Here is a 72,089-nt window from a genome sequence, read left to right as displayed (position 1 = left end):
TTTTTTAAAAATCTTTATTTATTTATTTATTTTTGGCTGCATCGGGTCTTAGTTGCAGCATGCAGGGTCTTTCGTTGCAGTGTGCAGGCTTCTCTCTAGTTGTGGAGCGCAGGCTCAGTAATTGTGGTGTGTGGGCTCAGTAGTTGCAGCACACAGGTTTAGTTGTCCCACAGCAAGTGAGATCTTAATTCCCCCAAACATCCCCTGCATTGGATGGCGGATTCTTAACCACTGGACCACCAGGGAAGTCCAAAAAGATTCTTAGAGACCTCTACACTCTCATGCTCATTGCAGCATTATTCACCGTAACCAAGATATGGAAACAACCTAAAAGTGTCTGTCAACAGATGAATGGATAAGGAAGATGTGGTGTATATATACAATGGAATATTATTGAGCCATGAGGCAAGATGAAATCCTGCCATTTGCAACAATATGGATGAACCCTTAGGGCATTATGCTAAGTGAAGTAAGTCAGACATAGAAAGATAAATACTGTATGATATCACTTATATGTGGAATCTAAAAAATCTGAACTCAGAAATAGTAGAGAGATGGTTATCAGATGCTGGGAGATAGGGAAAATGGGGAGATGTGGACAAAGGGTACAAAGTTCAGCATGGTGATTATAGTTAACAATACTGTATTATATAGTTGAACGTTTCTAAGAGAGTAATGTCACAACAAAAAAATACATGGTAATTATGTGATGTGATGGAGGTGTTAGCTAGCATTATGGTAGCAGTCATTTTTCAATAAATAAGTGTATTAAATGAACACCTTAAACTTAAACAATGTTATATGTGAATTATATCTGAATAAGGCTGGGATGGCAGAGGGAGAATGGCAGTCCTAAAGAGCAACCAAATTGTAATCGAAGGCAAAGTGGTACTGAAATGATTTCTACAAAATAAAATTAGAAATGAGAAATTAACTGAAGTGTTTGATCACATTGACATATCTTGCTTGCAATGATCTTGGAGAGTTTGGAGAAAATTAGTGGTAAGAATATAGAAAAAAAACCAACAACAACACAACCACAGCCACAATAATAACAACAAATAAGGCAACGATTGACTTCTGGAGAAACAAAGCATTGTACAGAAAAATAATTATAATCATAACATACTATCTGGCTTGCTATTGAACAGTATTTTCATGTCACAAATACAGACATAATGGATACAAATTTTACCAAAAATTGTGATATAGCTATACAAGCAGATGAACTAGCAAGTATAAATATATTACTATAGAGCTACGTCCTTGTTTTCCATATTATGAAGTCAATATATGCTTTAAGTTGAAAAAAAAGGATGGCAATATATTGTATTTAAAATATGGATGTAGGGCTTCCCTGGTGGTGCAGTGGTTACGAATACGCCTTGGACTTCTCTGGTGGTGCAGTGGTTAAGAATCCACCTGCCAATGCAAGGGACATGGGTTCGAGCACTGGTCTGGGAAAACCCAACATGCCGCGGAGCAACTAAGCCCGTGCGCCACAACTACTGAGCCTGCACTCTAGAGCCCGCAAGCCACAACTACTGAAGCCCGCGTGCCACAACTACTGAAGCCTGCTTACCTAGAGCCCGTACTCCGCAACAAGAGAAGCCTGTGCACCGCAACGAAGAGTAGCCCCCGCTCGCTGCAACTAGAGAAAGCCCACACGCAGCAAGGAAGACCCAACACAGCCAAAAATAAATACATAAATTTAAAATAAAATAAAATATGGATGTAAATAAGAGAAAAAAAAATTAAGTATTGAAATTGCTTACCTCTCAAGGAAATCACGTATTGAGGTTTGAGAGAGATAGGGCTGAGCATTAGAGCTTATTGATTAGAAGCTTTGTACTATTTGCTCTTTTAAACTGTATAGATGTATTACTTTTAAAAATAATAATTATATTAAGAATGTACATTTTTAATTGTAAAATGACTACATATAAGGATATAAAAAGATAACATGTAAAATACAGGTCTGTAGGACCAGAGTCTACAACATGTTTATCTAAGATGAAATTCTCAGAGCACTTTCAGTGAAATTCAACGCCAAATTAAAGTTCAGAATTTCTCCTACCAAAACCATATTTACTATCTCTACTTTTGTGATAATCATGCTCTCACTTTTCTTTTTTCTCTCACTTTTCTTTTTTTTTTTTAACTTATTTATTTAATTTTATTTTTGGTTGTGTTGGGTCTTTGCTGCTGCGCGCGGGCTTTCTCTAGTTGCGGCAAGTGGGAGCTACTCTTCTTTGTGGTGCGCAGGCTTCTCATGCGGTGGCTTCTCTTCTTGCGGAGCACAGGCTCTAGGCGTGTGGGCTTCAGTAGTTGTGGTGCACGGGCTCTAGAGCACAGGCTCAGTAGCTGTGGCGCACAGGCTCAGTTGCTCCATGGCATGTGGGATCTTCCCGGACCAGGGCTTGAACCCGTGTCCCCTGCATTGGCAGGCAGATTCTTAACCACTGCATCACCAGGGAAGTTTGCCTTCACTTTTCTTTATCTTTGTACCATCAAAGGTTTTATCCCTAACCTACAGGTTAAGTGTTGCCTGTTTTTGACTGTATCTAAATGAACTCTACTGCATATAGTATGCTATAACTTGCTCCATTTTCTAATACACATATTTGTGAGGTTGACCCAAGAAAGTGTGTTGCTGCCAATAATTCTTTTCCACTGTATTCTATTTGCTTTTGCCTATACCACATTTTTGTTCAAACTGCTCTTGACATTTGAGTTGTTTCCGTTATTTTTGCCGTTACAAACAAAACTATCAAATCATATAGAATTGCATTTGCTTTATGCAAATTAATTTTGTATCCAGCAACTTTCCTGAAATCTCAATTCTAGTAATTTATCTCTCAATTTTTTCTATGTCTATTTATAAAATCCACAAATAATGGCATCTTTGCTTTTTTCCAATCCACATCTCCTTTATTTATTTTTCTTTATTACTAATACTGGACCTCTGGTACATATTGAGCCTGCCAATCAGATTGTGGTTCAAATTCTCAGTTACAGCTTTTTACCCTTCTCAGCACAGAACTTATGTTCAAGAAAGTTGATTTTCCTTGTTATCTTCTGGGGTATGAGGTAGGGAGGGCAGGTTTAATCCTGGCTCACCATTATACATTTGGCCATTTGATGTCCTAGTTTTATAGGGGAGACGTGTCTTCCTATTAGACTCCTTCTCTTGAACAAGTCTTGGGCTTTGTTTCCTGTTGCCATATCCTGTGGGGCCATGGAGAAACATGGTTAGGGAATAAGCCAGTTCCATTTCTCAATTTACCTATCTGAGCTCTTGACTTAACTTAGATAAGACCTGAAATTTTCTTACCTTATTATTAGTTCACTGATGCATTTAAGGAAATTTTATTAAATATATTTTATGAGAACTATTTAGTTGTTTTCATTGGCAAGTCAGTCCAGGCACCCAGCCTGCCATGTTAGCAGAAAAAAAGCAGATGAGTTGAAGAATTATGAAAACAAACTAGGCTGCTGATTCTTCAGACAGGATGCAAGAACTAGTTTAAGTGTACCCTTTGAAGTAAGGCCAGTTTTCTAAACAATTTTTAAATCCTTTCTCAAAAAGTAATGACAATGCCAAGACTTTTTTCCTTTTCCAGTAAAAGCCATATACTACATTTCCGACAGTAGGTAAAAATATCCAAAGGGTGTATTCATTGCACCCTGATGTCATTTCTCTTGGTGAAAACACTATTGCGTTTTTTTCCAGAAAAACTATCTCCGTGCCAACACATATTATGCCAATCAATTACACATCAAGTTTTGAACTCCAAACACCTACACAAAGTTCTTCATGATTGGCTGTCACTTCTCAGAAATAACACAGTAATGTTCCAGCGTTCCTGAGAGATCATAGTATTCTTTTACAGTCCGTTTGATGTATGTTTCCAAAATGCCAGACAGAAACCCATAATGCCTTCAGAATTTGTGCCAAGTACACATAGCTGAGATTACTCAGATAAAGTCATATTAATCTTAAAGACATTTGCTATTTTTTTAGAATGACAAAAGGGCATTCATAATATTTTATGTGTAATTTACTTTGTTTATTCTATGGATGTGACCCTTAATTGTTTGTTTTGCTATTTAATTCAATGTTTGCTGAACAAAATGACAGGCATTTTGAGTCCCACTTTCCTGCATCCAGCATAACTGAGGTTATCAGACTGGACTCGCATATTCAGAAGAGGAAAACAGTCACTAAAATAAGGAGGCAAGAACTCCTTTTTTGTATCCATAACGTCTGGCAGTACCCCTGGCATGTGGGAGAAGCTAAATATTTATGAAAGGAATAATAATGTTGAGGGATATTAAATAGAATTCCCCACTTGTGCCAGGAAGAAAATGACAGAGAAAGAAGACAGGCTCTGGGGTTCAATAGATCTGGGCTTGTATTTCAGCAACGTCAGTCATTAACTTCCTGGCACTAACAAGTGAACATCAGTTTCCTAATCTGTAAGGAAGGGTATAATGCCTAATTCACAGGGCCGTGAATTGTGGGGATTAAGTGAGATGGCACATAAGCAACTAGCATAGTTCCTGGCACAAAGTTGTTATTCAGTAAGTTATTTCCCACTTTTTCAAATACTGTTTAAAAATTATCGCGAGAGAACAACGACCACTGCTGAGAGTGCGAGCGACGTGCACGCGCTGAGTAGGGGGAGGGGCCTGGCGCGTGCTGAAATGGGACTGAGAGTTGTCTGCTGGTTCTCAGCTTGAAGAAGATTCTACAGTCATTATTGATCCTTTTTCTTGGCATTACCATTTTTTGAAGCAAAGTTAACCTAGTTTTCTAGTTTGAGCTTTCTTTTTAGCCATCTTTTTTTTTAAAAAAATGTAATCTATAAACTAGACAAGAGATAGTTCTACAATGTCCAAGTCATTCCAGCAGTCGTCTCTTGGTAGCGACTCGCAGGGCCGTGGGCGTGACCTGTCTGCAGCAGGAATAGGCCTTCTTGCTGCTGCTACCCAGTCTTTAAGTATGTCAGCGTCTCTTGGAAGAATGAACCAGGGTACTGCACACCTTGCTACTTTGACAAATCTTGGAATGAGTTCTTCATTGAATCAACAAGGAGCCCATAGTGCACTGTCTTCTGCTAGTACTTCTTCCCATAATTTGATTTCTGTATTTAACATTGGAAGTAGAGGTCCCCTCCCTTTGTCTTCTCAGCACCGTGGAGGTGCATACCAGCCCAGTAACATTTTGGCCAGCTTTGGTCTGTCTGCTAGAGACTTAGATGAACTGAGTCGTTATCCAGAGGACAAGATTACTCCTGAGAACTTGCCCCCAATCCTTCTACAACTTGAAAGGAGGAGAACTGAAGAAGGCCCTACATTGAGTTATGGTAGAGATGGCAGATCTGCTACATGGGAGCCACCATACAGAGTACCTAGGGACGATTGGAAAGAAAAGAAGCACTTTAGAAGAGATAGTTTTTTTTTGTTTTGGGGGGGGTTTTTTTGGCTGTGTTGGGTCCTCTTTGCAGTGCACAGGCTTCTCATTGCAGTGACTTCTCTTATTGCGGAGCATGGCGGGCAGGCTTCAGTAGTTGTGGCTCACGGGCTTAGTTGCTCCGCAGCATGTGGGATCTTCCCAGACCAGGGATCGAACCCGTGTCCCACGCATTGGCAGGCGGTTTCTTAACCACTGCGCCACCAGGGAAGCCCAAGAAGAGATAGTTTTGATGATCATGGTCCTAGTTTCAACCCAGTGCTTGGTTATGACTGTGGAAGTCATTTGCAAGAATCTGGTTATTATGACAGAATGGATTATGAAGATGACAGATTAAGAGATGGAGAAAGGTGTAGGGATGATTCTTTTTTTGGTGAGACCTCACGTAACTATCATAAATTTGACAGTGAGTATGAGAGAATGGGACATGGTCCTGGCCTCTTACAAGAGAGATCTCTGTTTGAGAAAAAGAGGGGTGCTCCTCCAAGTAGCAATATAGAAGACTTCCAGGGACTCTTACCAAAGGGTTATCCCCATCTGTGCTCTATATGTGATTTGCCAGTTCATTCTAATAAGGAGTGGAGTCAACATATCAATGGAGCAAGTCACAGTTGTTGATGCCAGCTTCTTCTTGAAATCTACCCAGAATGGAACCCTAACAATGATATAGGACATACAATGGGTGATCCATTCATGTTGCAGCAATGTACAAACCCAGCACCAGGAATTCTGGGACCTCCACCTCCCTCATTTCATCTTGGGGGACAAGCAGTTGGACCAAGAGGAAATCTGGGTGCTGGAAATGGAAACCTGCAAGGACCAAGACACATGCAGAGTGGGAACTAGCCGAGTTGTTCACATCATGGATGTCTGGCAAGGGAAAAACTTGAGATATCAACTATTACAGCTGGTGGAACCATTTGGAATTATTCAAATCATCTGATTCTAAATAAAATTAATGAGGCATTTATTGAAATGGCAACCACAGAAGATGCTCAGGCTGCAGTGGATTATTATACAGCTATACCAGCATTAGTATTTGGCAAGCCAGTGAGAGTTAATTTATCCTAGAAGTATAAAAGAATAAAGGCCTTTATTGAGATGGAGACCAGAGAAGATGCAATGGCAATGGTTGACCACTGTTTGAAAAAGGCCCTTTGGTTTCAAGGGAGATATGTAAAAGTTGACCTGTCTGAAAAATACAAAACCGTGGTACTTAGGACTCCCAACAGAGGCATTGACTTACTGAAAAAAGATAAATCCCGGAGAAGATCTTACTCTCCAGATGGCAAAGAATCTCCAAGTGATAAGGAATCCAAAACTGATGGTTCCCAGAAGACTGAAAGTACAACTGAAGGTAAAGAACAAGAAGAGAAGTCAGGTGAAGATGGTGAAAAAGATACAAAGGATGACCAGTCAGAACAAGAACCTAACATACTTCTTGAATCTGATTTGCTTGATCTACTTTGAGTGAGCTTTTGGTTTTCCAACTGTGGCCCATTGACAAAAATATTTTAAATCTTAGAAGCCTGAAACACTGCGTCAGACCTTATTGTCACGCTGTAGTAAATTCTCCAAGGTAGTGCAGTCCTGTGAGGTTTCTTGGCAATCAGCCAACTGTAGCTCACCTTCCTTGACTCAATATTTATTGATTTGCTTATTTGAACAAATTATCTCTAAGATAAAGTCTACAGTAATATATTTACTTGTACAAAGAAAATCATATAAGCCCTGAAGGTTTTAATAGCAGTAAAATATGAAAGATGGTCACTGAGTTTTGCTTCCTCAACCAATTTTTTTTTAATCCAAGAAGTGATAGCAAGAAGGACATGAGAGTGGTATGAATAAAATTATAAACCTAGCACTTTTACAGTTTACAGATTACAAAGATAGTGATAGAATCCAAAATCTCTGTATTTTTAATATATGTAATAGGTGTCACATTGGCTTCCTGTGTAGTTTTGTCTGAATCATGTTTAGGCCTTACTTCAACTCTCGAGACATAGAATACAACAACAATGGTCATTGATACTCATCACCACTTCAATTTCTTGCAGTAAACATAAGGAAAAGACTAGCATAGTATTATAAGTATTTGCATTCAAGTAGCTACAAGCCATGGCATATGGAAAGAAAAAAGTGCTTTTAAGACACATAAAATACAGTGTTATCCACTTACTAACTAAAGAATCAAGAACCCCCAAAAGGCAGTTAAAAAAAACAAACAAAAAACTTGGTTCAAATGTTAGAATAAAAGCATAAGGTAAAAGAAAATTTGTTCCCTCAAATTTAATCATTGTAAATGCAAACTTACACTGTTCTACCTAATGTCACATAATTAATTTATTCTATCAATACTTCATTATTTTTCTTAGCTTGACAGGTTGGGGAAGGATGTTATAATTCATAAAATCTTTGATAATGTCTCTACCTTGTCCAATAGTCTGGAAACATTATTTTCCAAGTTAGTAAACCAATGAAAAAAAGCAGATTTTATATGTTCTTCTGTTGCTTGCTAATTAGCCTATGCCTACCAAAAATCTGGTCCTACTTTTTGATATCAAGACAGAACTTCCTCAGGGCAAATTTGTTAGGGCTAGTGATTTCTTTTTCAGTAGCACTAGATAGACTTAAAGGAAGGAATAGAATCCCAGTGAAGAAGATACCCTGCCATCAGCTACTTCACATTTCAGAACAGAGCAGACAACCTCAGGGACCTGTGGGTAAACGGTAAATGACAACCAAGATTCTGCCCATTATTAATTCAGTATCTTGCTGTTTAGTTTTCGGCAGAAACAAAACACATAATTAGTCTTGGCAGTTGAGAACCACAATTGCCTCTCACTATGTTGAACTCTTTGCTTCCCTTTTATTTATTTATTTATTTATTCATTAAAAATATTTATTTATTTAGGCTGCGCTGGGTCTTCATTGCGGCACGCAGGATCTTTGTTGCGGCATGCGGGATCTCTTTTTTTTAGTTGCAGCATGCCTACTTCTTAGTTGAGGCATGTGAACTCTGAGTTGCGGCATGCATGCGAGATCTAGTTCCCTGACCAGGGATCAAACCCGGGCCACCTGATTGAGAGCACCCACAGGACCACCAGGCAAGTCCTTGCTTCCCTTTCCTTTAAGTATTACAGAAGAATAATTTCATATGGGTGTAAAAAGCAGCCAATAGAAGAGAAGCATAAAAATGCCTATTAAATTGTATCCTGTGTATTGTCACTCCTGTGGTAATGACCATAATTTATGACACAACTTTATATTCTGCATATATCCTCAAAAGCTACTGAACGTGACTAACAGTAATTAAGAATAGCCCTGTGGAATAAGTCTTAAAACATTATCTGACAACTTGGCTAAGGGTGACAGAATTTTCTCTAAATAGCTCAGATTTTATAATAGTACCTAAATGAGAACTTATCCTCTCATGCAGCAACAGTTTTGTTTTGCTTTTTTAATGTATTTATTTATTTTTGGCTGTGTTGGGTCTTCATTGCTGCGTGCAGGCTTTCTCTAGTTGCGGCGAGCAGGGGCTACTCTTCATTGTGGTGCACAGGCTTCTCATTGCTGTGGCTCGTCTTTGTTGCAGTGCACGGGCTCTAGGCACATGGGCTTCAGCAGGCTCAGTAGTTGTGGCTTGCAGGCTCTAGAGCGCAGGCTCAGTAGTTGTGCACGGGCTTAGTTCCGCGGCATGTGGGATCTTCCCGGACCAGGGCTCAAACCCGTGTCCCCTGCATTGGCAGGCGGATTCTTAACCACTGCACCACCAGGGAAGCCCATTGTTTTGTTTTCTGGGCTAACTTTTCTCATAGTTAAACATAAAGCACTACTTATACTCACTATGAAAAACTGTTAATACGTAGTTGTGGTGGAGACAATAAGTTATACAGGGAAGAACTGAATGATTCATTTTTTCCCAAAGGTCTAATCCTTAGATCTACTTTAAACTGTTGTCTAAGGCCAAAAGTGAAGACAAATAATGCATTTTGATACCTAGCTGGTAAGGCTTTGAATAAAAGTTTGATAATCTGCAGCAAAATAGTCAGATACTAGGCTGAGGTTCAGAAACCCTTGCTATTGATTGTGTTCATTTTTATTTTAGAGGACCAATGTATTTCAGAAAAATGCTTCCTTGTGGTAGAGAATAACAACATGCTCATAACTTTCTTCTAAATATTCAAAGGTATGCTCAGAGAAACCTGTATTTTTGACCCTTCAGTAAGTTGTTTGTAAATATGAATCAAAAGAAGTGTCAGTCTCATGCCTAGGATAAAATCCCTAGCTTTTTTATATGAACAATATTTTCAACTATTGATTTATCTTCATTTAAACCTCAAACATTTTTCAAATGACTTCACAGTCTGTAACATAATACCTCAAAACGTATTCCTAATCTAAAAACTCATTTTGGGATGTGTTTAGGCAATAATATAAAGCAATCAAACATTTTATCACTTGGTAATAACATTGTATCAAATTATCCACTCCTGATTATACTTTCTCATGATGAAATGAGGTATCAGAATAAGTTGTGTCAGAGAAACTGGAAAGTAAATAAGATTTACTGAACTGGGTACTAGTCAGTATTGCTATTCTGACCCTTCCTTTCTCTTTCACTTTCCAATAGAATGTTTCAAAGTAGCAGAAATTCTTTCTTACTGAATTTTAAAAAATCACCTGATTGATAAGGCATTAAGTTCTCCATTCTTTCATTTTTGTTTAAACAAAATAAGGAATATCATTCAAAAAATGATACAAAGATTCAAAAAGGGTAGCTCAACTAAATATTCTGATGAAATAGCATTTTAATATTATTTTTGTCAACTTTTGGAGATAAAGGACACTATCCAAAACACATGCTTAATTATACTTACCACTAATATGTAACTATTTTAAGGTGTAAAATATCATTTTTTGACTAGGATCAATTGATCTTCATTTTCTTTCTGAAAGTAGAGCTTAGTCTTACTAAGCCTGCCATATGTTTAAAGAAGCCACAATTTGTAATTACAGTTATTTTTTCATATTTATTTTGCCAGTTGAATAGTAAGCATAATTGAGGACTGGATAATTAATATATATATAAATATGCATCTATATTAATTATCATTTATTCTGATTTTTTCCTGTTTTACAACTCCATTTGCTGCAGAAAAAAAAATAATAAGATATTTTCATATCCTCTTTCTTACCCTGCCCACTAAAAACATTTCTCTTTCGCCTGTTAAATTCCTGGGTCTTAGGCAGTCAGGTTACCAGGCAAGGGAAGAATTGAAAGGAGTCAGAGCCAGTTGGATTGCTTTAAATTGGAGATGACAAAGATTTGCAAAAGAAAATTATGGAAAAGAAGAAAAAATAAAGGAATGGAGGGCAAGAAAGTTAAAGATCAATCCAGACTCGCTTTAGGGGATGTTTGAAGCATTGCAGATGAAAGTTTAGGTTGATCTTCTCTACCATGTGGGGCAGGACTCTAAAAGATAGGTAAAAAAGAGGATTCAAAGAACTTTGTTGGTATGTTATGACTGAATCTCCTCTTTGGCGGTTTTTTAGGGGGGGGTTACATTGGTGAATTAAGTTGCTTTTTAAATTTTTAGGAATGTTGTATTATGTTTTTCATTTGTGTGTTTGTTTTCCAATTACACACCATGTTCAGGTTGATTTCAGAGTGAGAACAATAAGGTCCAACTTTATATGGATGACAACATAGATTATGGATTATTGTTCTATGAGGTGGTAGATATTTAATTTATAATTTCAAAGAAAATTAGTCTTATTTTTCATTTTCTTCCAAGTTTTATTGTAAGCCCTAACATCATAATCCAGATGATTAAGAAACTGATATATTCAGTATCTTCTATTGGTTACACGTACTGAATAGTCCACGCAAATTAAAACAGATTGTGGCATTGTAAGACCGCAATAATGCGTAACTAACATTATTGAATACTTATTCCGTGCCTGGCTTTATTCAAACCATCTCACACACATTTAATTTGATAAGCTCACCACAACTCCATGATGTAGAATTGCGTTTTTCCCTGTTTTTCCAAAGAGGAAACTGAGGCAGGAAAAAGATAAATAACATGCGCAGGGTCACACAATACCAGCTGGTAGATAATGGTGCTATGTTCAAAACCATGTAGTCAGGTTTCAGAGCCTGCCTTCTTAACCTCTAGATTATACCATCTCTTTAATCAAGGCTTATATTTAATCTCTAAACAGTAAAACATTATATTACTGGTACTTGCCCAAATAGAAAAACATATTAAGGCATTTAATAATTAATAACAAAACATATGAAAGGAAATCAATTTTCACAGTATGAAGTTTAAAACAATCCTATTCTCAATAATACAAATAATATATTTGTACCGTATTTTGTTTATGTTCTACCCAATCCACTTACTCACCTTGCTTTCTGGCTAGAGCTGTCATTATTACAGCTACTGAGTATTGCACACATAAATCTTGCTGCAATTTATTTGAGAAAAAATAGAAAAGTCACTTTTTTCTACATTTTCTCTTAAGTGAGGAAAAACGTAGTGTGTCAGGGTGTTTCAGACTTATAAAGGGAAAATTTGGACAAGGGCGTCTAAGAACATGTAATTTCTACTCACATATGCTACAAAACAATGGAGGCTGTCTGCAGAGAGTAATGATAAATAGATTGATGGAGAAATATATATTGTATACTGTAAATTATTTAATATATACCATATATATTTGGCAACACTAATAGATATGTCATATTGTTGAATCAGATTGATAGATAATTATGTTATATACTCTAACTTATTTAATATATATTATATGTATTTGGCAAAACTAATAGATATAAATCCTATTGTTGAATCTGGTTGCTTCCTGAGAAAGTTTTATCAGATTTATCCATTGTTGCTCTAGGGACATAATAGGGCTGATGGGTGTGAACCCTAGGGAAACAGACATATCCATTAAAATTCATGGTCACCTTAAAAAGTAACACATGGGAAATGGTCCCAGCAAGGCACTAAAAGGGTCAATCTATGAAGAAATCTATCCAATGATCACCATGTAACAATCGTGATGGGGTAGCTATGGAGCAACATTTCCTTCACCATCTCAATAAGTAATTCTCCTGAGGATGACCTATACTGAGGCTTTAACAGGATCATCCTCTGTAGTTGAATGAAAATTGCCACTTCCATAGGAAATTGCCTAGAAAACAAATTTCTCATAGAACAACAACCTAAGTCACTTCAAAATGTAGTACTTAAGGGACTGTTTTGAGAATGGTGAGAACATTACTAGCATTCTAAGAGGGTGTTCCCAGAATCACCTAGACTAGACTGATTTCTAAACCATCCTATTGTGTTTTTCCAAAGGACTCCGTAAATGTGGAATTTAAAACCCAAGAACTTTTCATTGCGTGGATGAGTTCATCCACAAAGTTATTTAGTTGACTCTGAAAATATTTTGTAACTTTTTGTGTGTGTATGAGTGATCTTTTTAGTGCAAAGAGATGAATGTCTTACGGGAGACCCTCAGAAAAATCTCATTTGCGGAACTTGAAATATCTGCCACCACCAGGTAATGATTTCTTTCCTCCACATGGGATGTAGGTGAACTTAAGGAGCCATGATTTTTGTCTATTGTTCTTACTCAGAGAAGTATCAACATCTATGGCCCTTTCCTAGAAAATAGGCTGCTATCTCTGCTAGGAAAGAGAATTTCTTGCAGTGTGTAAATCCTCAGCTCATAACAGCTTGGTTTAGGTATCAGTTTTGTTTTTTCTGTTTCTGTGAAGGGTAAGGAGAAACTTGCTCCTAGTGCCCCAAATGAGGTGTGAGTATTATGAGTGGGTCTAACCACCACGGGCCCACAATTTCTTCCCTGAGGAAAGTAATAAAAGGACTTGGAACACCTTCACGCCTTCTGACATTAACCCAATCCTGCTGGTAGAAGCTCCACTGTAGGTGTTCGGCATGTCGTTTGTCATTCACTCCCACCTCTGAGACTCCAAACCATCTGAAAAATTAAAGAATCCCACTTCAGGCAAAGGGCAGGAAAAGTATAAGAGAGGATGAGGAGGAAATGTGCTGACCTGAGAACTTTGCAAATATGTGGAGTTTGTAAAACTAAAGGCAAAAAAAAATGTACATAAGCAATTCACTCTAGTTGATAAAGTTTTTTTCTCCACAGTGGTATAGGTTAACAATTTTAATACTGCTATCCATTACATTGGAATTGAAAAATTAAGTAAATAGATGGCAAGTGGTGAGAACCAGTGTCTCACTGCTGAAGTGAGAGTTTACAGATAAGTAGGGGAGGCGAGGACGATCCATGTGGTAGTGGATTAAAGTTGGAGATATCAGTATGAACTCATGTTTAGCTTAATATAGATACAGAGGGTTACATATAGAAATATTTATTAAATATGTATATATTCACAGGTCAGTATACACATAGGTATTTCCTTGCTCTTTCAGCTGAGAGGGCCTGGAAGCCATAACACCTCAAAAGCAAAGAGCACAACTAGCACTCAGATCTGGTTTCTAAGATCCTTCTCCAGTAAAAGGAACAAGAGATCATTGGGTAAATGGCTGATTCTAGGACTGGCTTAGGCAATAGACAACATGTACTGGATTATCTTGTAGTGTCAGAAAGTAAGGAAGTGCTCAAAATAGAACAAAAACCTGCAATGATGGGGGTATGTCAAAGGGACACAGAAGCCAACTAAAAGATGTCCCAGTGGCCCAAACTGGCACAATTTGAGCAATAAAATAGTGTTGGATTATAACACAGTATAAAATAAATGTCTGTAAGTTCATAATAACATAAATTAATGATTGAATAAATAAATAAGTGGGGGAGAAGACACAAATCTCTCATGCATAAGAATTCCAAATAATTGATGTCGATGCTTTGCCCTCAAGGAGAGAGAGCATGGCTCCTACTCAAGTGTGGGCTATTCATAGTGACATCCTTCCAAAAATTACAGTATGGAAAGAGAGAAAGAAAAGGTTACTGTGGAGAATGGAAAGAGAGAAAGAGAGAAAGAGAGAAAGAAAAGGTTACTGTGGAGAAACCTGACAGACACTGGCTCAACCAGGTTATCAAGGTCAACATCAGTAGTTTAAGTCATGTTAATGGTATGTACCCTTGATATGATGCAATGAAAACAGCACTTTAACTCTGTAGTCTTCCTCTCAAAACCCACAATATCCATCTAATAGTGAGAAAAATCTCAGAAAAACCATAACTGAGGGACATTCTAAAAAATACCTAAACAATACTCTTTAAAACTGTCAGGGTCATCAAAAACAAGTCTGAGAAACTGCCACAGCCAAGAAGAGCTTAAGAAAATATGACAACTAAATATAATGTGGTATCCTGAATGAGACCCTGGAAGCCTTTGCACAGATGAAACTGTTCATAGTGCTCCATGTCAGGGTAGTTCTGTGACCTTAGCCATGTGACTGAATTCCTATACCTGAGGTTTCTTATTTTTATACTTGAGATAATTACAGTTATATATCTCATGGAGCAAATTGTGAGAATTAAATTAGACAATTCTAAAGTGCTTACATATTTAGTAGTAACAGTAATAGTTAATAGTAGTAGTACAAGCTCAATATGTCAGGTTCTTTTCTTCATTAGTTAAGGAATTGACAGTTTAACCTTTGTGTCAAAGCTACAGTTTTATCTCCTGATTTTGTATCTTATTTCTCTTCATTAACACCCGAGAAAGGAGATGACGATGACAGCTACAGGTTCCTTCTCTTTTTCCCCCTTCTCTAATTTGATTTAAGTGTATATTACCAAGCATTCAGCATGGTGCTATACCCTATGAGAACTAAAGAAGAATAAAACAATTTATGCGGAGGTGAAAATTGGGGGAAGGAATGGAAAGGCATTATAATCAGGAGACAAAACATTATGTACAGCATCCCAGACCCTTCATAGCAATCTCATCCAAACTGTCAAGCTCCTAGCCTCTCTTCTTGAGATGTACCTACTTCAGCCACATGGGAAGGCTTTCCATGCCCCAGACTTTCCAATATCTGTGCAGTTGCTCATTCTATTGTTTTTAACTATAATGTCCTTCTCTTCTCTACCTATCAAAATTCTACTCACTCTTCAAGGACCGTCTCAGATGTTACCTCCTCTGGGAACCTTTCCCTGGTTCTTCCAGGTAAGATTAATTACCACCTCTCTCTGGCTCCACAGCTTGCTTATAGCACTACAGTAGCCCCAAAACTTCCTGAAAATGGGATCTTGTCTTATTAATGCATTTATCCCTAGCAAGAAAATTCAGTTAATTTTTATAGAAGATTCAAAAATAAAGATCTATATAGCAAGCATCCTACAGTCACATTGTTCTTAAATTTATTTTAATAATATTTTATGATGTTGAGTGCTTAAAAGGTACTTCTTCCAGCTTGCCTACCTAGCACCCAAATTTTAAGATTCCCTCATGTAAGCACAGTTACTAACAAGAAAGAGAGAGGTTTGGAGAAAACACTAAAATGGTAGACTGGAAACCTGGTTCTGTCCCAGCTTTGCCACTCACTAACTGTATCACCCTGAGAAAATCATGTCTTTGTATCACAATCAACACATTTGTAAAATAAGAAGTTAAGCTAGATGACTTCTAAGGTCCTTTCCAGCTGTATAGTCTACCATTCTACAAATACCAGTCCTCAGGTCTTACCATTACATTGCTTTCACCCAAGGATTTACTGATAATACTGACTTTAAGTAAAAGCTTAAAGTAAGATGAGGGCGGTGACTTCAAAACAACTGGAGAATAGTCATCTGCGGGACTTCCCTAATGGTCCAGTGGTTAACACTTCGCATTTCCACTGCAGGGGCACGGGTTCGATCCCTGGTCCAGGAGCTAGGATCCCGTGTCTGTGCGGCCACAAAAAAAAAAAAAAAGAAGAATTATCTGCGATTGGGATACTGTGCCATTCCTTTTTTTTTTTCTGAAAAGCTTGGGAAAGACACCAGTGTTTGTAACCAAAAGCGGGGTCCGACTGCTCGCCGCTCAAAAGCCAATAAAGAGGCCAGGTTTGTGGAAAGGAAAGTTTGCTTTATTTTGGATGCTGGCAACTGGAGAGTGGAGGGGGGGAGGGTGGACACCTGTCCAAAGGCCGACTCCCCCTGACCTTGACAATCAGGGGACAAGAGCTTTTATAGACAGAGGGAGGGGGCTACACGTAGAAATGGTATAGTCAGCTCTGACAGTCATCATCAGTGGTCTGACCAGCGTCATCTTGACTGTGTCAGGTACAGTTAATCTTCAGTTCCAGGGCCAGTTTGTTTCCATTTCTTTGAGGCCAGTTCTCGGAATTGTGGCATCTTATGTCATGGCTACAGCCTGGTCATCATGTAGTTAACTTCTTCCACCTGGTGGGAGTTTCAGTATCTATAAGACAGCTCACAGGATATGGCTCAGAATATTATCTATAGCCCTTAAGGAGGAACTAAATGTTCTTGACTATACTTAATGACTAAACTATTATTATTTGGTCTCCTTTGACCGTTTTCCTTTGTTCCTGCATTTTCTCACTTCTCTGATTAAACTTATTCTTTGGCTAAAGTTTTTCCACAGAAAAAAGGAAGGCTGAGGACATGGGGTGGGGAGGGCAAGGACCATAGGTCCTGCTCCATTTCATGTTGACATGTGGTCTTGATAGCTCTGAGTGTGCAATCGATGAGACCACGTTCCCTAGAAGAGTCAGAGGTGGAGATACCTGTTCAAATGCCTTGTTGGAGGAGTGTTCTCAGGAGTGGGGTGGGGGGCGTGAGGGAAGAGGAATAGGCAGGGAAAAATAAAGCTGGCAGGGACGTATTCTCAGCTAAACAATAGCTTTGATCCCATGGAGAAGCTCTGGAATAGGAATTACACCACAGATTTCACCTTGAGGTGAAGGGGCTGACATTTGGTCTCCTGTGTCAGTCAGTCGCTGGCCAAGTTTGGGAAGGTATAGCATCCAAGGCAGGTCAGGTGGCTCCTGGCTGCCTCTTGACCTAGGGCAATTCTCTGTAAGAGAATTTCTCTATAAGAGAAAGGGGAAGCTTTGATTTGTTAGTAGTTAACACCTGGAGCCCCTGTAGGATGGGTGCTTCAGCTAACAAAAGGAATCTAGGCAAGCACCAACACCATCCTCTGATTAAAATTCCTTTACTTCCCAGAGCAGAAGCAAGTACTCAAAAAAGTAGAAGTAGACATATACTAGAATATTCTAAGTTCTGAGTGTAGCCATGCATGTACTCATTCATTTCTTCATATAATCAATTAATAAACATTGAGTCCTGCTTACGCTGACCTGCTTCAGTAAACAATGCAACTATGTTCAAGTCAGACGCCCTTGAATGTACCAAACTAATGGTTTTTCTTGATTTGGTATAAGAAATCGTTTTTTGTTGTTGTTGTTTTTTGTTTGTTTTGTTTTGTTTTGGGGGGTTTTTTTGGCCGCAAGGTTTGTGGGATCTTAATTCCCTGACCAGGGATTGAACCCATGCCGTTGGCAGTGAAAGCACAGAGTCCTAACCACTGGACAGCCAGGGAATTCCCAAGAAACCGTATCTTTTTAACAAAAGTGTTCATCACTGGATGGGATGGATCCTTACACTATCCTTTCTTCAAAGGGCCTCAGGAGAACTGAATGGACAGCTTAGACTGAGCTGTCCACCCAAGGCTGGACTTGAGCCTACCAGGAGCACCAACCACTGGCCTGTTGGTGTCAAAACCCAGGATCCATGGATATTACCTTTGATATAAACAGAGCTCTTGGCAGTATGAGTCCCTATATGACATAAAAGAACACATGGGGCTTTGAATACATTTGCTCTAGAAGTTATATATTATCGGTTTGGTTTTGTCCTCTTGCATAATACGTGTTTTTTCCTCTTGATTAAACTTCTTTTGCATTATATGTGGCCAGTATGCTTGCAAGTAAGGAAGCTGTAGCCATCCTGCTGGAATATGCAGAGTTCACTACAACCCTCAATGTAAGCTAGGTTCTGTGGGTCAAGAATGTATCTAATAGCTATGGAAACATATTTAAATCACTTCTCTCCTGAAGCGAGTGACTGCAAAGAATGACTCCAAGGATTCTAGCATAATGGAGAACAGTACTGGCAAGTGAGACAGAAAATACTGGAAGAGGAAGCTTGTGAGACAAGAGTTTGAAATGGCTCAGAGAACTTAGTCCTTTCCCATGCATGCACATGTCTCTTAAGAGTTCTCCCATTGTGGAAGGCTTTGCTTCTTCTTATTTTTTTTAAACTTAATTTAATTATTTTTTATACAGAAGGTTCTTATTAGTTATCTATTTTATACATATGTGTATATATGTCAATCCCAATCTCCCAATTCCTACCACCACCACCACCCCGCCACTTTCCCCTGTTGGTGTCCATACATTTGTTCTCTACATCTGTGTCTCTATTTCTGCCTTGCAAACTGGTTCATCTGTACAATTTTTCTAGATTCCACATATATAAGTTAATATATGATATTTGGTTTTCTCTTTCTGACTTACTTCACTCTGTATGACAGTGTCTAGGTCCATCCACATCCCTACAAATGGCCCAGTTTCATTCCTTTTCTATGGCTGAGTAATATTCCATTGTATATATGTACCACATCATTATTCATTCATCTGTCGATGGGCATTTAGGTTGCTTCCATAACCTAGCTATTGTAAATAGTGCTGCAATGAACATTGGGGTGCATGTATCTTTTTGAATTATGGTTTTCTCTGGGTATATGCCCAGTAGTAGGATTGCTGGGTCACATGGTAATTATATTTTTAGTTTTTTAAGGAACCTCCATACTGTTCTCCATAGTGGCTGTATCAATTTACATTCCCATCAACAGTGCAACAGGGTTCCCTTTTCTCCACACCCTCTCGAGCATTTGCTGTTTCTAGATTTCTGATGATGCCCATTCTAACCAGTGTGAGGTGATACCTCATTGTAGTTTTGATTTTCATTTCTCTAATAATTAGTGATGTTGAGCAATTTTTTCATGTGTTTGTTAGCCACCTGTATGTCTTCTTTGGAGAAATGTCTATTTAGATCTTCTGCCTTTTTTTTTTTTAACATGTACATGAAACATTTTTATTGTTGCTAGTTTTACAAAATTCTGCCCATTTTAAAAATTGGGTAGTTTGTTTTTTTAATATTGAGTTGCATGAGCTGTTTATGTATTTTGTAAATTAATCCTTTGTCCATTGATTCATTGGCAAATATTTTCTCCCATTCTGATGGTTGTCTTTTCATATTGTTTGTAGTTTCCTTTGCTGTGCAAAAGCATTTAAGTTTCAGTAGGTCCCATTTGTTTATTTTTCTTTTTATTTCCATTACTCTAGGAGGTGGATCAAAAAAGATCTTTCTGTGATTTGTGTCTAAGAGAGTTCTTCCTATGTTTTCCTCTAAGAGTTTTACAGTGTCCGGTCTTACATTTAGGTCTTTAACCCATTTTGAGTTTATTTTTGTGTATCGTGTTAGGAATTGTTCTAATTTCATTCTTTTACATGTAGCTGTCCAGTTTTCCCAGCACCATTATTAAAGAGACTGTCTTTTCTCCACTGTATATCCTTGCCTCCTTTGTCATAGATTAGTTGACCATAGGTGTGTGGGTTTATCTCTGGGCTTTCTATCCTGTTCCATTGATCTATATTTCTGTTTTTGTGCCAGTACCATATTGTCTTGATTACTGTAACTTTGTAATATAGTCTGAAGTCAGGGAGCCTGATTTCTCCAGCTCTGTTTTTTTTCCCTCAAGACCGCTTTGGCTATTCGGGGTCTTTTGTGTCTCTATATAAGTTTTAAGATTTTTAGTTCTAGTTCTGTAAAAAATGCCATTGGTAATTTGATAGGGATTGCATTGAATCTGTAGATTACTTTGGATAGTACAATCATTTTCACAATATTCATTCTTCCAATCCAAGAACATGGTATATCTCTCCATCTGTTGGTATCATCTTTAATTTCTTTCATCAGTGTCTTATAGTTTTCTGAGTACAAGTCTTTCACCTCCTTAGGTAGGTTTATTCCTAGGTATTTTATTCTTTTTGTTGCAATGGTAAATGGGAGTGTTTTCTTGATTTCACTTTCAGATTTTTCATGATTAGTGTATAGGAATGCCAGAGATTTCTTTGCATTAATTTTGTATCCTGCAACTTCACCAAATTCATTGATTAGCTTTAGTAGTTTTCTGGTGGCATCTTTAGGTTTCTCTATGTATAGTATAGGGTCATCTGCAGACAGTGACAGTTTTACTTCTTCTTTTCCAATTTGTATTCCTTTTATTTCTTTTTCTTCTTTGACTGCCATGGCTAGGACTTCCAAAACTATGTTGACTAAGTGGTGAGAATGGACATCCTTGTCTTGTTCCTGATCTTAGAGGAAATGCTTTCAGTTTTTCAACACTGAGAATGATGTTTGCTGTGGGTTTGTTGTATATGGCCTTAATTATGTTGAGGTATGTTCCCTCTATGCCCACTTTGTGGAGAGTTTTAATCATAAATTGGTGTTGAATATTGTCAAAAGCTTTTTCTGCATCTATTGAGATGATCATATGGTTTTTATTCTTCAGTTTGTTAATATTGTGTATCACATTGATTGATTTGTGTCTATTGAAGAATCCTTGCATCCCTGGGGTAAATCCCACTTGATCATGGTGTATGATCCTTTTAATGTGTTGCTGGATTCTGTTTGCTAGTATTTTGCTGAGGAATTTTGCATCTATATTCATCAGTGATATTGGTCCATAATTTTCTTTTTTTGTAGTATCTCTGTCTGGTTTTGGTATCCGGGTGATGGCAGCCTCATAGAATGAGTTTGGGAGTGTTCTTCCCTCTGCTATATTTTGGAAGAGTTTGAGAAGGATGGGTGTTAGCTCTTCTCTAAATGTTTGATAAAATTCGCCTGTGAAGCCCTCTGGTCCTGGACTTTTGTTTGTTGGGAGATATTTAATTACAGTTTCAATTTCATTGCTTGGGATTGGTCTGTTCATATTTTCTATTTCTTCCTGGTTCAGTCTTGGAAGCTTATACCTGTCTAAGAATTTGTCCATTTCTTCCAGGTTGTCCATTTTATTGGCATGGGGTTGCTTGTAGTAGTCTCTTAGGATGCTTTGTATTTCTGCGGTGTCTGTTGTAACTTCTCCATTTTCATTTCTAATTTTATTAATATGAGTCCTCTCCCTCTTTTTCTTGAGGAATCTGGGTCAATGTTTATCAATTTTGTTTATCTTCTCAAAGAACAAAGTTTTAGTTTTATTGATCTTTGCTATTGTTTTCTTTCTTTCTATTTCATTTATTTCTGCTCTGATCTTTATGTTTTCTTTCCTTCTACTAACTTTGGGTTTTGTTGGTTCTTCTTTCTCTACTTCCTTTAGGTGTAAGTTTAGATTGTTTATTTGAGATTTTTCTTGTTTCTTGAGGTAGGATTGTATTACTATAAACTTCCCTCTTAGACCTGCTCTTGCTGCATCCCATAGGTTTTGGATTGTCGTGGTTTTGTTGTCATTTGTCTTTAGGTATTTTTTGACTTCCTCTTTGATTTCTTCAGTGATCTCTTGGTTATTTAGTAACGTATTGTTTAGCATCAGTGTGTTTGTGTTTTTTACATTTTTCCCCTGGTAATTGATTTCTGATCTCATAGCATTGTAGTCGGAAAGGATGCTTAATATGATTTCAATTTTCTTCAATTTATCAAGGCTTGATTTGTGACACAGGATGTGATCTACCCTGGAGAATATTCAGTGTGCACTTCAGAAGAAAATGTAATCTGCTGGTTTTGGAGGGAAAATCCTATAATTATCAAGTTAATCTATCTGGTCTACTGTGTCATTTAAAGCTTCTGTTTCCTTATTTATTTTCATTTTGGATGATCTGTCCATTGGTGTAAGTGAGGTGTTAAAGTCCCCCACTATTATTGTGTTACTGTCGATTATCTCTTTTATAGCTGTTAGCATTTGCCTTATGCATTGAGGTGCTCCTATTTTGGGTTTATATATATTAACAATTGTTATATCTTCTTCTTGGATTGGTCCCTTGATCATTATGTAGTGTCCTTCCTTGTCTTTTGTAACATTCTTTATTTTAAAGTCTATTTTATCTGATATGAGTATTGCTACTCCAGCTTTCTTTTGATTTCCATTTGCATGGAATATCATTTTCCATCCCCTCACTTTCAGTCTCTAGGTGTCCCTAGGTCTGAAGTGGGTGTCTTGTAGACAGCATATATATGGGTCTTGTTTTTGTATACATTCAGCGAGCCTGTGTCTTTTGGTTGGGCCATTTAATCCATTCATGTTTAAGGTAATTATTGATATGTATATTCCTATGACCATTTTTTAATTGTTATGGGTTTGTTTTTGTTGGTCTTTTTCTTCTCTTGTGTTTCCCACTTAGAAAACTTCCTTTAGCATTTGTTGTAGAGCTGGTTAGGTGATGCTGAATTCACTTAGCCTTTTCTTGTCTGTAAAGCTTTTGATTTCTCCGTTTAATCTCAATGAGATCCTTGCTGGGTAGAGTAATCTTGGTTGTAGTTTCTTCCCTTTCATCACTTTAAATATATTGTGCCACTCCCTTCTGGCTTGTAGCGTTTCTGCTCAGAAATTAGCTGTTAACCTTATGGGAGTTCCCTTGTATGTTGTCATTTTTCCCTTGTTGCTTTCATTTATTTTTCTTTGTCTTTAATTTTTGTCAATTTGATTACTGTGTGCATAGGTGTGTTTCTCCTTGGGTTTATCCTGCATGGGACTCGCTGTGCTTCCTGGACTTGGGTGGCTATTTCCTTTCCCATGTTAAGGTAGTTTTCAACTATAATCTCTTCAAATATTTTCTCAGGTCCTTTCTCTCTCTCTTCTCCTTCTGGGACCCCTATAATGCAAATGTTGTTGTGTTTAATGTTGTCCCAGAGGTCTCTTAGGCTGTCTTCTTTTCTTTTCATTCTCTTTTCTTTATTCTGTTCTGCAGCAGTGAATTCCACCATTCTGTCTTCCAGGTCACTTATCCGTTTTTCTGCCTCATTCATTCTGCTATTGATTCCTTCTAGTGTATTTTTCATTTCAGTTATTGTATTGTTCATCTCTGTTTGTTTGTTCTTTAATTCTTCTAGGTGTTTGTTCTTTTATTCTTCTAGCACTTTGTTAAAAATTTATTGCATCTTCTCAATCTTTGCCTCCTTTCTTTTTCCAAGGTCCTGGAACATCTTCACTATCATTATTCTGAATTCTTTTTCTGGAAAGTTGCCTATTTCCAATTCATTTAGTTGTTTTTCTGGGGTTTTATCTTGTTCCTTCATCTGGTACAAAGTCCTCTGCCTTTTCATTTTGTCTGGTGTTTTTCTGTGAATGTGGTTTTCATTCCACAGCCTGCAGGACTGTAGTTCTTCTTCCTTCTGCTGTCTGCCCTCTGTGGGTGAGGCTATCTAAGACACTTGTGCAAGCTTCCTGATGGAGGGACTGGGGGTAGGTAGAGCTGGGTGTTGCTCTGGTGGGCAGAGCTCAGTAAAATTTTAATCCACTTCTCTATTGATGGGTGGGGCTGTTCTCTCCCTCTTGGTTGTTTAGACTGAGGCAACCCTGCCCTGGAGCCTGCAGGCTCTTTGATGGGGCTAATGACAGACTCTGGGAGCAGTCACACCAAGGAGTACTTTCCAGAACTTCTGCTACCAGTGTCCTTGTCCCCACAGTGAGCCACAGCCACTCCCTGCCTCTTCAGGAGACCCTCCAACACTTGCCGGTAGGTCTGGTTCAGTCTCCTATGGTGTCACTGCTCCTTCCCCTGGGCCCCAAAGTGCACACTACTTTGTGTGTGCCCTCCCAGAATGGTGTCTCTGTTTCCCCCAGTCCTGTTGAAGTCCTGCAATCAAATCCCACTAGGCTTCAAAGTCTGATTCTCTAGGAATTCTTCCTCCTGTTGCCAGACCCCCAGGTTGGTAAGGCTGACATGGGGCTCAGAACCTTCACTCCAGTAGGTGGACTTCTGTGGTATAAGTGTTCTCCAGTTTGTGAGTCACCCACCCAGCAGTTATGGGATTTGTTTTTATTGTGATTGCACCCCTCTTACCATCTCATTACGGCTTCTCCTTTGTCTTTGAATGTGGGGTATCCTTTTTGGTGAGTTCCAGTGTCTTCCGGTTGATAATTGTTCATCAGTTAGTTGTGATTCTGGTGCTCTCACAATAGGGAGTGAGGGCACGTCCTTCTACTCCGCCATCTTGAACCAATCTGCTGCTTCTTTTTTTTTTTTTTACACATTTGTTTTTTAATTAATTAATTTATTTTTGGCTGTGATGAATGTTCATTGCTGCACACAGGCTTTCTCTAGTTGTGGTGAATGGGGGCTACTCTTTGTTGTGGTGCGCGGGCTTCTCATTGTGGTGGCTTCTCTTGTTGTGGAGCATGGGGTCTAGGCGCGCGGGCTTCAGTAGTTGTGTCTTGCGGGTTCTAGAGCACAGGCTCAGTAGTCGTGGCACATGGGCTTAGTTGCTCTGTGGCATGTGGGACCTTCCCAGACCAGGGCTCGAACCCACGTCACCTGCATTGGCAAGCAGATTCTTAACCACTGTGCCACGAGGGAAGTCCAGGCTTTGCTTCTTGAGCCTGATAACTCCTTCTTGCCTAACGTCATTCCTATCATCCCTTTGGGTTCAGTTCTTACTTTTTCCTCCCTAATTGCAAAATTTCAACCTGTTTCTTGCTTCCTTATCCACTTTCACTAGTGTTACAATATGTGTTGTTCTGTATCCATGCTTCATTTATGCACGGGACTAACCTCATTTTTCCATGCATAGCATTGAATTGAGGAATTCCCCAGTCACCAGGGAGAGGAAATATTTTATTTATCCTGGGGCCTCAAGTCTTCAGGAGATTTTGGATCTCTGAGACAGTGGTTCTCAATCAGGGGCAATTTTGCCCCTGGAGAGACATGTGGCAATGTCTGCAGATATTTTTGATTTTCACAGTTGGAAAGAGAGTGCCACTGGTGCCTAGTAGGTAGAGGCCAGGGATGCTGCTAAGCCTCTAATGGTGCATAGGACAACCTCCAGGAACAAAGAATTAACTGGTCTAAAATGTCAATAGTGCTGAAGATCAAATCTAGGATACTAAGTATATTAGCCTCTCTCACTTCAAGGCTCCACAACTTGGCTCTTCTCTTTACTGAGGTTGCAAAATCATCTCTTACAGGTAACAAGAAGACATCTGTCTTTACTGACAAAAGGCTCCCCAGTTTCCGCTCAGGCTACTTCCAGCTGCCGATGAATGAATTGACCAAGGAATTCCTTAGTGGACTTGCTGCTCCTCTCCATGGTCTGATCCCTCCCTCTAGTGGTAAGCATTGCAAATGCAGCTGGAAGGACTGAATTCCCCATGTGTTGGCACCAATACAAGCAGGGTGGTATTGGGAATTGGATTATAATATTTAACAGACTATCCCCCATGCCCAAAACTTCCAAGAACAAAGATATTTTAAAAGATGCTAAACACATCTTAAAAGATGTGTTCTTTTTTTCTTAAAAGAAAAAAAAAACACATCAGGTAAGCTTGAAAGAAATTTCATTTATTCAGTTTCAGTGTAAAAATTATGCATTTTTTATGAAGATAAAAATGGAAAAAAAAAAAAGGAAACCTACCACTATCAAGTATAACTCATCTGTTTCCTTTCAGCATTTTAGAAACCAACCCTGGGATTCAGAGCATGAATTTGAGCTCAGGCATTTACTAACTGTGTGATCTTGGTCAAGTAACTTTTCAAAGCCTCATTTCCTTCATTTGTTAAAAAAAAGAAAAAAAGCTCCTTCATCTGTATAATAGTACCCATCCTATAGGGTTTAGTGAGGAGTAAGTGAACTGTTGTGTGTGAATCACTAAGAATTAAGTTATCTGGACACGCTAAGCTCTGCGTTTAGATGGGCAGCATTTGTCACCTTCTTGCTTTGCGTTAGGTGGGGAAAATAATAAGCATGCAGTGCCTCTCCTCTGTCCTGCTCAAAAACTACTCCAGGCCATTGCAGCCTGCTTTGTGACACTCTATAAAAACGTTCTCTCACAGTTACTGTTGACAACCCCATCAGAGGTTTCAACCTGGAAACCTCTGCCTACATCTCTTTCTTGTGAGAGTTGGCTGCAGCAGTCTCCTTGGAGGTTTGGATGCACTGCCTCCCCAAATAATGTCCTCTCATGATCTGAAATTTCAGGGTGTGGCAGCCACAAACTCCCACCAGAAGATCCTTTGGTCAGAAAACTTTGTAACCTTTATCCCACTTGAGCCAGCAGATGGAATGAAAATTATTCATAAATAAATGTGTAGGAAATAAACTCTGAATATATTTAATGTGTATATAGTATATATATATATATAATGTATACACATTATATATTTAAACATTAATAACAGGAATTACAATAATTCCAAAATCTTGCAGAAAGACCATTTACATAATAAATGATTTTTATAATTGCAATTGAATGCTACTATACATGGATATAATCTCTTCACACACAATGGCTTTGACATAATTGCTGACATTCATGTAACTCTTCACTTACTTAAAGCAAAGAATAACTAACATATTCTAATCATAGCAAAAACCTGTTCACTGACCTATGATAATTTAAAAGCTTTCTTACCTTTCCAATTTTAGGAAATTTAGGGGTTATTTTTTAATCCCTTCAACAATTCATAGGTGGTGATTGGATGAATGAACAAATGAATCACTCTGTCAATCAACAGATTTTATTTATGGCTCCTATAGAAGAAAAATACTCTCGTGGAGCATATAGAGCTGACAACTGATTTCATAAGGGACACATTGAATGAGACAGTGTACCTGAAAGCATGATGAATGATGTTTGGAACATAGTAAGGATTTAAGTAAGGTTATTAGAATTTCAGTCTAAATGTAATGCACATCTCAGTTGCTTATTATAACATAGGTAAAAATATGGAAATTATAGAGACAACAATATTCTGAATAAAAATTCCTGCCATAAAATAAGCATTCCAAAAATATTTTTATGAATAAGTGAATTCCAACAGTTCTTAGAACTAATTATTATTTTAATAGGTTTTTCCTCATTTTTTCTGCACATTTTTTATAGAGGTGAGATCATACTCTATAAATTATCTCATATTCTGCTATTATGGCTTTCTATTATAAAATGTTCTTTCCTCATAAGCACTAAAAACCATTTGAAAATATTATTTTAATGACTCCCTAAAACACTTTATATCCCTTAATTTACAATTTCCCTGTTGTTGGACAATAAGATTGTTTAAGTTTTCTTGTTTTCTGTTTTTTAGCATTAAAACTAAAGCTGTAATAAACACTGATGTAAATCTGCATCTATTATTTCTTAACATTGATTCATAGGAGAGTTATTAAAGGGTGAAATTACGTAGTATCTATTGATTTTTCCTGACTGGCCTTTTTTCCCCTTCTTTTGGTGGCAGCACCTCACTTTGTATCCCAAGATGTTTGAGTAAAGTCATTTCCATCCCTCCTGGCTGCAGTTACTCATTCAGGACTGAATGGGAGACCCAACACAGGCACCGAGATTCAGCCCTGGTTTTTCTAAGAACTACTGTGGAAGAGTCTTTCCCTTTCATTAGGGATTGCTAATGTGATCTGTTACAAGCCCAATTTTCTAGTGCCACCGGAGAGAGCCAACCTTGGTATGAAGCTAACACAGAGGAAAGGCAGAAGCTAGAGATTTAAAAAGGCAGATTCCTAATAACAGAATTTCAGTAGCAGATTCCATCCTAAAACTAGGATATAATAATTTATTTTTTGACCTAAGCAGGTGTAAGGTGAGAGTTTCTACAACTTGCAATCCTCAGAGACCAGACTAGTTAAAAGAGTGTAGCATGTTTAAGATTGATGCTTTATTGCTACTTTCAAGAAATTGTAATTTATATACACAGTACCATTTAATGAGGGTATCATCATATCAATGTTTCACATTGCTATTTTTAAATCTCTACTAATTTTATAGGGGAAATGCTATTTTATTTTAATCTATATTTCTTAAACTAGTGGTGGTAATTTTTAAAATGTGTTAACCATTTTAATTTGTTTGTTAATCAACTTTTCCCATTTATATATGATGATTATTGATGGGGTTTTATGCAACCTCTATTAGTTTTATACAAAGTTTTCTAGCTTTTTTTTCCCATATGTGTTACATTTTTTAAAATCTGTTGCTTAACTTTTAGATATGTGATATCTATTTTTTCCCCTAGTGAAATTTCTCCAATTCAAACTTGAGAAAGAGAGAGATTGGGTCAAGATGGCAGAGTAGAAGGACATGCACACATTCCCTCTTGCGAGAGCACCAGATTCACAACTAACTGCTGAACAATCATCAACAGGGAGACACTGGAACTCACCAAAAAAGATACCCCGCATCCAAAGACAAAGGAGAAGCTGCAATGAGATGTTAAGGGGGGCTCAATCACAGTAAAATCAAATCCCATAACTGCTGGGTAGGTGACTCATAAAGTGGAGAACACTTATATGACAGAGGTCCACCCACTGGAGTGAAGGTTCTGAGCCCCAGAACAGGCTCCCCAACCTAGGGATCTGGCAATGGGAGGAGGAATTCCCAGATAATCAGACTTTGAAGGCTAGTGGGACTTGATTGCAGGACTTCGACAGCACTAGGGGAAACAGAGACTACAATTTTGAAGGGCACACACAGGGTACTGTGCGCATCGGGACCTGGGGGAAGGAGCAGTGACCCCATAGGAGACTGAGCCAGGCCTGCCTGCTGCTGTTGGAGGGTCTCCTGCAGAGGCGGGGGGTGGCTGTGGCTCACCACAGGGACAAGGACATTGGCAGCAGAAGTTCTGGGAAGTACTCCTTGGTGTGACTGCTCCCAGAGTCCACCATTAGCCCCACCAAAGAGCCTGCAGGCTCCAGTGCTGGGTCGCCTCACAAACAACCAACAGGGAGGGAACACAGCCCCACCCATCAGCAGACAAGAGGATTAAAATTTTACTGAGCTCTGCCCACCAGAGCAATACCCAGCTCTACCCACCACCAGTTCCTCCCATCAGGAAGCTTCCACAAGCCTCTGAGATAGCCTCATCCACCAGAGGGCAGACAGCAGAAGTGAGAACTACAATTCTGCAGCCTGTGGAACAAAAACCACATTCACAGAAAGATAGACAAGATGAAAAGGCAGAGGGCTATGTACCAGATGAAGGAACAAGATAAAACCCCAGAAAAACAACTAAATGAATTGGAGATAGGCAACCTTCCAGAAAAAGAATTCAGAATAATGATAGTGAAGATGTTCCAGGACCTTGGAAAAAGAAAGGAGGCAAAGATCAAGAAGATGCAAGAAATGTTTAACAAAGACCTAGAAGAATTAAAGAACAAACACCTAGAAGAATTAAAGAACAAACAAACAGTGATGAGCAATACAATAACTGAAATGAAAAATACACTAGAAGGAATCAATAGCAGAATAAATGAGGCAGAAAAACGGATAAGTGACCTGGAAGACAAAATGGTGGAATTCACTGCTGCAGAACAGAATAAAGAAAAGAGAATGAAAAGAAAAGAAGACAGCCTAAGAGACCTCTGGGACAACATTAAACACAATAACATTCATTATTATAGGGGTCCCAGAAGGAGAAGAGAGAGAGAAAAGACCAGAGAAAATATCTGAAGAGATTATAGTTGAAAATTTCCCTAACATGGGAAAGGAAATAGCCACCAGAGTCCAGGAGAAACAGAGAGTCCCAGGCAGGATAAACCCAAGGAGGACCACGCCAAGACACATTGTAATCAAACTGACAAAAATTAAAGACAAAAGAAAATTATTGAAAGCAACAAGGGAAAAACAACAAATAACATACAGGGGAACTCCCATAAGGTTAACAGCTAATTTCTGAGCAGAAACTACAAGCCAGAAGGGAGTGCTATGGAGAACAGTATGGAGGTTCCTTAAAAAACTAAAAATAGAATTACCATATGATCCAGCAATCCCACTACTGGGCATATACCCAGAGAAAAACACAATTCAAAAAGACACATGCGGGGTTTCGCTGGTGGTGCAGTGGTTGGGAGTCCACCTGCTGATGCAAGGGACGCGGGTTCGTGCCCTGGCCCGGGAGGATCCCACATGCCGTGGAGCAGCTGGGCCTGTGGGCCATGACTGCTAAGCCTGTGTGTCCAGGGCCTGTGCTCCACAGCGGGAGAGGCCACAGCAGTGAGAGACCCGCGTACCACCAAAAAAAAAAAAATAATAATAAGACACATGCATCCCAATGTTCATTGCAGCACTATTTACAATAGCCAGGTCATGGAAGCAACCTAAATGCCCATCAATGGACAAATGGATAGAGAAGATGTGGCACATATATACAATGGAATATTACTCTGCCATAAAAAGGAATGAAATTTGTTCATTTGCTGAGACGTGGATGGATCTAGAGACTGTCATACAGAGTGAAGTAAGTCAGAAAGAGAAAAACAAATATCGTATATTAACGCATGTATGTGGAACCTAGAAAAATGGTACAGATGATCCGGTTTGCAGGGCAGAAATTGAGACACATAATGTAGAGAACAAACGTATGGACACCAAGGTGGGAAAGCTGTGGGGGGGGTGAGGGGGTGATGAATTGGGAGATTGGGATTGACATGTATACACTGATGTGTATAAAATTGATGACTAATAAGAACCTGCTGTATAAAAAAAAATGTGATCAAATGTATTCTATTTTAAAGAAGCAAAAATAGACCATGTTTACTGTCTAAATTATATAATAATTTAATGATATTTAGCATCTGTTGCAGAAGTATTTATTATTGCAGATTGTATTTGCTTTATCAATGTCTTTGCTTTTGTAATTAAAATAAAATAAAGTAAAATCTGGAAAAAAAAATGGAACACTTCATGAATTTGTGTGTCATCCTTGCGCAGGGGCCATGCTAATCTTCTCTGTATCATTCCAATTTTAGTATATGTGCGGCCAAAGCGAGCACTAGACTAGGTTTTATCATTTAGTACTGTGACTTCAGGCAAGTTACTTAACTTCCCAGAATATCTGTTTGATCGTCTGTTAAATAGATATATAATGCTTACCTAATTTAAGTAGTATGAGGATTAAATGAGATAGCATATTGACATGGTAAAAAGGAAGAAGGGATTATGTTCCTGTGTTACATAGCAATCTTTCTAGATTTCATTGACATCTACTTGTCATTGTTCAATAATGCCAGGACTGTAGTGAGAGAGTCAAACACATTACCAAACCATTCAGTTATAACTAGCAGTCAACTGATGAAGCTTTTTGGGGGGTGAGAGGAAAATTTTATTTATTTTTTTCGGTAAAAATAATTTTTCTGACCATCCCGGTCTTAAAAAAAATGGATTCATGATTATTCTTCCGAGGAGCCTCTCCTTTAAATGCTCTGGTTCTAAACATTACATTAGCTCAAGATTGGTAATAGATTTTGTGTGCCCAACAAACTAAAATGCAGCTTTTTTTTTTTTAAGACACCTTTTATAGAAAAATCTTATGGGAGCAGTTCCCCTTCTAATGATGATGGAATAAGATCAAACCAGACTGAATCCTCCACAGAAAACAACCATAAAATCTGGACCTAATACAAATAGCAGCTACGTGAAGCACTGGAAAGTAAACAGAAAAAGATCGACTATAGTGGATTATACTTGTCTAGAAAAGTGGGGTCCCCATTTTTTGAAACTTTTAGCCTGAGACCAGGTGCAAATTGTGCTGAAGGCAGTGGGGACATGATGGAAAATGGCCTCTGGTAAACCAGAATACTGAAGCCAGAAAACTGTGAGAATAGGTAAACTCTGGAAGAAAAAAAAAATCACAAGAGCGTTATCAAATTCTTCCCTACCCATATCTTTGACCCATTAACCACACATGCATGAAACATAGAAAGCATCTTGGCCAGTAGTAATCGAACTGAACGGAGACTAAAGCTGCCACCCAAGAAACAAAGTTTGCATTTTCAATTTTGCCTAGATTGATAATTGAAAGAATTTATCAGACTCCACAGAGCACACAGTTGGCCCTCTCTATCTGTGGGCTCCACATCTGTGGAATCAACCAGTCATGGATTGAAAATATTCAGAAAAAAAGAAATTCCAGCAAGTTCCAAAGAGCAAAACTTGAATTTGTCTTGTACAGGCAACTAGTTGCATAGCATTTACATTGTATTTATAACTACTTACATAGCATTTTCATTGTATCAGGTATTAGAAGTAAATGTACAGATGATTTAAAGTATACCAGAGGATGTGGGTAGGTTATATGCAAATACTCTGTCATTTTATAAAAGGTAATTGAGCATCAGTGAATTTTGGTATCTGCTGGGTGTCCTGGAACCAATCTCCCGTGCATACCGAGGGATGACTGTACTCATGTAAGACTTTTATTACAGGCAGAGGATATGGTACGTCGAGAGGAAAAAAAGTTAAAAAAAAAAAAAGCACTGAGGGTGCTTGAAACCTCCAGGCACAGCTCCCCAGGGTCTGTTATGTTCACAAAATGAATATGTATTTCACCTTGGGATTGAACTGCCAATATTTCTCTGATAAATCTTGGTTTCAGGAGAGCTGCCCAAAAGTTTCTGGCAGACTCTTTTATGCTCTTCTGGGTATAAAAGCCAAGCCCAAAAGTTTAAATGGTCATGTCAGGTGTAATTCATCAATAAACAAGCTGATCTTGGGTGCCTCCGGGGAAGTTTTGAACTTAAAACAGAATATTATAAATCATTAGTTAGCTGACTGATCTTTTCTTGGCCAGGATAAGGTGCCAAACTTCCAGATGTCCCTGGAGATAAACATAGAGCTGTTCTAGTCCAGATCTAAAATAATTTTATCCTACACAAATTCCAATAAGATAATTGCCTGCTAAAACAAAAGAAATGACACACATCGGGGGAAAATAATAGAATCCAGAATCTCAACAACTTAACGTTTATAATCCCTAGGGTATAATGAAAAATTGCCTGACATATGAGAAACCAGATAAATGGAACATATTGCCAATAGAAAAGAAAACCAATTAAGAGCAACTCTGAGATGACACAAGTGTCGGTACTAGAAATTAAAGGTTTTAAAGTGGCTATTTTAACTTACCTCAATGAAGTAAAACAAAATATATTCACGATTGAATAAAAAGGTAGGAGATCTCAGCAGAGAAATAAAAATGGTAAAAGAAAGACCAAATGGAAATTTTAGAACCAAAAAATATAATATGTTAAAAAAAATCACCAATGGTTGGTCTTAGAGGAATGGAGATGACAGTAGAATGAATTTGAAGATAGATCAAAAGAAATTAGCCAATATGAAGAGGAAAAAAATAGAGAGCCTCAGAGATCTGTCAGATGATAGCAAATGGTTCTATATGCATAATGGTTCAAAAAGGATATGAGAATGGAACTATAATAGAAAAAAATTAATTGAAGATATAATGGCCAAAATTTCCCAAATCTGATGAAAGACAGAAATTTTCAGTTACAGTAGTTGCACTATTGAAAATGAAAGATAAAGAGCAAATTGTGGGGAAGCAAGAGAAAAATGACATTTTACATATAAGAGAATAATAATCCAATTAATCAGCTCACTTCTCATAAATTATGAGGCCAGAAAAGAGTGGAACATTATGCATGAAAATACTTAAAGAAAAAACTGTCAACCCCAGAATCTGTAACCAGTAAAAATATCCTTGAAAATAAAGGCAGAATAAAAATCTATAGAACCATCTTAATGCCATCTCAATCAAAATCCCAACAGTTCAATTTTCTTGTTTATCTTTTAAATACTTTGTGTGTATGTGAAAACTGAGAAGATGGTTTTAAAAAATCATATGGAAATGCAGAGCCAAGTACAGCCAAGACAATCTTGAAGAAGAACAAAGCTAGAGTACTTATATTATCATATATCAGGACCTATCATAAAAGTATAGTAATTAAGGGAACATGTTATTGGTGCAAAGATAAACAAACTGACCAATGGAACAAAATACAGAGTTCAGAAATAGACCCAGATATGTATGGTCACCTGATTCACAACAAAGATAATACTGAGAAAAGGATGATCTTTTTAATAAATGATGCTGAGTAGACTGAATTTCTATAGCAACAAAAATGTATTCTGACCCCTAATTTATACCATACACAAAATCAACTTCACAGGTATTGTAGATCTAAATGTGAAAGATAAAACAGTAAAACCTTTAGAAGGAAACATGAGAGTATCTTTTTTAAAAAAAATATTTATTTATTTATTTGGCTGTGTCAGGTCTTAGTTGTGGCACAGGGGATCTTCGTTGCCTCATGCAGGATCTTTACTTGTGGCATGTGGGATCTAGTTCCCTGGCCAGGGATGGAACCCAGGCCCCCTGCACTGGGAATGCAGGGTCACTGGACCACCAGGGGAGTTCCTAGAGAATATCTTCTTGATTTTAGTTGGAGGAGGCAAACATTTCTTTAAAAGATTCTAAAAAGTACAAACTGTAGAGAGAAAATTTGACAATTTAGACTATATTACATCTACAATTCTTTTTTTAATCAAAAAGAAACCGTTAAGCAAGTAAAAAGGCAACCCAGAGAAAGAAAAGCTATTCACAATACACTTACCTGACAAAGGACTCATAGACAGAATAAATAAAGAACTCCTACAAAATGACAGACAACTCAAAAGACCTGTACTAGAATGTTCAGAGGATTTTTATTTATAAAATCCTCAAATTGGAAATTACCCAAAAGCCCATTAACAGTAGAAAAGATAAATAAATTGTGATATAGTCATACAAGGGGATATTACACATCAATAATAATGAATGATCTATGACGACCTGCAAGAATATGAATGAAAATGAAAGAAGGCAGACACACAAATAAGTTAACACATTAGCATTATTTTAATAATCATAATAAAGTTTTTAATAATCCCCCCAAAAAAGCCAGACACACAAAATAGTACATTCTTTAAGATTCAACTTAATTATTAAAGAGAAGGAGAAAAATAGTAAAGAATTAATAGTGATTATGCTTATGGAGGAAGTATTAATGAAAGGAAGGGCCTTCAAGGAAAGCTACAGGGATGATACTGATGTAATTTTCCATTTCTTGATATGACTGCTGGTTAAACAGGTGTATCTGATTTGCAAAAGTTCTCCAAACTTTACATTCAGGATATGTTCCCTCTTCTTTAAGTATGTTATACATCAAAAAGTTCGTATAAAACAAAAGAGAGGCAGAGGGAATTATCCAAAGCAAAATTAACTATCAAGTCAGTGGCAAAAGAGGAGTTCTAACTTCTAGCCTGGAATGCAGATCCTTTCACTCAGAGGCTGGGGACAGAGCGGGGGCTGGACAAAAAGGCCATTATCAGAAGGACCATTTGGTCTGGACCTCCTATTCAGGAAGGGCCCCAAATGTGAAGTTTTTATATCACTTCCAAATAAGATTATACATATAGTTAGGAGATAAACTGACATTTTGAAGAGTATGTTCATCAAGAATCTTTAAACATTACCAGCTCATCCTACCTTATGATAAACTATTAAGCAATTATATACTGTTTTAGTAGATCCTGTAATTTATGATATGAATAGCAAAGTTATATATCTTTATGGGGGCTTATATTAAAGTTATTAACTAGTTAATTTAAATTTCAAAGTATATCAAGCATTTTATAATATGGCTTTGGCATGTCTTCATTTTTAAGGATATCGGAAGCCCCTCCAAATGAATCTGACTTATTAGAATTGCCTGTACGTAAAACCACAAAAATATTAAAGAAATAATAGGGTTTCCATAAATGTTTCTTGAACCTGAATCCAAACTTGCAGTTTTCATTGCCTAATTAAGGTCTAAAATAAAGATTGATTCTATGTCCTATCTGGTTTAGTGGTCAATTCATTAAAAATTTCTGTTAAAACTGGCTATAATTTAGAATTTAGTCGAAACACACAATATGCTATCTTTTTATGGATGAGTGTAATTGAAAAGTCTGATTCACAAACCTATAGTCTTTTCCCCCAATGGATAAACTGTTTCATAAAAAGCCAAGAAAGTTACTGAAATTCTTTATATAGAAATCCGTAAAAGGAGAATCATATCACTGAGTTATATCCATTGCCTCTATTAATGCTTTGGAATTTAAAACAAAAACAAAAAAAACTTCTATAATCTATAATAATCAAAGCTTGATTTCTTTCACTTTCCACGTTAATATTTTGAACTTTAATATTTAAAATCCATTCATACTTTATTCAAGAATGAAAATAAAAGAACTACTAAAATTATTGAGGGGAAATCAGTTATTGGAATGAATCCCATCTAATAGATTTAAAAAGTCACCTGAATCTTCCAAACACATCAAGTTTGCTGTTTTGACTGGAAATTTTATAAAACAGGATTGCCAGGAGAATACTGAAGACCAACTGTTGCTGATGCTTGTAAGATCAGAAGTTAGGTGATAACAACCTCCTGTCGGTATTTCAACATGAGTGGCCCAAGGCCAGGAAAATGACAGGGGTGCAGGGGTGGACTGAAGAGGGTCAGCGTGAAACACAAAGGAAAGCCCACTGAATATGAATCAGTCTGAACTTCACATGATGTAGGATTCAAGTTACTTATGAAGCAAATATTTAGAAAGCATTATGAAGCATTAAGAACACATATTAACTTCAAACAAAAAGCATTTAAAATAGCTATGCCATTTTTAAAGGTAGATATATAACGTCTTGAGATGGGGCCATTCAAATGTAAAATTGTTAAAATATCCCTATATGTTCTTAAGATGCTCCAATTCTTCTGGTATCTCCTTTCAACTCATGGCTTTTGCTTCCATCTCTTAACACCAGGAAGCCAGGAGCTAATTCCATTTTCCAGGGTACTAAGTTGCACTATAAAAGCAATACACAGTTTCCCTGTTTTATGATGTCTGTAATTTACTTTTAAAAACTTCAGCAAAGATGCAGTACTATAAACGTGTGTGTTGGTTGGTTGCATACAGAGTTAGTTACATGTAGAGTATGGGTACTTAATCAAGAATTCATGGCTTGGCATGGGTGGCAAACATACATCAAAAAGGCCACCTCAGAGAGGACTACAAGTGCTTCTGTATTCATGTCTTTGAAACACACCAGATATTTGCTAATTAGCATCCTGAATGTCAGATATGGATTTTTACTGATGAAATTAGTGATTTGTTAATTAGCATAATGGTTGGTAGAAACAGCCTCTCCTTGGTGAAATGAGTGGTATTCAGTTTACGTAGATTGGCTATAATCTAGAGACATTTGCATGAACAGAATTTAAGAAACTATTTACTTGACCCCCAAATGGTCATGTATCCAGTCATTGGTTGGGAGGATATCCGGTGGCTGAGTCCTTCTATTACAATCAAGTGCTGTTTCTGCAATATTGTCGCTTCTGCTTTAAAAGAACTTTTCGGGCTTCCCTGGTAGCACAGTGGTTAAGAATCTGCCTGCCAATGCAGGGGACACGGGTTCCATCCCTGGTCTGGGAAAAATCCCACATGCTGCGGAGCAACTAAGCCCGTGCGCCACAACTACTGAGCCCACGTGCCACAACTACTGAAGACCGGGCACCTAGAGCCCGTGCTCTGCAACAAGAGAAGCCACCACAATGAGAAGCCCGCACACTGCAATGAGTAGCCCCCACTCGCCGCAACCAGAGAAAGCCCACATGCAACAACGAAGACCCAATGCAGCCAAAAATAAATAAATGTATTAAAAAAAAAAAAAGAACTTTTCATGCAAGGTGGTAGTCTCAGCACCTAAAAAGAACAGAGAGTTGGGACATTGTAGAGAATACAAAGCAAGTTGTATGAAATGTTTAGAGTCTGCTTACTAATAGATGTTTACTAAATAAGTGTCTAAATGTGAAGCCAAACTTGGTCTAAAGCTTGTTTTGTTTTGAGCTGGTACTGGTGTCATGAGGGAGTAGCTTTAATACACCTCAGTCTTTTGTGATGTGCACTAATAGGTGCCAAAAAGAACTAAAGGTCAGTTCTATCAAATTTAGGTGAGTTCACAGGCCCCTTGATTCATTTCTGCTCATTCCCATAAGAATTTATATCCTCAGGCTTTTCAAACTGTCTTTGTAAGTCACGACGGTAAACTAATTTTTGTTAATTTTTCTTTTACCCTTTCCAAGAGTATACTTTCATCTCCATTTTCACCTTCTTAAAACTCCAGTGTCTTAATCCAAAGGTGGAACTTAATGATGGAAAACCTAGCCTCTACAGGGAATGAGTAGGTTGATGGTTTTGGTCTGAAAGAGCTTTGCATGTCCTTAAGCTGTACTTCACTGGGTGATAATATTCTGACTTTATATTGAGCTGACCTTGGCCTCTAGTGTTTTGTTGTAGGTGACAACATGAATCTCCAAGAATTTAAAAAGTCACCTAAAACTTCCAACAGATTGGACCTTGTTTTTATATCAGTAACCACTTTCCTGCATAACTAACAAACCCTCAGTAGCATAGTTCCTGAGACATAAATATTTGCTAAATGAATTAATGTAAATATTCACAAATGATCCAAAAAATTAACCATGCTTAATGAAAAAGGTGAACAAAGTTAAAGTATTAAATAAATGGTTTACCAGTTACTTCTTCTGATGCTGATTTTCACTCTGTACAGTAGGTGGAGCCAAAGACATATTTATCTACTGGCTGGGAGTCTTTCCCATTAAACAAAACAACACAAAAGATTCTTCCCTTGACAAATACTTTGTGTGTAGCCTCACAGAAAAATTCACTTGGAAATAGGTGTAGGCTAGAGAATAAGTTCAGATTTTACCCAGGTTGAGACAACCTTTTATCCTCAAACCCCTCTCAAGGATGACAGAATGATAAATAAATGGCAAGCAAGTTTCAGTTAAGTGAGTACTCTGGAGTTCCGAAGTAAATTGTCAGACCCCAGAAATATATCTATTGAAAAAGGAGTCTAGGGCTTCCCTGGTGGCGCAGTGATTGAGAGTCCGCCTGCCGATGTAGGGAACACGGGTTCGTGCCCCGGTCCGGGAAGACCCCGCATGCCGCGGAGCGGCTGCGCCCGTGAGCCATGGCCGCTGAGCCTGCGCGTCCGGAGCCTGTGCTCCGCAAGGGAAGAGGCCACAACAGTGAGAGGCCCGCGTACCGCAAAAAAAAAAAAAAAGAAAAAAAAAAAAAAAAAGAAAAAGGATTCTAGCACAAGTGGGTAATATATTGGGAAATCTACACTATTCCAAAGGAAATATGGTTGACCAACAGTCACTTTAAGAACTCATTTTCTGGCTGGTTTTACCAATTTGGGTAGAGTATTTGCGAATTTGCATACTTTTGGGGTTGCAAATTAACTTTTTCTCCTTCCTTACAGTCCAATAAACATTAGATAAAATGGAAATTTGGTACCTGGTTAGAATTATTCTGATGTTAATGAAAGGAAATCCATAAGACAATGCCATCTTAATCCAATACAAAATCATCCTAGACCCTCCCAGTCTTTGATATTCCTTTTATTCTTCTACAGCTGCCTTTGAATTCCCACAGAGGTATTGCAAACTTCAACTCTGATCAACTTGTTCTAATCTGAGAGTCAGCTGATAACCTCATCTACTTTATTTGAGAAGTTACTTTTAAACCTTAGCTTTCTAAAGCACATACTCTCTACTTTAAAACATTTTTTTTTCCTTTATGGTCTTCATTCACTCTTGTTTGAAAGGAGTAACTGCCCTTTTATCCAAAGTTAAGACTCCCCCAAGTACCAGGGTGATATTTTCCTTACAAATAAACCCACTTCCCTTTACCTGATTCTACCTTGCCTCTTTCTTCATTCTTTTTCTTTGCCTGTATTAAATGAGGAAATCCACTGAGGCTGTGTGAGTGCTGTCTTTTTGGCACACTGCCTACATACCATCTCAGTTATAATACCTGTACCTGTGGTTTCAAATAGCAATTCTATGAGTAAAACCCCACACCTCATAGCAATTTTAAACTGAACTCCACAGCCCATGTTTGAAACTGCCAGCCAGATATCTTCACCAAGATGTTTCAGTTCTTCATACCAAATTTTCCGAGTTGAAATCATTAAATATCTTTCAGTAAATCAGTTCCTCCTCCGGACTTCCTTTTTGTGTGTGTGTTAGTAACATTTTCCCAATCAAAACTCCAAAATCAGTTTCCATACTCCTCTCTTGTCCTCCCCATTCAATCTATCATCAAGTTCTGGTAAATCTACCTTCTTGTCCTTTCTTACTCCTAGTACCCTAGTTCAGATTCTTATAACTAACTAACTCCTCTACCATTACAATATTCTCCTTACTAATCTTCAATCTTTATCCATCAATTATTTTTTAACATCCATGCTACGCATTGAAGTGGGAGTAATCCATCAGAGTTTGTGTGAGATAAGCACTCAAAATCCTTAAAAATTAATCCATTCATCTCTTAAAATTTCAAAAATTGCTATTTTGAAACAAAGGTAAAAATAAAAAAACGCAGTTGGTTTTCATATTAAGAAATACTTCGCACGATTCTGAAAAATAGTCTACTCTTCACTGTGCCAATAATGTGTGTCTCTCAATACACAGAGCAACATGGATAAAACGGAGTCCAAGGCCTGGCTCATGGTGGCACCTAAAGAAATTCTGCAGAGGACAGAACTCTAAGTGACTGTCCCTCATCTCTCAAAGAGCAGTGTTGCCTAGCACATCAGGCCGCATCCATTTCTTCTGCATAGACAGGGCCTGGCAGTCAGAGAATATACAGTTCTGAAAAGTCAGTGTTTATATTAATGAAATGGCATTGGCATTTTTAAGAATATGAGAAAAACATTAAAAAAAGCTATCCCACAATTTTTGCAAAAGATTCCGATGGAGATAAGCTTCTAAGGTCAGATAAATGGGATACTTTTAAAAATGTATATTATTGGTCAAAATACAACTCACCAGCACTGCTACAGCATGAAGTATAATAGGAGTTGCTGCTAGACATTTGGAGAAGCTTCGAGGGGTCCATGAAAGGAAACTGTTGTCAATGTTCCAACAAGGAAGCCATTCAGCGGCCCAGGTCTTCTTGAGCACTCTTACTCATAGGATCAAATCTTGGTGGCATGATTCCAAAAGAAGAGAAGATCACATAGAATGTCTTCATCTTTTATGAAAGATTTTGTGGAAATCACTTTAGAAATAAAAGATATAGTACAGTCCATATGTTGGGAGATCTTATTATTTAATTGCTGGCTAATGCTATGACTAATCTCTTTGGCTTAGAAAATGGTTCAAGCAATTTCCATGAGTAACTTACTTTGGTATAAAGAAGTTCTGTCTTTCTCTTTCCAGTTGGTCACATAAGCAATAGACTAAAAGAAAAGGTTCCAGAATACTTAGATAACAATTTCATTTTATACACCTAACAGAATTGGAAATAAACACAATTTTTCATTTAAAAAAAACCCTGTTATAGAATAGCCAATTGCAACTTTTCTTTCTTGTAACTAATTCTGAATTAGCATTTTAGGAAATTTTTAAAAATAAAATGGATGATTTCAGTAATCATTGTACTTGATAAATCCTTTTACAAAAGTAAACCAAATATTTACGTAAATTAAATAGTTAGGACAAAACAATAAACTCATTTGAAGGAAAGGACAATGTAAATCCAAGACCAAAACAATATTTATGGATTGCTGAGCATGAAAACTTGAAAGTCAGATTATAATTTCCATTTCTTTTTTCCCCTTCTTTAACATAAAGAAAAATGTACCCTTAGAAATAACATAGCCAGCAAATAAGAGAGCAAAACTCTGTCTTAACACTACAACATTTCAAAAGGTGTTTTATTACTTACTTCAATGAATTGAAACTTAGGGAGAGGCATCTATCAGAAAATATTTGCCATCCTCTCCCTTTCTGATATCTGTACTACTAAGAAGAGGAAAGAGTATTAAGGCTGGATGAGTTTGCTTTGTTTCCAGAGAATAATGGCCAAGAGATTTCCCTGCCCAACCTCAGGAGCATCACTGAAGCCAGTTTATGGGAATTGTCCTACCACAGCCCTCTAGTATGGCATCTGGAGAGTCCTCAAAGGACCTACCCACTCTAAGATTGAGGCCCCATGACTCAGGCTATTATAAACCCTAATGCAGAGTGCTGAAGAGGGAGGACCATGGAAGTAGTGGAAAAGCACATAAAAATTATATGCAGACCTCTGTGGTCATCAGGCAGAAAACTATCCAGTGGGTTTTAGAGAGGGAGATGGTCTCAAGGAAGGTTGATAGTTTTGGGACCCACTTAATGCCAACTTAACATATGAGTATTTCATAAAAATATCCTGACATTTCACTACAAAAGAGATTTCATTTTTAGTGAGTTGGCATGAATGGGGCTGAGATATTATAAATCTTCAGTTCCCTGGAGATCTGGCAGAGGTTAGATATCAAGATTTTCACAGTCAAAATGTATTATATATTATACAGTTATAACTATTGTTACATAAAACTACATTGGTTTTGCTAAACTGCAGTAAAGAAAAAAATTCGAAGCAGTCACGGGGATGGAAGGTGGATTTGGGATGGGCATACCACCATAAAATGTTCATTTCTGACATTTCTCTCTCCCATCTCCATTTCCTCTGTTCACTCTCCCTACTTAAACTAAGAGGAAAGGAATTAGCTCATCAAATAACTCACTCACACACACCTTTAACTTCACACACCTTGGCCAATAGGCAACAAGTATGCCTTGGCTATACTCTTTTCCACCACATTAATTTACTGTAATATTACAGTAAGTAAAATTTTAGAAAAGGTAGTAATATTCTAAAATACACTGCTTTTTATCATCCCTGGACTTTTGGTGAAAAAAGCGCTAACTAAAACCCATAATTGTTTTTGTAAGGAGCAACTACAAGCAGTGGAACTCACGTCTCTAATGCTATTTCATTTCTCTAGTCAGCAGATTTAAAGTACAGCTTTATCCGGGCTGGTTACTCCTCTTTGCTTCTTCTCCCCCACCCGTCCACGTTCGCCGGCCTCCTCTCCACTCTCCTGCCCGCCTTTCCTCTTCCCCGCCCCTTTCTTTTAGTCCCTCCTCCTTGTTGAGTCAGTGGCTTGAAACTTTTAAAAGCTCTGTGCTCCAAGTAAGAAAAAAGCTTTTATGAGGTATCAGCACTTTTCTTTCATTAGGGGGAAGGAGTGAGGAAAGTACCAAATAGCTGAAGACTTTTAAACTTTAAATAGACAGGTCTGAGGGCCTGGACTTGTTTTTGCATTTGACTTCATTCTCTGAGGAGTTCAATCACTTGGCGTGACTACTTCACTTCTTTCAAGAGAAACAGTAAGTTTTTTAAAAGATCTTTACCTATTCCTTTCTTTTTCTACAAGAAAAACTTTTCTAAAGTTTTAAAATTTGTTAAATGTAGCTTTCACATGATATTGTAAAGGGAATGATGAACTTGAAAGTGTCTATAGTTTTAAACTTAAAATTGAACTTACGGTATTTACTTTTTGACTGTTAAAAAGTTTTCTTTTAATAATGCAACAGGTAAATAAGATTCAGATCTTTCTGATTAGAATCAGAATATTAGAATAAAGTTACTGGATATTTGGTTCTCCATTTTAGAGGATAATTCTACGTTTTTGGGTAATCAGTAATAGTCTAGGTGCTTTGTAACTTTGAGGGGGGCGGGGTTAGGGGGCCTAGGTTGGGGGGTTTGACTGACAACAGCAGAAAAATTAAAGTGCAAATTTGTTTAGCGTGCTTGCTATAGAATTCTACTCTTTGTACTTTTTCATATGGAAATCTTGATTGATGTTCTATAGCCTTGCAAAGCAAACTTCTTAACAAAGTGCTTTGTTAAGACGTTGCTGCTTGACTTCCACGTGGTCCCTTCCTAGAATTTTACCCGGTAAACAAAAAGGTATAAAAATCAGAGCTGTAATATTGAGGTTCTTAAAGCAACAGTAAAGGGTTACTTTGTATTAGCACCCACTATGCAAAAGTCTTGAGACCCTCAGGAGAGCCACCACTGAGTCGACCACGCTGGCAGTTCCGGAGGTGAAATCCCTTGAATGGGTGGTGGTTACTTAACAAAGCATTAACAGAGAGAGAACGGACGTTTAGAAGAGAGTATATGCCAGGGTGCATTTCCAAAACGGTCTCCTAAGACAGGGGCTCCTAGAAAGAATAGGAAACGAAATTTCTTAAATCGGCGCCTTAGAGGGAGCTACCTCCCCCCAGCCCCACGCCCCCGCCGCCTTCCGCTTGTCCGAACCTGTAGCAGACTTCAGAGCTCTTGGGCAACATTTTTGAGTTTGAGCCGCAGGGTGCGGTGCTGCCAGTAGGCAAAGATAACACTGATTTGTTATTTTAAAGGGCTCAATTTCTTACATGCTCTTATGGGTAACACACATTCTGTTAGCCAGAAATGCAACCGTGCGTTTTCGTGTCCGGTCGGGATTTTGTCTGTTCTAACTCCACAGACTAATTAGTTTAAATTCTTGGTGTGACCCTGCAGTTTGAAGTATTTGCACCAGAGAATGCTGAAAAGCAAATAAAAATGAAAGCTTTGCGGAACGAGGACGGGGGCCTGGGGCTGGGAGGGCTCGGGGAGCCTCCTGCCATCTTATCATCTGCCCGGCTCGCCCGGGGCTCCTGCACTGCCGAGCCTCCGCGCTTTGGAAACGTTTGCTGAGAAGTTTCCCTCAAATCCTCACGGTCAAACCCAGCGCAGGTCCGAGTTCCGCCACTGGAAAGGAAGGGGGAGGGGGAGAGAGGCGGGGGTGGGGGGAGAGATGGACTGTGGCCAAATGGTAAAAGAAGAGCAAGTGATTAATTGAATTAAATGTGTCAATCTAATTTCCCTTCCAAAACCCGCACCCGCAGTGTCCTTTTTTTTTTTTTTGAACTTGTTGAATCCTACTGTATAAAGCATAAGGAAATCTGAGTACCTTGGGAATTACCGTGCCTAAATGGCACTTGTAACTCTTCTGTAAGTTCTCAAAACTTCCCAAGAATAGGGATGGGGTGGGGAGAGCGGAGGAAGCCCCATAATGAAATGAGTAAAGAGCTCATGACGTGTCCAGAGGCAGATCAGAATTCGGAAACTCAAACCTTGAGTTCCCAGCAGCGGCTCGCCCACCCTTATCCTCTTGGCTGGCCATCCAGATGTTTACAGAGCATCTCTGATAAAGCTTATCAAAAGCTCTCCTTGACCAACCTCATCCTCACCCTCAACCCTAGGGCGTGCCTGTGTTTCTCTCCAGGAGTACAAGGTGGGGGTGGGAAGAGGAGAGCTATAAACTGTTGGAAAAATAGACGTGGCTTTATTTGGAGGTGGGTTTAATTTCTTCTGCTTCCCAAACCAAGCTGGTAATGAAAAGATGCTTAATCTCACCCTCTGATAATCGGGCACACTTGAACTCAGTCTAAAATGCCTCAGGCAGTTTGAAGAGTAGATTATGAAAAATTTTTAAAAAGCCTAACTTATACAAGGATTGCCAAGAATAAAATCCTGCAGTAATGCAGAGACCTCATTAAATTAACCCTGTCTCAAAGAATGAAAAAAGCCAAGTAGAAAACCCTTCAGGAGAAAGGGTAATTCTTCTATGTAGGCCAGATTGCCAGAAGGTTATTCTGTCCTAGCAGTGTGTATGTCTGGTGCTTTGTAGTTTCCAAAGTCAGTATAGTTATCACCTGTCCTTTGCCTGGAAAATGCAGTGGTAATGCTTTGATCCTACTCTCTTCACTGTTTAAATATGTTCCACATTTTTCTACTACCTTTTATAGTTTATCACTGCCACCCCATCCACTCAATTCCTGGCCCTTTGCAGTGTAATTCTTACATTGCTGACCCTGGGAAACACAGTTCCAAGCAAGTGTCTGAAAGGGTGTGTTTTCAGATATCGAGAGTTGTTTTGTTACGTACATGTTTCCAGTTCCTGCGTAGAGAAGGATGGAAACCTCACATTACAGTGCATTCCTTCATTTCTCTGATGATATCCAGAGGGGTAGCTTGGTATGAGCCTCAGAGCCTCTATGTATGATACTGAGGGAAGGGAATGATAGGAAAGTCACCAGTGATTAATACCTTCTACTCCACCTTTCCTGTTCTGATCTGACTTCCCTTCAAGATTCTTAATTGTTTGAATAGATTGTTGGAGCATATTCACACACGTTAAGTTGGTTCAGCTCTGGGGAGACAAGTTATTAATTATTAATTATCTAGTGTTTACCATTAATGTCAATATTCAGTATAGATAAGTCAAGTTTAAAAAAATATCCCCAGAATTTCTCCTCAACAGAAGTCCCCCCCAACCTCCTTCGGGTAACTACCTAAATTCTTCACTTTGTCTCCACTTTGCCTGTCTAGATTCACCATTTGGCTATGTGTGTACATACTGTCTTTTGCCAAAGTTAAAACACAAACCAGGGTGAGCCATATATATATATATATATATATATATAATTTTTTTCTTTAAGAATTTCTTAACTTTCAATAACTTCCACATCCAAGTTTTCCTAGCTTTCTAAATAGTTTCTTAAAAATATGTGTTTTGGGACTTCCCTGGCGGTCCAGTGGTTAAGACTCCGCACTTCCACTGCAGGGGGCACGGATTTGATCCCTGGTCAGGGAACTAAGAGCCCACATGCCACACAGGATGGCCAAAAAAAAAATGTGTTTTATGGAATGTTTAAAATTTACAGTAATATAGAAAATATATAGTGTTTTTTAGCAATTTCTGTAAGGCAGATACATTCTATAGTATATGACTTTTTCCATGATTTAGAGGAGATGCCTCCAAATAGAAACACAAAGACCCTCTTCATGGTCCTTTCTCCCTATTAATTGATAAAGGGTAAATTCCTCCTTCTCATAAATCTCTTTGAGGTTGCTAAAATAGCAATATTGTACTCATTACAGGAGCATCTAGAAAACTAATTTTGATTACCATTAGGCAAATGTTAATCACTTCTTAGTTGCTATTTTGCTAAAGAAAGGATGCCAAAGTTAGAAAATAAGTGGGCTATATCTATATCTAAAATTCATTTAAAGAGTAATAGCTAAACTTTATTGAGCTTTTATTAAGAGCTTCATGTGCATGAGATATTCATTCAATGCTCATTAAGGAAAATAGACTGTTCTTAATCAATACACTTGTGAGGGCTCTAAGAGTGTGTTTATATGATGACAAAATAACTAAGCTGTTCAATAAAAATAGTAAATTTGGAGGTGACATTTGGGGGAAGCACCAAAACTGATAGAAATAGCGTTATTTTAAAGTCCATCCAATCACAATCTAAGAACATGGCTTTTAGCCTGCAGCTTCTGACTTAGGCTCTTTCCTCTAGCACCCCTCAAGTGACCATTAGAAACTTCCGTTAGTAGGGGAGTTGAGTGGTAGCTATTGGACTAGGGGAGGGGATTGTCTCTTTGGATGGAGTCCCTCACTCCTCAACTCCCATCTCATCTCATTGTTCTGTGGAGGCTGATGTGTGCTGACAGGGTGATGAAAAAGGGTGAGGGCTGTGGAAAGAAGGCTTGTTAGTGTGTTCCCCATCCTACCTCCCTCAAAAAAGCAATGCCACACACATCAGATACCTGCAGAAATGTAGCAGTATTTCAGTCTTTACAAAGGAATCTAAGGATAATCAGGGAGCCATGAGACAGAATTTTAAATAGAACAGAGGTTTACACGGAATAGGTTTGATACATCACAGAGTTAGGCTAACTACCCAGGTATAAGGAAGCAAAGGTTGTATATTACCTGATGAACTGGGAAGATACATTTTCTATGGTACCTGATTCAAATCACTTAACTGCCTAACATACACTCAAACTATATAGAGATGTTATATTAACCAGGGTTGATATCAGCTGTTATTCTTCCCCAATATTCTTCAGAGCCCCAATCTTACCCCGAGATTTATCATTCTTAAAATAAACACAAGTTTTAACAGATTATTTCTTCTATTGCAAGACACTGTGGGGTCTCTTTCGGCGACAATTGAATTGTGTAGTCCAGTCAGAATTAGAATACTGCAGAATTGGACCGAACAAGTTTTTTTTTGGTGGTGTTGTTTTAAAATCTTAACCTGTAAAACAGCATAATAGTGAAACTGCATAAGTATCTATGATACCTGGTGCAGTTCTGCAAGAATCCCAAATCACTATGACCTTGTGTAATAAATTCAAGACCTTGTTTAACAAATTCTTTGTTAAAGAGTCTGTTTTCTTAATTCAGTCATATTGCCTGTTCAGGAATCATTTAAAGTATGTTGTTTCAGACAGTTCTCTGTTACAGCAATTATCACTTGAAAATGTAATAGTCCGTGTAATATGAGATGCTGACAATACCACTTTTTTTTTTTACTCTGGAAGTCTCTTTTTAATTAATTTGAAACTTCAGAAGTTTGGGATATATAACTATAATTAAGAGAGTCCCAAGGAGATAGTAAACAAACAAACAAAACTGGTGAAACCTAGTACCTTTCTTTGTACAAGCCGCTTTTAATTCATTCAATAGATATTCACTATCTCTTAACTCTTTTAAGCACTGGAGATACAGCAGTGGACAAAAGAAACTCCCTCATGGAGCTCACATTCTAGCTGAGGAAAAAGCAGATAGTGAAAAGTCCTTGTCATGGAGGCAGACAAACAATAAACAAGTAAATACATAATGTGCCAAGTAGAGCCAAGGGCCATTAAAAAAACAAAAACAGAACAAGGGGAGTAGCAAGTGACAGACCTAGAGTGCTGGCTGATGAGGTGATACCAGAACAAGCCATGGGGATGGAACCAAGCTGATCAAGGCAGATCGGCTTGTTAGTTTTTCAAGACTGACTGAGGAGAATAGATTGGCGAGCAGGGTAACTAGGGTCTTGACATATAACCTGAAGAAAGGTGACAAGTAACCTGATGATGGCTGAGATCAGGCTAAGAGCAGGGGTGGTGGTGAGACTCATAGTCTGTTTTGGGTGGAAGATAAAACCTATAGAATTTGCAGACAGGTTGAATGTAGATTATGTTAATTATGTGTGGGTATGAACCAAAAACACATCTGGCTGTTGTAACTATAGAGGAATGGTCACAACTGAGCCCACTCAAAGACATTTACCGCAAGGGAGAGGGGTTCTTACAAAAATTAAAGAAAAACATTAGGAGAGTTTACAGTTTAGTTTTGGGGCTTATAGTTTTTTTTGTTTTGGCCGCACCCTAGGGCATGCTGGCTCCTAGTTCCCCAACCAGGGATTGAACCTGTGCCCCCTGCAGTGGAAGCTCGGAGTCTTAACCACTGGACTGCCAGGGAAATCCCAAGGGGCTTATAATGTTTGGTTTAGGATATTAGAAACACACAGAGTACTTCTGCCCCACCCCACCCCCCAAATCCATTAAGTGGATTTTTATCAGGAAGCACTCCTATTTACCTTTATTTTATTTTAGTTCCCCACTCTCAACTCATTACAGTGTCTCTTCTTGGGAAAATCTTTAAAATTGGGAGTAAAATATATTCTAATTCTCCTAATAATTATTAGAACATTAATGACACAGCAAAGTGTCTAGCTTTGGCACAGTGATTTGTTTATATGGCTCTGGAACAGGGGACGGTCAAAAGTAACTTAAAATAGAAGTTTTTTTTTTCATTTTGAATAAAGCATTTGAGTCCTTGTGCTCTTGGGGAGCAGCCGATGGAGGTGGAGGGACAGGGGGCTGTACAGTAAAGGGTAAGCTCAGTTCCCAGTTGCCCAGAGACCTCTGCTCCCCATACTAACCCTGCCCCCCCATCCCCTTGACCTTTTTAGACACTCAATCCCTTTCTGCTCTCCTGCCATTTCTCCACTCCTAAATATTTTGAATGAGAGACGAGACAGAGCACCAAAAAATGTCAAGAAACATTTGCCTCTTGGCCTGAAAACTTACTTCAGAATCACCTGGTGCATTTGTTTAGAAAAAGAAAAAAAAACAAAAGAATGATTCACAAGCCACCCCCCCACACTCACCCCATGATATTCATTCAAACTGGTGAGTGTCAGGAATGTATGTTCTTAACACACGCTGCTAAGTGATTCTGATGCCCTTAGGGAACCTGCAAAGGGCCCAGAGGGTCCTTGTGCGGGTCACACCTGGCGTGACTGGTTTTTGGCTTCTAGTCTAGAGGGCCATGAAGAGCAATGGAAAATGTGATCTAACATGGTACATAGAGGACACAAGAAGGACGGTCCAGCTACTGTCAAGCATATGCTCCTAATGAGAAGTTTGTACAACTCCTTAACCTAGACCTTAATCTACATATAAATTTCCGCCCTGGGAACCTAGAGGTGAAGGCATGAATATACAGGATATATGCTCAACTGCCATGATGTTATCATATATCAAATAAGGAATATACCTGTCTCATACTAGTGAATGTGAATGGGGTATATAGTCTGTAAATCAATGCTAGGGATTCTGTAAACATAATTATGACCTCTTCTTATAAAAGGGCATTACTTTTTCAACTATGACTTGGAAAAATGAAAATGATAATGGGGATGAGGGGACAACCAGTTGATAGAACTTTTAATTCACAGCAAAGTGAATGACTACCAAAAAGATAACGGCATTATAAGCCATCACATTAAACATTATCTGATGGTCTCTATGATAGTGCTAATAACAGGTATCTACATGTTGCAGGATACTAGGTGTCCAATTGGATAATTCAACTCATTCAGGTAAAAGAGTATAACTCAGTTAATGCAAATGACAACTGGGTGGCTGCTTAAAGAAAAGACAACTTGGCTACTACCTAGAGAGCTGTCCAGTGACACAGTTCACATACTGTGGCACTATAAGGTATTTTTGTGGAATCTCAGAATTATATGAAACTCAAGTTTTATTTTTCCATAGAGTGTAAAGAAACTTAGTAATTAATTGCCACAAGCATCTACATATTTTACTTTGAATAATAACGAAACACTGACTAAAATGACAACTTCTCAGTGTACCTGAAGCACGTTAAGTTTTTCTTGAGCTCGATCATCGCGTGAATGTGAAGAGATGTGTGCAGTTTATCATTTTATACTTGATTGTTTTTGTTATTCACCCCCACCCCCACCCCCCCAAAACTGGAGTATTGAGCAAAAGCAGATGACACTGGCAAAATATTGTAATTCTCTACACAGAATCGGGACCAATTTACACATCATCACATCGAAACTGTCTATTGATAGAGCTTCAAAAATTCTGTCCTCACGGACTGTGCTTCTTCATTCCCAGTGTAGTATCTTCTGCTAAATTGTAGTTTTCTTTTACATTCTCTCATATCAAACTGTCCGTCAAAGCTAAATTACTGCCTCTCTTCAAGCTTTTCAAGCTTTTCCCTGGCTATTTCACTCTCTTTGTCAGTCCTACAAGCCTTTGTTCTTGTTTGACTGCTCTTTCCATACATCAATTTCACTTTCGATTCACAATCTAAAATGGCCCTTCCTAGAGGTGAAGCTCCCTTTTTTATGACCACTGGCAGGGTCATAAAAAAGTTATTTACTGTAACTTGCCCACCCACCTCCAACCTTTACCACTGACCTCCAACCTTTACCCATCACCCACCCCCCTTTCTTTGGCACCACTCTCTGGGCTGTCATCAAAAATACTCACTGACTGCTAATTTAGATAGCTGATACATTTTCAGTTTATGAATCAGCCATCTCTTCTTTGTTCCATCCAGGAAATCCCAGGCCAGTATCCAATTCATTTTTTTCTGCCCTCTATAGCCAGGAGGTACAGGCATTAGACAGAAATGTAATATTGCTTGGTGGGGAAGAAGATTCCCATGGACCTCATTTACTTCCCACAAGGAGAAGATGGCTTATAGTTTAATACCAGGTGAAAAATTCTTTATATCCAGACAACAAACATATTTCTAGGAAGTCTATATAATCCTACTTTTAGTTATACTATTTTTTTTTTTTTTTTTTTGTGGTACGCAGGCCTCTGTTGTGGCCTCTCCCATTGCGGAGCACAGGCTCTGGACGCGCAGGCTCAGCGGCCATGGCTCACGGGCCCAGCCGCTCTGTGACATGTGGGATCTTCCCGGACCGGGTCACGAACCCGTGTCCCCTGCATCGGCAGGCGGACTCTCAACCACTGCGCCACCAGGGAAGCCCTAGTTATACTATTTAAAATTCAGTAAGCTCCTGAAAAGTCTCTGCTTTGCTTGTTTTTAATTATTAAATAATCTTTGACTACTTCATCCCATTCTGAACACTCCAATTACTCTCTGCTGAAAATTAGACTATATTCTCTCTGGCTGCCACATGCAATGTTATTCATTTCTTACCAGATTTCAGCCCCCGCTGAGATTGTATATGTTAAAGCATGGAAACATTTCTAACGTTAACCCAGCTTTGCTATAATTTTAAGACCAGTGTCATGCATTGGGAAGCCTTGGTCTTGGGATTGAAAGTCTTTTTCTGGCTCTACGGATAGCTGAATATTTCCTATATACTTAAGACCTCAATTTTCATCAGTTAAAAGGACTATTGGCATTAGAAGAATAAACTGAACTAAATAACTTTTGGGATTCCTGTCATATCAGCCCCAATAATGGGTAAGTCCTAGGCTTGAGATATCTAGGTATTGATAGGAAGTTAAATAGAGCGCGTGGGCTGAGGACCCAAAGCCCAGTAAAGGAACTTACTTGTACAGCAATCCAAAGATTAAAACCAATCCTTTTTACTAGAGATAACACTAAAGTTGTCTTTTTATTTCTCAGGCTATAATTAGTATCGAGGTCAATTGAACTCTTACTTGAAATGTGATGTGCATTTAGTCTTGTTTTTTGAAAGTACGTTCCTGCATCTAGGGACACAGTGTGTCAAAATGGTGTGTTTCAACACAACGTATTTTCCTCTGGGCAGAAGACAGACTTCTGAACCACATGAGTCACTGCTTAAGAAGAAACAGAGAAGTATAAATGACTACACTGTAGAGTATGCACAAATGACACTTGAATTACCAAGGAGAAACATTTCAGGATACAATTAGGAATAAAGTACTATATGTAATAGGAATGAGGTTTGAAAACAGGTTGCATGCATGTGCATGGGTATGGGTGTTCTTACCTCAATTCTTAGGTACCCATGCTTTTTGAATACCACATATCAGCATTTTGCTTGGGTGTGCATGCAGACACAGGCCTATCAGGTAAGAACAGTCCTCTAATTGGACCGTCCAGGGGGATAAAATAAGCAGAGACACTTAGCGCAGACAACTTCTCAAGTCACATGGTAAGACAGTGGTTGAGCAAGTAATACATCTTCGCAAGGTTAAGATCGCAATTTACTCTGCACATAGGCTCTGCTGTTTCGAAGATGTAGAGTATCTCAAGAAAATTTGAGAGCTCTTTTCAGGGGAAAATGGAAGAGTTTGCACTTGCGGCTTTTTTGTTTGTTTATTTGTTTGTTTTTGAAGAGTGCTAGAAAGATAGGAGATCTTTTACAGTACTTTGACTGCTGGCTGAAAGAAACTGTATATTAAACTAACAATCTGTGGCCTATGATCATTTAGTTGTCTTTTTCTTTTCAGGTGGTGCCCAGGCAACATGGGTGACTGGAGTGCCTTAGGCAAACTCCTTGACAAGGTTCAAGCCTATTCTACCGCTGGAGGGAAGGTGTGGCTGTCAGTCCTTTTCATTTTCCGAATCCTGCTACTGGGGACAGCAGTTGAGTCAGCCTGGGGTGATGAGCAGTCTGCCTTTCGCTGTAACACTCAACAACCTGGTTGTGAAAACGTCTGCTATGACAAATCTTTCCCAATCTCTCATGTGCGTTTCTGGGTCCTGCAGATCATATTTGTGTCTGTTCCCACACTCTTGTACCTGGCTCATGTGTTCTACGTGATGCGAAAGGAAGAGAAACTGAACAAGAAAGAGGAGGAACTCAAAGCCCAAACTGATGATAGGAATTTGGAGATGCACTTGAAGCAGATTGAAATAAAGAAGTTCAAGTATGGCATCGAAGAGCATGGCAAGGTGAAAATGCGAGGGGGTTTGCTGCGAACCTACATCATCAGTATCCTCTTCAAGTCTGTCTTTGAGGTAGCCTTCTTGCTGATCCAGTGGTACGTCTATGGATTCAGTTTGAGTGCTGTTTACACTTGTAAAAGAGATCCCTGCCCGCATCAGGTGGACTGCTTCCTTTCTCGTCCCACAGAGAAAACCATCTTCATCATCTTCATGCTGGTCGTGTCCTTGGTGTCTCTTGGCTTGAACATCATCGAACTCTTCTATGTCTTCTTCAAGGGTGTTAAGGATCGCGTGAAGGGAAAGAACGATCCTTACCACACTACCAGCAGCCCACTGAACCATGCCAAAGACTGTGGATCTCCAAAATATGCTTATTTCAATGGCTGCTCCTCCCCAACCGCTCCCCTCTCACCCATGTCTCCTCCCGGGTACAAGCTGGTTACCGGAGACAGAAACAATTCTTCCTGCCGCAATTACAACAAACAAGCAAGTGAGCAAAACTGGGCTAATTACAGTGCAGAACAAAATCGAATGGGGCAGGCAGGAAGCACCATCTCTAACTCCCACGCACAGCCTTTTGATTTCCCTGATGACCACCAGAATTCTAAAAAGCTCGATGCTGGCCATGAACTACAGCCTCTAGCCATTGTGGACCAGCGGCCTTCCAGCAGAGCCAGCAGTCGTGCCAGCAGCCGACCTCGGCCTGATGACCTAGAGATCTAGGTCCAGTCTTGAGAGCATAAAGATTCCACTCAGTTGTGGAGAAGAAAAAGGTGCTATAGAAAGTGCACCTTAGGTGTTCATTTTTTTTCCAGTGGAGGTGGTACTCAACAGCCTTGTCACGAGGCTTAGAAAACACAAAGACATTAGAATACCTGGTTCACTGGGGGTGTTAGGGATAGGCAGGTGGAGAGGGAAGGGATGAGAGAGGTACATGTTGGTATTTAATGTAGTTGATTCAAAGAACTTAAATTTTAAATAAAAGTTGCATTAGGTGATCCATAGTTAAGGGCTTTTTCCTCCCCACACACCCTTAAGAATACTTCTGTGTATGTGAAAGACTGGGTGGGTGATATTTTTGGTTAAATACTTTTTTGTTTTACCAAGAAACTGAAATAACTTTGGCCAGGAGAAAATACTTCCTGAACATCCTACTTCTCTTTATCAAGAAGAAGACAGAGGATTGTCCTTATGTCCCTGCTAAAACATTCCATTGTTAAAATTTGCACTTTGAAGGTAAGCTTTATAGGCCTGACCCTCCAGGTGTCAATGGACTTGTGCTACTATATATTTTATTCTTGGTATCAGTTAAAAGTTCAGACACGGCCCACAGAAGAAGACTTTCCATGCATTTGCAAATCTCAGCCAGTTTTACGTACATTCTTTTTTACATCCACGTTATTATTACCATCACTTTGCATCATTCCTCAACTACTATTCACATTCATTTAATGATTTCTGTAGACATTTAAAAAACAGTTGGGATATCACTTACCATTTTTTGAGTTAAAGTCAGGGAAGCAAGCCATGCTCAGTGTTTAACAATCACTTGTATGTGAATGTGTGTGGAAGAGTGTGTTTTATTTGTCATGTATTGGTACAAGCAGATGCAGTATAAACTCACAAACACAGATTTGAAAATAATGCACACATGGTGTTCAAATTTGAACCTTTCTCATGGATTTTGTGGTGTGGGCCAATATGGTGTTTACATTATATAATTCCTGCTGTGCAAGTAAAGCACATTTTTTTTTTCCCCTAAAATGTTTTTTCTCCATGTATCCTATTATGGATACTGGTTTTGTTAATTATGATTCTTTTTTTTTTTCTTTTTTCTTTTTTTAGAATATAGCAGTAATGCTATTGCTGAAATGAATGATTTTCTTTTTCTGAAATATAATCATTGATGCTTGAATGATAGAATTTTAGTACTGTAAACAAGCTTTAGTACTTAATGTGAGAGACTTAGAAAAAATGCTTAGAGTGGACTATTAAGTGTGCCTAAATGAATTTTGCAGTAACTGGTATTCTTGGTTTTGTCCTACTTATGCACATTAATTCAGAACTTTTATTCTATCATGAGTTTGACAGTCTTTTGGAGTAACCAGCAACTTTGATGTTTGCACTAAGATTTTATTTGGAATGCAAGAGAGGTTGAAAGAAGTTTCAATAGTACACATGTAACTAATTTATTTGAAATCTATCCTAAAGAAATCTACCAGTTTCTTCAAATGTCTTTTTAAAATTCATCACGGATGATTAGTGAAAATGCAGAGTATCATACTTTTCTTCTTGCATGTCAACTACGTAAGCAGTTTTGTACAATGAGAAATACTAATTTGTTTGACATTCCATGTTAAACTACTGTCATGTTCAGCTTCATTGCATGTAATGTAGACCTAGTCCATCTGATCATGTGTTCTGGAGAGTGTTCTTTATTCAATAAAGTTTTAATTTAGTATAAAGATAGCCTTTATATCCCATGTGATTTTTTAAAACTTTTATTGCATCAATTCACAATTATCAAAGACATTTCCATTGGTTATGAGGATATGGGCAAATAAGATTCACAAGATTCCAGAATCTTTAAAAGGACAGTATTTATTATTAGCTAGATTCAGTGCAACATTGATGAACATATTTGGATATTTATTCAACAGAGAAGGTAAAGTATTAGAGTGTTGAATTTGGAATATAAAATTAATGAGATGTGTGATAGAGTCTAAAGTGAGTAATTTAGTAGATCCATACATGACAGAAGTAAGCATAAAAAGATGAGGGTGCTAAAATTTTAAAGCTATAGGGCCTCCCAGATATAAAAGAATAATGCAGGGTTGGTTTGAGTATGGTTATGCTGTGTGACAAAAGAATGAAATAGATCTATGATTCTATTTTTCCAAGACATTGTGAAAACACAGAAAATATGAATTTTAAAATTCTTAACACCCAAGAAAAATTGAACCATTCATAGGGACAAGAACAATTCTGGGCAACTGATAGTATTGCTGTAGTTTAAAATATAAAATGTGTTATCACTTTTAAGTCACATTTCAACAAATTTTTTTTTTTTCCACACCATGTGGCATTTGGGATCTTAGTTCCCAGACCAGGGATCAAACCCATGCCCCCTGCAGTGGAAGCACGGAGTCTTAACCACTGACCGCCAGGGAAGTCCCAAAAGCTTTTAACTTACTAACATTGTTTACATGAACACATCACAAAGCAAACCAGTAAATGCCTGGAACATAAAAATATTACTAGTTTAGAAATAACCTAGTTCTGTTCAGTGGCTTCTTTTTTTTTTTTTTTAATTAATGAACAAATGTTACAGGATGTGCCTAAAGTCAAAGGATTGTCTACTAACCAGTTTCTGAGTCAATATAATTGGTAGTATCAACATGTCTTCAAGTATTACCATTTGTCTGGCTGAGAATCTGAAGGGAGAGGCAAGTTTTCTCTGTGCATGTATGTGTTTGCATTTACTACGGGGAATAAAGAAATGTGGTTTATTTGAATGTGTGTGTGTATTCACAAACAGTTCATAGGGTACAGATGGACAAATAGACTACTGAATGTAGGTTTCTGATGTACGTGTGTGGAGGTGGGAGGGCAAGTTACATCTTTAAAAAAATAGTCCATCTTAAACATTTCCCAAACTTTAAAGCTTCTCACTATTTAAAAAAATAAAATCTAAGTATATTATAAATATACAGTTTTAAACTACAGTTTTAGTGTACGAAATTGAAAATCAAACCTCAGGTCTCCCCATTCTCCAACAGAGACATCAGCGAAGTTCTAATTCCAGAGGAAATCACTGTTAAAAATTTGAGACACCAGCCATATATCAGACACTTTGTTAAGTAGTGGTGATTATTAGAATGACCCCATAGTCCCCTGCTCCATGAAGCTTACAATGTGAAGCCTTCCAGAAGTTTTAATAATGATGTTCCACTCCGTTTTGCTTACCTTAATTGGCTGCCTATTTTCCACAACTAAAAATTAAATTGAGCTGTGTTTTAAAATTATGAGAAAACTATGCAGTTTTATTCCACAAATTTTTATTAGATACTCATTTTTGGCATAAAATTTCAGGTTTAAAAAATGGGAAATTTTTGAATCTTCTAGAAGCAGTAGAACTTTCTGTTGTGGAAATGTTCTATTCTGTGCACTATGGTAGCCACTAGCTACATGTGGCTATTGAAACACATGAAATATGGCTAGTGAGTCTGAAGAAAAGGATTATTATTTTTTTAATTTAATTTAATTAATTTATTTTTTATACAGCAGGTTCTGATTAGTCATCTATTTTATACATACCAGTGTATACATGTCAATCCCAGTCTCCCAGTTCATCACGCCACCACCCCCCTCCCCCACTTTCACCCTTGGTGTCCATACGTTTGTTCTCTACACCTGTGTCTCTATTTCTGCCTTGCAAACAGGTTCATCTGTACCATTTTTCTAGATTCCACATATATGCGTTAATATATGATATTTGTTTTTCTCTTTCTGACTTCACTCTGTATGACAGTCTCTAGGTCCACCCACATCTCTACAAATGACACAGTTTCGTTCCTTTTTATGACTGAGTAATATTACATTGTATATATGTACCACATCTTCTTTATCCATTCATCTGTCGATGGGCATTTAGGTTTCTTCCATGACCTGGCTGTTGTAAATAGTGCTACAATGAACATTGGGGTACATGTGTCTTTTTGAATTATGGTTTTCTCTGGGTATATGCCCAGTAGTGGGATTGCTGGGTCATATGGTAATTATATTTTTAGTTTTTTAAGGAACCTTCGTACTGTTCTCCATAGGAGCTGTATCAATTTACATTCCCACTAACAGTGCAACAGGGTTCCCTTTTCCCTACACCATCTCCAGCATTTGTTGTTTGTAGATTTTCTGATGATGCCCATTCTAACTGGTGTGAGGTGATACCTCACTGTAGTTTTGATTTGCATTTCTCTAATAATTAGTGATGTTGAGCAGCTTTTCATGTGCCTCTTGGCCATCTATATGTCTTTGGAGAAAAGTCTATTTAGGCCTTCTGTCCATTTTTTGATTGGTTTGTTTTTTTAATATTGAGCTGCATGAGCTGTTTATATATTTTGGAGATTAATCCTTTGTCCGTTGATTCATTTGCAAATATTTTCTCCTATTCTGAGGGTTGTTTAGAAAAGGATTATTTTAATTTTAATTTAAATAGCTATATATGGCTAATGGCTATTGAATTGGGAGGTGCAGTTCTAGAATCTGCTGGGGAAAAAATAATTAACATTGGGTGGAAATGGAGAAAAGGATGGTCATGTTAGAAACTGGAAGGAGAAACTTCAGGGTCATTTTTATAGTCTTATAATAGTGTTTCTTACTCTGTAAACAATAGGAAACTTATTTAAGCAAAGCCTCTGCTTTTACATGAAATTACCTAGTCTTGTTAGATAATCATATATTTTATATTACCATCATTTTACCTCAGAATTTCATGCACAAACTTATGCTACCTATTATTAAAAGTGGTAGGATTGCCCCAAGTCCTTAAATATTGGGAAGAAGTCTAGTGAACCCTCTTGGTTCACTGCATTATCATCCTAGCCCCTGTGGGTCCTCACAAAGCTTCTAGGCCATGGGCTGTTCTTTCACCTTATTTTGAGAAACTTGCTGAACCCCTACCTGCCCAGGGTGCTAGGTCCTTGCCCACACACTGCCTCTCCTAAAAATTCCAAACTTCATATTCCAACATGCCAAAACATCTGTGCTTTGTACTTGGAGGGAGAGCAAAATAATGAAGTTTGGGGGCTTATTAAAGTCTTAAAGTGGGTTCTTTTCATAAACAGCACACCCAAAGTATAGAAACATGTTTATAATCTTTACTGGCTCCAAGATTCTGTTTTTACCTTTTCTTGGTTGGGCAAATATAGCTGAGCCCCTTGGCATGTCAGAATTTGCAGCTGGCAATTTTCAGAACTCAAGAGCAGACGTGGAACTTTGCTTCAAGGACAGTAGAGTAACAAGAATATCACATAAAGAAGAAAGAAAATTTGGAGGAAAATGTTTGCATTTGTTTCCTGGTCTTCAAAGTGTTGAAATTTTAAGTCAGATTATTTCTTCTGGTCTCCGGATGTTTCTCTCAAATGACCCAATGCTTATTTGGGCTGTGACGTGTAGAGTAATTTCAATGCCCACACACTTTCCTGTTGAATATAAAATCTGTCCCAAGAGGCACCCACTTTAGAAAGCCAACCCTGGTCTCAGGTCTTATTTAATGTAATGAGCCATCTGTCCCTACAAGACATGGAATGAAATGGAGCCCGGGCGGGTATTTGTGCTGGAATCTCTTAGTCAGTTACTTTTTACAAAACTGTTCATCAGAATTAGTAGAGACAGTAAGAGAGCTTCTAGTTGCTATGGTAGCAGAAACCATGAGGGTTATTTTATTTTAAAAGTAAATGGAGAGAAATGTAAGACTGCCTTCTGCTTTGAAAAGCTTGGGTCAGAGTTATATATTTCATATATTCAGGTATATTTATGAATTCTGAACACAGTTAACTAATTTAGAAACCCTTCCCTGAAAAAATTTAAACTAACCTTAAGCCTGTGAGAAAACAACTTCAACTGAGGTTAACTCAAAGAACTCTGGAGGGTAAAAGGTATATTTTGAGATTCTCTAAAACACTACTTGAAGTCTCAACTCCACCCAGAGTCCTAGAGTATAAATTGGCCATTGCTTTTGAAGACTTTGATGTGATTGTGGCTCACATTCAAGTTTTTCTCAACTCAGAGCAACTGGAATTAAACTGACCTTTATAATTTGTTAACATATTAATTTCTAATCATTCAAGCTACTCCCTATATAAAGACATTTTCAAAGGTAGACACAACCAGAGAGCTAGTTAAAGAAAATGTTTATTCTGAGACAATTTTTCATATTTTAGCCAAGCTTGTCAATGACTGCCCTTCCTTGGGCAGGTTAATTCAAAAATATTTGGGGGAACCATGAGTTTCAAATTTCAGTGAGACTGAGTAATTTGGAAGTTAAATGTAACTATATCCAGCATCCTGTCATTTATAATTCAAGACAAATATAAAACTATAATAGATATTTTCCTGTTATATTATTTCTGTATACTTGAAATATCATATAATTTATAATTTTATAATTCATAATTTGTAAAATAAAAATGACAGCAGATGCAATAAATTATAATGTTATTGAAGTTATTTCTTTCAGTTTAGAACTTTCAATCATATTTCTTCTCCATTTTCACATTCTTTATTTCTTCAGTCTAATCTCTCACTAGAATTTTCTGACTTGTGATAGCTTAAAATATAATATATACATTCTATTCCTCTCAGGTTTTGTTCATAGCTGGAGTTTCAATTATGGAATTTGTTTCCTACCATGAATCTACAGTAGAAGTTAAAACAATTTCGGTGATATAAAGCTTCCACCAAATTCCTTTCTTTCTTTTTCTTATACACATTTAGAACAATTTTGTTGTTGGGTTTTGTTTGTTGATTTTTTGTATCAAATACTTCCTTTTGCCATATATAACTTATAGCTTGTTCCCTTAAATATTTACCTTTTAACAAACAAACTAGTGCAAGTTAAACATTTAGATAGTAACTCTGGAATAATCTAGCAGAAGTTTAACATTTGTAATTAAAGAGTATCATCAGAAACCATCAAAAAAATTGTTTAATGTTCATTTTTACTCTCGTCCTCACTTGTCTGGAGGACTTGCAACACTTTATGATTAAAGAGTGTAAGAGCTGTACGTGATGGTTATCCAAACTTCCAAACGCGGCAAATGCGGGAAGCAGGCTACCATTTGGCATTTGACCAGTCTTTTTAGTCAGCATTATAGCCAAACTCTGCCTCTAAACTGATGATTCTACGTGATAAATAGCTATGATGTGTGAGAGAAAAAGAGCTAAAAAAGCTATAATGTGTTATAAGTAACATCAAATTAAAGAAAGATTTCTGTGTGGGAATATGTTCATATAAAAGTATTCTAATCTTGTAAGATAAAGAAGAGTAGTTCTAAGAGAAAAAAAGTATAGTTAGCTAGTTGACTAAGGAACTTACTGCTTTTTTGCTTGCTTACAGCAGCATTTTAGCTTTGGAAATAAATTATTAAAACAAAATTTCACTCTTTCAATTTGTTATGAATCAGTCTACCATAGTGCTAACCCCATAGTTTGTGATGACAAAAATAATCTGATTCGTTTAGGTATTTAGACAGGGTTTTGTTTTTCATTCAAAAAATATTTTGAACAATCCTCTCAATTTGTGGTTAGAAGCAAGATGACCTTTAAAAAGCAGGCACTGTTTTTAAAAGCCACATTACATTAAAGCTGCAAATGTTTTCAAGAATTAGAAACAGGAATGTCTTAAGATTTTCCAAAATTCCCAGGACTTCTGGGGAATTTCCAATATTTGTGAGACATACACTCTGTTGTCTCTTAAAAAGTATTCACAGAACTTGGATAATCAATAAAAATGTGCTCTGTGGTGAAATGATATGTCAAGCAAAAATGATGTAAGTGGAACTAGATGAGAAATTTATAAGAAAAGGGTGTCTGAAAAAATTCTTACCACATTAAATAAGATTTGGTCTTGTGTTCGTCCTTGCATGCTACACATTTTTAAAAGATGCTGCTTTAAACAAGACTTCTGCCCTTTCTTGTTATTTTTAGTATCTCCTCAAACCATAAATACAACCATGTGTCAGGGCAAAGCTGTACTGATGGTTTGGACGTGGAGTACTCACTTTTATTCTAACCATTCAGTTCCATTTATAGCAAGTAATGTGTATTTTTCATCAATGATCAGATTTTGCATATTTTTAGTTGTTTGTGGACCAGAGGTTTGAGGAGTAGAATACTCTTCCTCTCACCTTCTTCAGTGCCTATAATTTCAAACATGAATTTTTTAAGTCTAGGAATACTTTTTAAAAAAAATTTACATTTATGGTTCTAGGGACTTTTGAAGTTGGCAGAAGCACAGGTAAACTGAAACTGACGATTTAGGGAAGTGTTTGTCATTTATTTACCGTGTGACCTTGAACAAGATATATAACCTCTGAGCCTCAGTCCCCCAACTCTAAAGAAAATAGAAATTCATTCCTGCAACGTTATTGTGATGATTAAATGAGATGTGAGTGACGTGTATAGGATAGTCCTTGACAAATGGGTGGCATTAACTAATGGCTACAATTTCTTTCAAAGGAAATGAACAAAGGGGAAATTAGTATGGCTAGGAAAAAAAAATCCAGCGCGGTCAAATTCTGAATGTCAAAATATTACCTCTGTGTTTTCTACTTCTGTAAAAAACTGTAATAAGTAAAACACTGATAGGACAATTTGTGTAATCAGAAGCCATTGAAAAACAAACCTTAGTGTCTGACACCACATTTGGTGATATACATGAGGTCTAGAAAATTAAGACCATTACAAATATAAAAAGAACACAAGGTAAGAATACTTTAAATAAATTCAGTTCTTACAGTAGATAGGGACACATGGTCACTTTCAGAACTCTGAGAATTTGATGAATAAATATTAACCTTATAAAGAATAAGGGTCAGAATGTGTCCCCACCATAAGACAGCTAAAAGGAGTTTATTATTAACATAAAGGAAAAGAATGGAGAAGGGAGACAGCATGAATTTCCAGTTTAGAAATCTTTAATAACTCCTTTTGTCTTTGTGGAAATGACTGCAATCCCTCAGTCTGCCTCTAAGCAGACTGGATCTGCTGGATCTGACATTTTTGCAGTCTCATCGCTCTTCATAGCCCTCTGTCACAGCTGTTCTCGACTTTTCCTAGTACCTCCAAATCTCTCAGTTTCTTCTCACCTGTGGTCCTTGCACAAATGGTTCCTTCTGCCTGAGTCACATTCCTTCTCTTTGTTGACCTAAAGCTAATAGACAGCCAGTTATTTCTCCAGCAAAAATGGGTTTATTTGGGATCAGCAGAGAATTGCAATTCGGGGTCTGCAACCACAGGGAGCCACAGGCAAGGCCCACACAGCAAGGGAAGGAGGATGCTTTTATAGAAGGGAAAAGGAAGTTGGGAGGGCTGTAGTAAACGAAGAGTCCATGGTTTTTCCTTGGCTGTGTTGTTGTCAGGAAAGAAGAGGAGCCTTTCTTCTTCCTGTTGGGCTCTGCTATTGGAGCTGGGTGTGAGAGTCTTCTGACTTTATATTTAATTGAGGTTTCTGCTTATTAATTTCTTACATCTTTCACTTAGCTAACTCCTACTTACCCTTCAATTCTCAACTGAAATGTTGCTTCCTCCTGGGACCTTTCTCTGATTTCCTGGGGCTGCCCATTTTATACTCCCATGGCACCTTGCTCTCTTCTTTACGATGTGGGCTGAATGGTTTAGTGTTTGACTTCCCTAATACAGATTTTCCTTGGCTTAAGATGGGGTTACGTCTTGATAAACTCATTATAAGTAAGAGTGTATTTAATATACTTAACCTACTGAAAATCATAGCTTAACCTAGCCTAACTTGAACACGCTCAGAACAACCTAGCCTAACTTAAACATGCTCAGAACACTTACGTTAGCCTAGAGTTAGGCAAAGTCATCTTTACACAAAGCCAATTAAAGATAAAGTGTTGAATACCTCACATAATTTATTGATTACTGTAATGAAAGTGAAAAGCAGAATATCTGTATGGGTACAGAATCGTTGTAAATGTATTGGTTGTTTACTCTCGCGATTGCGTGGCTGACTGCAGCTGCCCAGCATCATGAGGGAGCATTGTACTGCTATCGCTCACTTGGAAAAGATCAAAATTCAAATTCTGAAGCATGGTCTCTACTGAATGCGTATCACGAAGTAAAACAATCATAACTCCAACCATAGTAAGTCAGGGACTCACTATGAAAACAGGAGCCTTTTCTTTCCTTTTTCTCTGCAGTATTGTTGCTGCCTAGTGTTTTGTCTGGCAAAGTAATAATATATTGACTGCTAATTAATGAATGCAATTGTAGCAGATACAATTCTCTGGCTCTAAGTCAGGTATACCTCCATTAGGGAAATAGACATATAGGTTGAAACTAGCCACCCACATCAAATTCTTCCCCCATTTTCTATGCTCATCAAACTACCTCCTCTGTATATTCATATATGCTTTTCTGCACAAGAAACCTGAGAGATAATTATTATCTTCTTTTTACAGATGTGTAAACTGAGGTTAAGAAACTTGACCAAAGTCAGTAGCAGTAAGTGGCCCAGTTAAGTTCTGCAACCATATCTGCATCCTTGCCCACTCTGCTCTCCCAAATGCCTTGTTAGTGAGCGGACGAGGTTGATCAGAGAATGTGAGGCTCTGGGCCAATATTTACATCTATTTCTAATAATAAATGTATGCAGTGGTTTCCTAGTTTTTACATCTGCCTCATATTTGGAAAAAACATCAGGCCTCAATTTCAGAAATAGATCAGCTCTTGGTAAACTGATATTTGAGCTATAAAAATTTAGAACCATACCGTGACCTACAGTGATTTCACTAAGACATTGCTGTTGTGTGACACCCTCTGTGAATAGTCAAGACCAGCTCTGGAGAATGGCTCTATATCCATCTGGTGGCGTCAGTTGCAAATTCTCCTTCCTTTTTTCCTTTCTTCTTTTCCTCCTTCTTTCCTTCCTTCCTTGCTTTGTTGCTGCTCCTGTTACTGTTGATTCTTCATCCTCTTCTTCCTCTTCCTCCTCTTCTTTTCCCTCTCCTTCTTCTTTAGTTATAAAAGCAACATCTTCTCATCACAAAAATGCAAAGGCAGGGCTTCCCTGGTGGTGCAGCGGCTGAGAGTCCGCCTGCCGATGCAGGGGACATGGGTTCTGCCCTGGTCCGGGAAGATCCCACATGCCGCAGAGCGGCTGGGCCCTTGAGCCATGGCCTTCTGAGCCTGCGCGTCCGGAGCCTGTGCTCCGCAACGGGAGAGACCACAACAGTGAGAGGCCCACGGAACGCAAAAAAAAAAAAAAGCAAAGGCAGAAGTATGTAAAAAAGTGAAGGCCCCTTCCAACCCACCCCCTAAAGAGAATGAAATTATACACAGGTATACATATAGCTTGTGAATTATTTTATTTATTCTTTACAAGAAACTTCCAAAGTATATGGACCTACCTCATTTTTAATGGTTATATAATATTCCACAAGGATGAATAGTCAGTACTGTATTTAATTATTCCTCTATTGTTGGGCATTTCAGTTTTTTCCCAATTTGCCATTATTACAAATAATACTACAATATTTGTATGCATATTTTAGCCATGTTTTTAAAATTAAAAGAAGAAACTTTAGTAGGCAGAATGCTCTTTTTTCCCTAAATAACATATCTCAAATATTTCACTATGTTCCATGATCAGCATGTGGTTATTAACATTATTGACATTGTGTTAAGCTCATGACAGAAAATGTCTTGATCATGATGGGAATTTTTGGTTCAGTATAATATGAGGCATTACCTTTCGGAATCTCCAAGAATTTTGCTAAGGGAAGATCAGTAGCTCTGCCAGAGACCTTTATTTCATCTTCACCCAGCAATTCCTTTTCACTTTCTGCCTAGCTAGCTGCTTGATACAAAGATCTATAACTAAGGGAAAAGGTAAATTTCAATATGACATACTATAACACTATGAAGACCAAGGAACAGCTCATACTGCCAAACTTCTATGTCATTCCTTCCTAATAAATACACAGTGTAAAGTCGTTTACACTGCAAGTAGAGCACACACCTTTTCCTTTGTTAAATTATATTTAACAAAATAATAAAAGTAGTGAGTATTTATTAGAGAAAATTTGAGAGAAATTTAAAAGTTAACAAAAAACAGGAAAGAACAAAATCATTTAATCTCAACATCCAAAGGAAAGAATGACTAAATAGATTTGATTTTGAATCTATGAAAAAGTTAGCCTTTAATTTGAAAATATTAGTGGCCATTTTCATATTAAAATCTACATCCTTTAATTTTTTTAGACTTAACCTTAAAACATAAACATTTTTGCATTAACAGAATCTTTTACAATGTCATTAAGCATTTGAATCATTATCTAATCATCTTCTACTGTTGAACATTTAACTTGTTTTCAGCTTTTTACTGTGATAAGCAAAATTTAATGAACAATTTATTTTTTAAATAAGATTTGTTTCTTTAGGATAAATTCTAAGAATTAGAGTCAAAGATTTGAATATTTTAGAGATATTTTTGAACTGAGAACTATAGAACTATAGTTCTGAGAACTGAGAACTATAGTGAGAACTATAGAACTATAGTTCTGAGAACTGAGAACTATAGTGAGAACTATATTTGATACATTTTTATTGCTGTTTTGGTAGGTAAAAATTCTCATTTACCTTACAATTACATTAATTAATAGTGGCAAGAATAATATAGATATTTATGTAGATATGCCTATGATATTTTTCTCATATGAAATGACTATTTATGACCTTAGCCTTTTGCTCTTCTGTGATCTTAGTATTTTTAAGAGCTTTTTTTAATAATAAAATGTTTGACCACTTGTCTTTTTTTGCTATGGCTCTTTTTCTAGCTTATTATATGATTTTAACCCTTAAAACATTTGTATGTTTTGGGGATGAAAGTTTTTAGACTTTGTATAGTAAAGATTTTGATTTTTACTTTCAAGATTAGAAAACCCTATCTTTTACCTACGTATGTTTTACCTTGATATTTAACCACAATTTTATTTTAGCTGTTCATTTTATGCTTTTTATTTTACATTTGACTTTTTACTACTCTTGTATTTTTGGAGTAGAACCTAGTTAAGGCATCTATTGACTTTTTTTCTGAGTAGTTGACCGATTGCCTCTACACCATTTTCTTTTTAAAAAGCATCCTTTATTAAAGTGAAAACTATGGTTAGTCCCATGATAAAATATTCTGCATATAAGGACAACAAAACAAAAGATGAATAACATATTTACCAAATTCTCAGGCACCAAGAGCAAGGGAAGGGGTGAAGTCAGAGTGTATACAGGGAGATCCCTACCTGGACAGGTGAAGAGGGGTTTGTGCAGGAAGGTGAGTACTCCTATAAAAAGATCAGCTATGGGATGGGAAGAGTCAACTCGGACACCGTGGTGCTTGGAGAGAGCTCTGCTGTCTATCAGCTGAGGGAGTTGAACCAGATGCTGCTGTTCTCATACCATGCTCCAACACAGACATTTCAGGGACTCTCCTGGGAAAGGGTCAAGAGCTAGGAGTTTGTAGCTCTCTTCTCTCTCTTCCTTCAGCAAAACACTCTGCTTTGTTTCAATGTGAGATTTATTTGAAGAAATAATTCCAGTGTTTTTTAGAAAAACGTTTTTACAGAAATTTTCAAAACTACTTGAAAGTAGCAAAAATCATATAATGAATCCCTATACTTTCCCAATGATTATTTTGTCTTTCTTATTTCATTTCTCCTTCACTCTTTTTTTCTTTTTTAATCTTGAATATTTTTTTTTAATCTTGAGTATTTTAAAACAAATCCCAGGTATCTGGTCATTTCACCTGTAAATAATTGAGTATACTTTTCTACCTGAGAAAGACACCTCCTTTTTTCAAAATATAATTACCATGCATTTATCACATGTAACAAAATTAAAAATAATTTCTTAATATTGACTAATACTCAGTCCATAGCTCACGGTTGTCTTTTTACAATTGATTTCTTTGCATTTGAGACAAGACAAAGTCCATATGTTGCATTTTGTTGTGTCTCTTCAGTCTCTAACCGTCTCTTCCCAACTTTCTATGACATTGAATATTTTGGCCAACACAGTTTTTTAAACTGCCCATCTGTTTCTAATTGATTTGACACTTCCCATATTATATTATAATTTACATATAATAGAGTCAGTTCCGGTCCATCAAATCTGTTTTATTGAACTGTGTCTAGTGTTGTGTTATAATGGCATCATAAAAGTTATTTTAATTTCAGAATAGGTTTTATTATCGAGGATCTTTTAGAGCTCAGTCTACTATTTCACAGTCTATTTTTATTAAATGTTCTTACCTACTTATTCTTCTATATGTTACCTTAGATCCTTAAACTTTCTGAAAACGAAAAAGGTGTTTTTAAATCCAAAGGTTTGGGGCAGAGGCTCTTAACAGACATAAAACTTGACATAAATGAATAATTTCTGGAGTTATCTATTATTTTCAACTTTTCTCCACATAAATATTTTCTGGTACCAAATCTAGAAACCACGTCTACTCAATACCTTTATTAAGTTCAAAGGGTAATGTTGAGGAAAGAAATTATTTCCTAGTAAACCAACTGAACTTAATGCAAAAGAAAAGAAATGCCATGAAGGAAAATTGGGCTTGCTGTGGTTTAAGCAACAGATGAAGATACTTTTCTCTGCTGGATTGAATCCAGGGGAAAAGTGAGATGGGAAGCTAGAGATAATAATGTTTATGAAATCAAGGTAAGAGTTTAAAAAAATTTTATTGATTTAATAATCTCGATCAAGAAGGAACAGAATAGGAATGAAAGGCAAGGGGTTAAGCATAAGCATTTTCACTCATGCTTTAAAAAATTATTCTCTTTGAGATCCAGCCCCCCATTGCAGAGAGAACTTTAGATGACCAATTATTTTCATTTTATCCTCTGTCTTGGCATGCTAAGTCCACAATTTATTGCTACGTTTACATACTGTGAGGATGAAATCCCAAGCTTTGGCAACTTGTTTAACTTGTTTGTAGGATGAGATCTGATTGATTTTGACATCTATGGTTGCTTAGGGATGACTGGCTGATTTCTCAACTTAACATAGGACACTGTATTAAGGTGAAAGGCAATTAAAGATAAATTAGCTAGATTTTCTGAGGATACCAAAATGTGGGACCCCAAAGTATGGGCCTCAAAAACACAACTGACCCTCTTCTTCCTGGCAAACGTCTTGCATATTAGGCCAGCAGAATGACCAAGACTAACACGGGACATCAGATGATTTCTGCAGTTGTTTTTGCAGCAAAGAATGAGAATTCACTGGATTGGGTCATATTAGGAAAGCCAGCACCTGTCATTTTAGTCAGTTGCTGACAAAGGCTTGTGTTTTCTCATATTTTAATTTGACAGGTATTGGCATCTCTCACAAATTACAAATATGTTAATACAAATTTCTTCTTGGCATGATGGATTGAATACCATCTCCCCACTCTACTTATTGGCACAGAACCAACAAAATACCTGGAATATGGTACCTCCTGAGATTTTTGTGGGGGAAGGAAGTTAGGTTTTATCTCTTTTCTTCTCCTTATTTTACCTTTCACATTCTCTTTTTAACAATGTTATTGAGTTTTACTCAGACACGATTCCATCTTGCACTTTAACTATTAATCTTCAGTTTAAGAAAAGTCCTTGGATGTCTGGTGGATTGAGGTGCAGGCCCAGACAGAGGTCATATTGTAAAAGGAAGCAAGGAGCCTTCTGGAAAAGAAATTATCCTAAGAGTGCTAGCACAGCCCTGAAAATGTCAGGCTCTCTTCCAACTCCCTGTTTCTGCATATGTGATTCACATTGTCTGCAGTAATTTCTTCACCTAACTAACCCTTTCCCATCTTTCACAACCTATCTTGGTCATCATATCTGTTCTCACTAGCCCTTCCAGTCTAGGTTAAGTACTTTTATCCTGTGCTTCTATAGTCATATACTCCTCTCTGTCATAGCACTTATTATACTATGTTGTAATTGTCTATTTTTGTCCCCTACCTTTTCTACTAGAATATCAAGTAATTGATGGCAGGAACTGGGTTTATATTCCCTGTTGCTCACCAGTCCTTCCCATCGTGTGTTGCATGCATAATAACTTCTCAGAATAAATGGAGTTCTATTTAAGGATATTATCTCAGTAAGAGAAAAAAGGGACAGTGATTCTGAGTGAAGGAATGTGTCTGTCATTGAGACAATCTTTTGGCCCAGTTTCCATGGATTCATTACTTTGTCCTGAGAGAAGTGTTGGTGAATGAAAACTGAGAGGTGTGTTTTAAAACTCCTGTAAGATGCAAGGAGCTCATGGCAGCATTGCTTTAAGATACACATAACTGGGCTTCCCTGGTGGCGCAGTGGTTGAGAATCTGCCTGCTAATTCAGGGGACACGGGTTTGAGCCCTGGTCTGGGAAGATCCCACATGCCACAGAGCAACTAGGCCCATGAGCCACAACTACTGAGCCTGCACGTCTGGAGCCTGTGCTCCGCAACAAGAGAGGCCACAATAGTGAGAGGCCCGCGCACCGCGATGAAGAGTGACCCCCACTTACCACAACTAGAGAAAGCCCTCGCACAGAAACGAAGATCCAACACAGCCATAAATAAATAAATAAACAAAAACAAAACAAAAAAAGATACACATAACTGAATATAATACATTCTTTTCACTCTCCTGATCACCAGTAGGAGCAGGCACAGCATCTAAGTATCAGAATCCTTAGCATCTGGTGACCAAAGTGATCCAAATAGAAAAGATGGCAAATCTTCCACCACCATAGTACCAGATAGTTTTGTTTCTGAGCACATGGGAGACAAATTGGTAACTTTCTATTCATCGTCCT

General features: G+C 37.7%; 1 protein-coding gene, 1 long non-coding RNA gene, 1 other non-coding gene and 1 pseudogene across 3 annotated transcripts; 2 read left to right on the top strand and 2 right to left on the bottom strand.

Moving 5' to 3' along the window:
• Positions 1-4,867: 4,867 nt before the first annotated feature.
• Positions 4,868-6,946, top strand: LOC132530463 (matrin-3-like; annotated as a pseudogene).
• A 24,436-nt stretch (positions 6,947-31,382) lies between these two features.
• On the bottom strand, positions 31,383-31,489 carry LOC132530945 (U6 spliceosomal RNA). The gene has a single exon (XR_009543952.1). It is a non-coding gene; the product is annotated as a U6 spliceosomal RNA (small nuclear RNA).
• Positions 31,490-34,738: 3,249 nt separating this feature from the next.
• On the bottom strand, positions 34,739-43,549 carry LOC132530312 (uncharacterized). Its single transcript, XR_009543763.1, has 3 exons — positions 43,426-43,549; positions 41,450-41,681; positions 34,739-34,996 (listed from the first exon to the last, which is right to left on the bottom strand). It is a non-coding gene; the product is annotated as an uncharacterized LOC132530312 (long non-coding RNA).
• Positions 43,550-43,639: 90 nt separating this feature from the next.
• Positions 43,640-58,019, top strand: GJA1 (gap junction protein alpha 1). Its single transcript, XM_060167443.1, has 2 exons — positions 43,640-43,837; positions 54,066-58,019. The coding sequence occupies exon 2, from the start codon at positions 54,082-54,084 to the stop codon at positions 55,225-55,227; it is 1,146 nt and encodes a 381-aa protein (XP_060023426.1). The 5' UTR covers positions 43,640-43,837; positions 54,066-54,081; the 3' UTR covers positions 55,228-58,019.
• The last annotated feature ends 14,070 nt before the right edge of the window (positions 58,020-72,089 follow it).

The sequence above is a fragment of the Lagenorhynchus albirostris genome, chromosome 12 (genome assembly GCF_949774975.1).
Source record: "Lagenorhynchus albirostris chromosome 12, mLagAlb1.1, whole genome shotgun sequence".
Taxonomy (NCBI): Eukaryota; Metazoa; Chordata; class Mammalia; order Artiodactyla; family Delphinidae; genus Lagenorhynchus; species Lagenorhynchus albirostris.
This window is presented reverse-complemented; position numbering and strand designations above follow the sequence as displayed.

What these genes read in the sequence shown, in the direction of transcription:
- GJA1 (XM_060167443.1), top strand. Translation starts at nt 54,082, where the DNA reads ATGGGTGACTGGAGTGCCTTAGGCAAACTCCTTGACAAGGTTCAAGCC.